This window comes from Euleptes europaea, chromosome 9, assembly GCF_029931775.1.
Source record: "Euleptes europaea isolate rEulEur1 chromosome 9, rEulEur1.hap1, whole genome shotgun sequence".
NCBI classification, from domain to species: Eukaryota; Metazoa; Chordata; class Lepidosauria; order Squamata; family Sphaerodactylidae; genus Euleptes; species Euleptes europaea.
Genome location: NC_079320.1, coordinates 41,962,146 through 42,034,234, shown reverse-complemented (window position 1 = coordinate 42,034,234; position 72,089 = coordinate 41,962,146). Strand labels below are relative to the sequence as shown.

The 72,089-nt window shown below is 43.5% G+C and overlaps 2 protein-coding genes across 4 annotated transcripts; both read right to left on the bottom strand.

The window, feature by feature from the left end:
• Positions 1 to 3,650: 3,650 nt before the first annotated feature.
• On the bottom strand, positions 3,651 to 10,271 carry MMAA (metabolism of cobalamin associated A). Of its 3 annotated transcripts, none has more exons than XM_056855489.1 (6): positions 9,833 to 10,271; positions 8,634 to 8,756; positions 7,580 to 7,750; positions 6,750 to 6,835; positions 5,471 to 5,620; positions 3,651 to 3,939 (listed from the first exon to the last, which is right to left on the bottom strand). In XM_056855489.1, exons 1-6 carry the CDS (start codon positions 10,269 to 10,271, stop codon positions 3,652 to 3,654), a joined length of 1,257 nt encoding a protein of 418 aa, XP_056711467.1. In that variant the 3' UTR covers position 3,651. The 3 variants fall into 3 exon arrangements, with proteins under 3 accessions (XP_056711467.1, XP_056711468.1, XP_056711469.1); XM_056855490.1 differs by having other exon boundaries at positions 9,897 to 10,007; XM_056855491.1 differs by having other exon boundaries at positions 8,634 to 8,784; positions 9,833 to 9,867.
• Positions 10,272 to 22,749: 12,478 nt separating this feature from the next.
• On the bottom strand, positions 22,750 to 50,608 carry SMAD1 (SMAD family member 1). The gene is made up of 6 exons (XM_056855488.1): positions 50,145 to 50,608; positions 34,888 to 35,145; positions 33,275 to 33,391; positions 26,488 to 26,709; positions 24,219 to 24,475; positions 22,750 to 23,177 (listed from the first exon to the last, which is right to left on the bottom strand). The coding sequence occupies exons 1-6, from the start codon at positions 50,542 to 50,544 to the stop codon at positions 23,034 to 23,036; spliced, it is 1,398 nt and encodes a 465-aa protein (XP_056711466.1). The 5' UTR covers positions 50,545 to 50,608; the 3' UTR covers positions 22,750 to 23,033.
• Between the last annotated feature and the right edge of the window lie 21,481 nt (positions 50,609 to 72,089).

Below are 72,089 nucleotides of genomic sequence, written 5' to 3'. Positions count from 1 at the left end.
TTCAGTCTTATACCTCAGAACTCAAACACATTCAAGGATATCATTAGGAAAGGCATGTGGGCAAACAACTGATCATGAGCTGCATGAAAAATGTCCCATGGTGAACTGCACATGTGTGGAGAACTACAACAACCCTGAAACCACTAAGTTTGGGTCTGTGTATTTAGTGCCTAAGGAAAGGACTTCACTTCTGTGACAGTAGACAGTAAATGGAACCAAATAAAATCCTCCAATTTAATTTTTATTTCAAGGAACTTTGTTATCTATCTGTATCGTAGCGGTGTCTGTATGGCCCTAGATAAGAAACCCAAATGTCAGGAATAGGTGCAAGTTAGGGCATATAGGCAACCAAAAAGGTACAGAACTGGTTGAAACAAGAAAAATACCATATGAAGTAGAGGAGGACCACCTATGCTGCCTCAAAGTTTGTGAAGGAAGGGTGGGAGAAAAATGCTTTGCATTAGAACATAGTACCGAGTTATAATTTCACAGAAATATTTTGCTGTGTTACTTCTTAATTTTAAAAAAACTAGAGAGGTAAAAATAAGTAATAAGCACGCTTATGATTCATTTGCAAAACAAGACCAAAAACTTTAGATCAAGTTTTTTTTTTCTTCCAGAAAGTCGCTTGTTTATTTTAGTGCAGAACTAGAAAAAACAGCAGTGCCAAATTAGGGTAACTGCACAAAACAAGACTGACTTCCTGGGCAATTAGAAAGGAAAAGGGAGCACACACACGGCAGCCCTACAGAAATCAGGAAGCAACAGGCAGAAGGGCGAGACGTATTAAAGGCTACCCAAGCTTGTATTACAGGAAGTAATGGACTTACAAAGGACCAGTGCAGATTAGATATACAGGGGAGAAAAACTTCCTAATGAGGGAAAACACTGACACTGTAACAGCCAGACAACAGCAGGTCATTCAAGCAGCCTTATTTGAAGGAGAAAATCAGATCTGAGGGGAGCAGACTTGTCCAAAGGAAAGCAGGGGTGCCCTCCTAAGCAGAGTCCTAAGTCAACAGGCTTAGAAAGGTGTTAGCTCTGCTTAGCTGTAAATGTGCTCTCTGTAATGCAGCAACAGGATAAGATGTCAGGGATATGGTGGTGCTTAGAGCCTTTTATTTCTCATACCATGTGATGTATACCAATGGAAGCATCTGCATTGTGAGGTTTTCCCCACTCTATTTGAAATCTCTTCTTCTTGCAGTTAAACTGAGTCACCTGCTCCAAGATTGCCTATGAGGTTTCCCAATGGGTATTTTGGCATTAATGGTACGTCAGGGAGACTACAGGTGTCACATGGATTAAACCAGGGGAGGGGAACCTTTTTTCTGCCAAGGCCATTTTGATATTTATAACATCATTCACGGGCCGGGCATTCTGGCCTTGCCCCCTTTAACCCCTCCATTGTCGCCACTTCCGCCCCCAGCCCTCTTGTAGTCCAGAGGAAATACATTTCTCCACGGCCCAGGTGGGAAAGGGTTAACATAGTTTCTTGGGCGGTCCTAGCAGCTTCATAGCTAATGAATTTTCTGCAAGGGGGAAAGAAAGTTCCTTTTCTCGGCAAAACAAACTCACATCTGCCTTGAATAGAGGCTGTTCCTGGCCGCAGGAGGGGGCGGATCGCCAGTCTTAAATCCTTCTGAGCTAGAGATGTGCCAGGACCCACGAAGGGCCAGACCAAATTATTTTGCGGGCCTTAAACGGCCCCCGGGCCTGACGTTCCCCACCCCTGGATTAAACCAAACAGTTACAGATCAATTCTACGTATGTTTATTCGGAAGCAAGTCCTGCTGTGTTCTGGCCTTAGTCACAAACACGCACGCACAGGATTGCAAACGTAACATGGGCTGAAGACCCCCAACACACTCATACCCCAACACAAGTTGAGCCTGCCCACATAACCTGGGGCAGAAGGAACTAAGTGAGGCCTGTTCACATACGGAGACATGGGGCTGGATTCAGAAGAAGAGGTAATGGATAGGGTTGCCAGGTGCCTGCTGGCAGCGAGCAAACCCCCGGCAATTTCCCCCTCTGCCCGCCGACCACCTGAGGGTCAGCGGGCAGACGTGCACACACGCATGCATACCACATGCATCACTTCTGGTTTAGAACCAGACGTTCCGCCTCGCGAGGGGCCTTTTACCTCTTAGTTTGAGTGGTAAAGGGCCGCTTTACCAAACTAAGAGGTAAAGGCCCTTTGTGATGCGACACTTCCGGTTCTAAACCGGAAGTGACGCGCTTGCGTCAGTGCGCATGTGCTTGCACACACACACTTAACAAGAAGAGCCTCCTACCGGAGGAGGTAAGGTACCTGGCAACCCTAGTAATGGAAGGAGCCAAAGTGAATAATTCTTTACTCCTCCCTTTCTCAAGCAGCTTTCTGCTGTGGTAGTGGAAAGGGCTGTCAAGTCACAGCTGACTTATGGCGATCCCACAGGGTTTTCAAGGCAAGAGACGTTCAGAGGTGGTTTGCCATTGCCTGCCTCCATGTGGGCTGAGAGAGTTCTGAGAGAACTGTGACTGGCCCAAGGTCACCCAGCAGGCTTCATGTGGAGTGGGGTATCAAACCCGGTTATCCAGATTAGAGTCTGCTCGTCACCACTATACCTCGCTGGCCTTCTGTTACTAGTCCCCCAAACTCCTCTCTGAGGATCAAGATATTCTCACAGGCAAAATGACCCACTGACAGGTCATGTGGGCTGCAGAGATGATGGAGAGTATAAAAATGGGGAATGAAGTAACAATCACCGTTTCCCTCCCCTTCCATTTGCAGCTTGCATCAGTAGAGAGGCAATTTGACTTGATTCCCCTTCACTGCTGCAGCTCCTTTGCCCAGCGGCACATTTTGTTTTTGAGGCTCTCCTAAACCTCAGACAGGAGTTTTGGGACATAATGGCAGACTGGTTGAAGAAGGGGCAGGCGGGTAAAGATTATTCCCCCTAACACCTTCAGTGAGCTCTTCTGGTGGCTCCAGCTCACAGCTTAATTGTTTGGGATGTGAGCTATGGCTCATTTAAAGCGACGTCCATAGGATCAGGGACTGCTACTGGTTTGAGGCAGTGGTACTATTATTATTATTATTATTATTATTATTATTATTAATCCCACCCTTCCCGACCAAAGTCAATAACTCTGCTACCACAAAATAATTTTGCTTATGTTACTTAGGTAAAGATCTGGGCCACCCATCTTTTAATCTAGATTACATTAGTGGAGCTGAATAAATGAAACTGAAATCTTGTATTAAGTGAAAGACAAACCAATTAAGAGAAACAAAGTGCAATTCATCCTACAACACTAATAGTAAATTGCAATTGTACAATCAGCTGGAGGGTTCTAACAATAAAAACTGCAAGACCCATGTCTCTTCTCACAATGTCCATTGTCAGTGTAGGGCAAAAATTTAGGTACTACAATGCATACCTGACCCTAGTGTCTCTGGTATCCCCCTGCAAATAATCCATGAATGTCAACCAATAATGCAACACCTCCATAAAGCTCTGTATTGTGTGACATGATTTAAGTACGTAAGAATGACTAACATTTTCAGATCACTGTTTTTATCAGGCAAAGTGTGAAGTTCACTGAAGTATAAAACAAGAAGCCAAACAACAACAATAAATACATTTATATATTTGGATATCAGTGTTAGGATCTCCCCTTAAATGCTTTTAGCAATAGGTCTGCCGCCAGCCCTGGAGACAGGATCCCACTGACCACCTTCTCCTCCAGAAGCGGAATCTGATCTCTCACTGCCAAGTGACTCCGGAAATGGTCCAGCATGTTTTCTTGAATTACATTCCACATCCACACTTTCTGCTGTCTCTGCCGTTTGGTGATCAACTCGCCACTTGCAAGCATGAGGTCTCGGAATTCTGTCATCTTATCCCACACGTCAGAGATGCCTTCTCCAGTCCTGGCAGAGATCCGCATGACCTATTAGATTAAGAACAGTCTTTTTTAAGAGATACAAGACAAAAATTAAGCTGTTAGGTGGATCTGTAATTTGTTGACAGATTGCACCCAAAGAGTGCTTGTTAATGGTTCCTCATCCACTTGGGATCATCTGTCCTGGGCACTGTTTTGTTCAACAACTTTATAAATGATTTGGATGAAGGAATAGAGGGGATGCTTATTAAATTTGCAGATGATACTAAATTGGGAGGGGTAGCAAATACGGTAGAAGACAGAGCCAGAATACAGGATGATCTTGACAGGCTGGAGAATTGGGCTAAAACCAATAAAATGCATTTCAACACAGATAAATGTAAAGTTCTGCATTTAGGTAGGAAAAAGCAAACGCATAATTATAGGATGGGGGAGACTTGTCTGAGTAGTAGTGTGTGCAAAAGGAATCTTGGGGTCTTAGTAGACCAAACACTGAACATGACTCAGCAGTGTGATGCGAAAGCTAAAAAAGCAAATGCGATCTTGGGCTGCAGCAACAGAAGTATAGTGTCCAGATCACACAAAGTGATGGTATCACTTTACTCTGCTCTGGTTAGACCTCACCTAGAGTATTGTGTTCAGTTTTAGGCACCACAATTTAAGAAGGATGTAGACAAGCTGGAACGTGTCCAGAGGAGGGCAACAAAGATGGTGAGGGGTCTGGAAACCAAGACCTATGAGGAAAGGTTGAAGGAGCTGGGTATGTTTAGCCTGAAGAGGAGAAGACTGAGAGGGGATATGATAACCAATGTTCATGTACTTGAAGGGCTGTCATATAGAGGATGGTGCCGAGTTGTTTTCTGTTGCCCCAGAAGGTCGGACCAGAACCAATGGGTTGAAATTAAATCAAAAGAGTTTCCGTCTAGACATTAGGAAGAATTTTCTAACAGAGCGGTTCCTCAGTGGAACAGACTTCCTCGGGAGGTGGTAGGTGCTCCTTCCCTGGAAGTTTTTAAGCAGAGACTATATGGTCATCTGTCAGCAATGCTGATTCTATGACCTTTGGTAGTTCATGAGAGGGAGGGCATTTTAGCCATCTTCTGGGCATGGAGTAGGGGTCACTGGGGGGAGTTTGGGGGAGGTAGTTGTGAATTTCCTGCATTGTGCAGGGGGTTGGACTAGATGACCCTGGTAGTTCCTTCCAACTCTATGATTTTTCTTTTCCTGCTGCCTTCAACTTTTCCTAGTGTTATTGTCTTTTCCAGTGACTCTTGTATACAAACACTTTATATAAATAAAATAAAATAAAATTTTAACAAGTGTGCATTCAAACTGGCACATGTTAACTTTATGTTAGATTGCAGCTTGCAATTTTTGAAGATGCTTACAGTCAGGATCCTGGCAAAAAAGACTTTCCAAATTTATACACTTAAAGAATTTATCACCAAATGATAAAGTGGAAAGAGACCTGGAGAACCACACAGGTTCTGTAGTATTACAATCAATACCCTCTCACCTAAATCTTATATTTTCCCCAACAGCAAGGAAGATGAAAGAGGTTTATTTTGAAGGTACCAACCTTTGGGCTCCAAACCTTGGAGCGCTTGCGGAGCAACTTCAGCGCACTGATATATTCTGCTTGAATTCTCCGTGCTGGCACAATTAAATCTCCATCAGCTTTGGTTACAGCAACGAGATCTGCCATCTCAATGATCCCTCGTTTGATACCCTGAACCAAGCAAGGGGGGGGGAGAAGAAAAGTGGAACCCAAAGAAACACTATTATTATCAATAATAATCTCCTTCAGAAGATCCACAGCAATGCTGAAATCAGGCAAGAAACCTTTTTGCTGCCTTTCTTCTTCATCTTAAAATTTACGGTGCCAGATAACTGCAGAGGTGTAGTTTTAGAGCAGTGGTTCCCAACCTTTTTTTGACCAGGGACCACTAGGACTTTTTTGTTCGGTGCAGGGACCCCAAGGTTCAAAATAAAAATTCAGAGAATTTGAAAATAAACTTTAATCATAACTGTTAGTTAAACATTAAACTTAGAATAATATTTGAATATATATTTTTATAATAGAGAACTTTTAATTGAAAATATTAATTTATTATGGGTTTATAACTTTGTTTTGCATACCTTAATTTAGTTCTCGCGGACCCCTTGGGTCCACAGACCCCTGGTTGGGAACCAGTGTTTTAGAGGAAACCTTCTAAAAGGATATCCTGGTTCCTTGGACCACTTTGTTCAGAAGCCCAATATGAACCTTTCAGGTGTGCAGAGCAACGGCTAGCATGTGATCTGACTGCTGCAAGACTAAGAGCCCTGTGTTAAAGGCATGTTAGTAAAGGGCTTCTAAGGGAGAGCCAGATTTGTATCCAGTAGCACCCCAGGAACCAACAAGATTTGGAGGGTATAAGCATTAATGGATCAAAGGTCTCTCTTCTACTGCAGGCCAACACAGTAACCCTCTGAAACTAAGGAAGAACCAGTTTAATTTCTAAAAAATATTTGGACCTAGACCAACCCTGGGTGTAGGCATAGACAAAATAGCTCAGCTGCACTCCAACAACATGGCAATCAGTGTCACGGAACCACAAATGCAATAAATGATGTGCTAACACCTACATTTATAGTTATTGTTAAAAGTTAAAATGGGCAATACATTCTATTGGTTTATGGCAGCTTAAGGGGGACAGAACAAGACAAACAGCAGTAAATCCCACCCTCTTGGGAAAAAACAAGTATTGTAAAAATTAACACCATATTTTGTTGCTAGGAGAAGGCTGAATACTTTGGAAAACCTACTATTCTCATATATCAAGCTTTGCTTCTTGCCAGTCTAAAACAATCAGTACCTGTAATTCATCACCTCCTGCTGGTGGCAACAGCAATACAAACATATCAACCATATCAGCAACAGCAAACTCTGATTGCCCCACACCTAAGAATGGAAAGCAGAAATTAATCACTCACTTTGGGCTCTAATAGCAACATCACAAGGTAATTTTAAAAAAATATATTGACTACTGTAAGAAGGGCTTAGTGTGTGGGGACAACTGAAGAAAATGTTGATGTAGAGTAAAAAACAAATCAAACAAGAAGCAAACAAGATGAATCCAAAAAGCTCAGCCAGAATAAGGAACAAGAGAAACTCACTTAACAATAACACCGGGCAGTTTCATGAGCTTCCACGTGCTTGGCCTGAACAGCAGTTGTGCCACCAAGGAAAACACCCAAGTGACAAACTGCTTATGCCTAAAACAGGAGAGATGCTCTCTCTTCCTACATCACTACAGAAATATTCATGCAAACTTAGTTGCACTGTGTTGTGTTAAAGGGGTCCTACACTGCATATATGAACCCATGTGAAGCTGCCCTGTACTGAACCAGACCCTTGGTCTGCCAGTATTGCCTACTCAAAACCAGCAGCAGCTCTTCAGGGTCTTAAGCAGAGGCTTTTCAGGTGACCTCCTAATGGATCCTTTCTCTCTCTCTCTTTTAAAACGGGTGACACATTTTCTCTGGCAGCGCTTTAGCAAAGGGTAGCACTGACTCAGCGACACATGAGATTCGGGGTTTCTTTCTCTTCTAAGCCTCAGTAGGCCAGAAAATAACAGAGCCACTCAGCTATGTCATCAGAGACCACAATGTGGTCAGCATACACCCAAGGAAGATTTTCACTTACCTACTGTTTCCACGAGAACAATGTCATAGCCTCCTCCTTCACACAGCAAAATGACTTCATTAGTGGTCCGTGTCACACCACCCAGCGTTCCTCTGGTTGGAGACGGCCTGATGTAAGCATTCATGTCTCTTGACAACTCAATCATTCGGGTTTTATCACCCAACAGGGATCCTTCAAACATTGCACAAAGATAGTATCACAACAGATACAGCAAACTTTGTCCCAAGATTCAAGTCAATGCAGGCTTATTCAACTAAATGGAGAACCAGATAGTAAACAAGACTTACTGCATGCATCTCAAGCATGTTTCCTGCAGGAAAGAAAATAGTTAGGAACCCCCTGAGTGCTTTAATTATGTGAAGACGAGGTGGCTGCCCATATGGGAGAAAAGCACATGCTATTAAAGTCCAGGCCATATCTCCTAGAAGTGAAAACACTGCCATTATCCCAGCTGATCAATATTGCACGAAATTAGACAACTATACCTAGGAACACTATAACTATGAAGCCCCAACTTTTGGAAACACTCCAACATCCAAAGGTACCATTTAGATTTTTTTTTTCTTTTGGGGGTGGGCAGGTAGGCAAGATTGAACAGATTAGTTGACTAGCTTAGTACCTGATACTTCAATTCATATAGTTTGTGTTGGTTACCCCCTCTCTAAGTGTTCAGTATGGGCTACACCAATGGTACCCAGTGGCTTCAGAGAAATGCATTCCCAAGTGACAACCACCACAAGTGCGACATTTACTTCCATTGCTGGCCTGAGGCCTGCACCTCCAGTTGGCTTGCAGCTCACCTGTTCCTCTGGTGGTGGCTATTTCAAGGTGGGGAACCAGCTGCCAGCCACACGCCCCACTGAGGAAGGACCTTGCCCACTTTCCTGAAACAGGCAGGGGCCACATGAGGGAATGGTGGTCATAAGTGCCATACGTGGCTCCCCAGCCACTGAGGGACCATCACTCAGCTATACCATCCATCTAATAAAAACAACTACATTTGTGTTCCTAAACAAGCAGAAGGAGCGATTCATGTTTTCACAGACGTACTCACCACCACTTGTACTAGAGGAAGGGTCCACAGCCAGCACAGATACTTTGTGCCCTCTTTCTGTGAGCATTTTCCCAAAGCATTCAATAAATGTTGATTTCCCAGCACCAGGGGGGCCAGATAATCCTAGGTATCAGTAGAAACATCCTTGAGCCTAAGGCAACGTACAATCACATTTGAATTGCAGCACAACGTAATCTGCACGCTATGCAACATCACCAAGGTAAGCTTATAACTTAAGGAATAAGAGGCTCTGATCTAAACCCAATTAATGTATTGCTGTCAATACTCTTTCATCCCCTTGCCTTAATTGCAACCACTGCCCTTTCCTTCCAAAGTTACAAAAATCATAATCTTGAGCTTTTTCAAAAATGCAATTCCCCCCCAATGTATGCTTTTTTTTTTTTGCAATTAAGTCACAGCTGACTTACAGCGACCCCTGCTGGGTTTTCAAGGCAAGAGACCCTGGGAGGTGGTCTGCCATTGCCTGCCTCCGCGTCACAACCCTGATATTCCTTGGAGGTCCCCTATCCAAATACTAGCCAGGGTCAGGGCTGAGAGTGTCTGGCCCAAGTCACCCAGCAAGCTTCCATGGCACAAGTGGGGATTTGAACCTGGGTTTCCCAGGTCCCAGTCCTACACTTTAACCACTAAACCATGCTGGCTCTCCAGTGCACGCATACAGCTACTGAAAACTTGCACATGACCAATGCCGCCTAAGAAATAATGCATTTAACCATCTTCTCTAAAAGGATTACTTACTCTTCCTAAATCAGCTCAAATTTGACTTCTTTTAACTTTTTTCCTTCTCTGTCACCAAATCATATTATTATGTAAGCAAGTTTTATGCAAATTAACAACATCATTTACTGGATTCTTTTTAAAAAAATAAGCACATTAAGGAGCACAACCAGAATATTTACAGAAGTGTTAAGAGCTCACAGAGAGAGGAACTGGGAGGCACTTGAAATTAACAAGATGTTAGGGAAGCTTTTCTCTTGAGTAGGCAGGTTTCATGAGGGAAGCAGCTCCCACATAGCAACGCAGAAATACAACTGTACCGAGAACTACAACAACCCGTCATAATGGGTTCCAGCTCCTTTGTAATTTTCAAGAGTTAAATAAAAACATTTCCTTAGAACTGTGGCAAATCAAGATGCGTTAAATCATAGTAATAATTGCGCAAACAAAAAAGGACTGACCCACTCTAAAGGCTAGTGGCTTTCCTTTATTTAACTGTTCTTGTTCTCTGTGGTAGGATAGTACCTTCTGAAGGAGCACCTGCGCCATCTCCTTTTTCCTGCTGTGTGTGGATTCTACAAGAGTAATGGCTTCCGCCAAGCAGGCCCTGTCCCCACGGACAAGTCCGTTGTACAGTTTCTCTAAGAGTCTTTGCTCCTTAGCGGAGAGTTCCTGCAGTTGTTGTTCTGCTGCTGCTGGACAACACCAGCCAGTCTTCAAGCCCTTTGAAGATATCATCATTCGCCTTACAAAATGGGGCTGTGGCAAATTAGCCAGGCGGCCATACGGAACAGCAGATCCTGGAAGGGGCCTCAAACAAAAACTATTCAAAGTACTCTTCCTAATAGTCTTTAAAAACCGGTCAGGAGGAAATCGTAGCAGCATTGATGACGCATTCATTTCGTCTGAAGTCAGGGAGATCTGTTTTTCGACGGCCTAATAAGGGAAGAAGAAAAATCCCCAGTATTTCCATGTCTCTCCAACATAAATTTTAATTATAAAAAGCAGCACAAGAACACGAGATGCAGTCTAGATTGCTAGATGTTAAGCAAGGTGAAAACTACATTCATGAGTAAGAAAAGCCTGCGGGTGGGGAAGTTGGAGCATGTGGGGAAAGGGTTAATCAAGAACACACCCACCCACAGGCTTCCCATTACACAAGCCATACAACATGTACAGTACAAGTGTAGGTCGCCAGCCAAGGTAGCCCTTCCCTTCCCCCCAGTGTCTGCGGTCTAAAGGAGAGAAAACCCACTGACCAGCCAAATCACTCATGCAGTGACAGTGACAAGGAATAGGATTGTAGGCTATTGCAATGTTTATTCCATATACCACCTTCTTTTTACTGCACTGTCTTTTACTTTTACAACCCTCTTGCTGCATTATGGCATGCCTCACATGGTTTCTGTTTGTTTGTTTTGGTTTTTGTTGGTTTGAGTAATACTGCATTGTTTATTTGGAGGTCCTTGCTTCCTGATCAAATCTGAACACTTTGTAGTCTGCCTTGAGTCTCAGCAAGAAAGGCAGGCTATAAATGAGGTAAATACAAATAATTTTTTTAATAACAATTCATAAAGTTCAGCACGCTGGTTCCCTGTAGCCAGAACATACTCTCAGCCTAAAGTATTACCAAGCCATGAAGCTCAGTTCAGCTTCTTTAATTAAGGAAGTAATTTTGATCAAAGCTAGATGCACCCTTGTGTGTAAGCAACGAAGTTCAGTGGAAAGGTGCAAAGTCTTTTGAACATTCAAGAAGCTAAGCATCCTGTGATGAAACCAACACAAAGAATCGCTTTTTTACATGCGAGCTTTAAATTGAACAATTAGTCACTGCTGTCCGCACTAGAACAAAAGGAATAAAAGCCCACAGATACAAAGTACATCATGGTATTCAGGATTTCTACCATAAATATGTGGCACAGTTATGCATACAAGAGGCTCTAGCCTACAAACACTTGTGGTAAATGTATAAATACTGGTCCCATCTTTTACCTTGTATGGATACTAGGATTCCAGTGGAATACTGTAAGAGGTCACAAGTTCCTCCCACAATCACTGTGAATGTATTACTCCCATTGATACCAATAAATATATTTAGGATTGGGTAAAAACAATTCTAAACTACAGTGAAACATTCCAATTAACACATGCTCACAGTTCCCTAATGGCCGACGACAAAGCCCTATGCTCCTTGGATGCTTTGTAATCGCAAATATGCCAATAATAACAGAAAAATGCAAATCAGTTAAAGTCAATTCAGTTATTCATACTTCTACAAAGTCACATAAAAACCCAGGTACCAGTGAAAATGGGACTTATTATTCCCAGGACCTGAGCACGTGCTACTTCCATTGACTTAAAAAAAAAGATTGAATTTGAGTTACCATATGAAGACCATAAAAAACCCTACTGTTTAAAGTGCTGAAGGCTCTACTCAAAGCATGGATTTTCTTAACAAGCAGACATCTCCACCCATATCTGAATGAATAGCAGCCCTAGGTAAAGGAGTCGTGCCTCACTAGGGCCTGCTATGGTCCAGTGACATTAATTTTTATTTTCCACAGAGAGATTTGTTAAAACAAAACAAAAAAACAGTGAAGAAGAGGGTGAAGAGCAGGGCAAGATTCAAAATAGATACATGGGAGCTCCCGCAAGAAAACGAATTCAATGTTAGCTGGATACAGCACATTATTAGTAATGCTGTATTGAATTGTATAACACAATCAGTGGCAGACTGGCCAGGATGTCAGCTTGCCCGATGGCAAGTGATGAAGTGGGCCCCCTTAAACATTAGACAATATGTTTTAAAGGTTAATGACCTTTTAAAGGTAAAGGTCCCCTGTGTAAGCACTGGGTCATTCCTGACCCATGGGGTGATGTCACATCCCAACGTTTTCTAGGCAGACTTTGTTTACGGGGTGGTTTGCCAGTGCCTTTCCCTTTTGTGTGTGTGTTAAGTGCCGTCAAGTCGATTCCGACTCATGGCGACCCTATGAATGAAAGTCCTCCAAAATGTCCTATCTTTGACAGCCTTGCTCAGATCTTGCAAATTGAAGGCTGTGCCTTCCCCTTTTAGTCGTTTGAAAATATAACCGATTTCTTTAAAATTATTTATTTAAAACTATTTTTTAAATTCAGTTATAACAAGCTGTATTTACATTGAGTATCTACTGTATACTACCAGTATTGTGTACAATATATGTACAGTGTAATTACTAAAAATATACATTTATTTTGCAAAAAAAATTAATTGTACCTTTTTCCACTTATGTGTTTTTTGAAAATATTATTTATTTCTTATAAAAACTAAATGATAGCCTTACAGTTGTGGGTGGGGGCCCCTTTGTCTCCTGGCAATCAATATTTTTAGGCCCAGTCCGCCACTGAACACAATACACAGATCTCTGTGTGTATGTGTTAAGTGCCGTCAAGTCGCTTCCGACTCATGGCGACCCTATTAATGAAAGTCCTCCAAAATGTCCTGTCTTTGACAGCCTTGCTCAGATCTTGCAAACTGAAGGCTGTGGCTTCCTTTATTGAGTCAGTCCATCTCTTGTTGGGTCTTCCTCTTTTCCTGCTGCCCTCAACTTTTCCTAGCACCCCTTCTGGATGCACATCTTAACGTGGTGAGGGGGTTTGTGTGTGTCAGGGAAGCTGAGAGCAATACCGTAAGGGGTCTAGACTCTATCAAGAGACTAAACTCCTAGCAGAGTCACTCAAGACGGAATGGTCACAGCTGAGACACCAGACGAAGATGCATCCACCCCCTGAAGGGATCAACGGCCACATCCGCAGAAGAGAACAGGCAGTTCCAATGGGGATGGGGGCAGAGGAATCCCTGAAGGTTAGCCACTGGGCAGCAGCAGTAGTGGAAGGTGACACTGGCGGAGGACCTTTCGTAGACAACGGCAGTGCCACTACGGCTAACTCTGGTTAGTACTGTGCAGAAGGCGGCACTGGTCAACCACTTCCGACCAACCTTTACCTTGAAAACCTGATGATGAGACACAGATCTCTAGCATATATAAAATACGTTTATACAACTGTGTTTCAAGTGCACAGTCCGCACTATGCTTAACTCGGGCCCGGGGGGGGTTTACTCCCCAGCTGAGTGCGCCTGGGACTTGGGAGTCCTCCCACCCCCATTAAACCATACTGTCTATTTCACGGACTTCTATGCTAAGCTTGTTCCACTCAACGGAGCTGTGTGGCCAAGACTAAAAGCGACTGGACGGAGGAAGAGCAGTAGTCCATTGGCAACGCAGCAATGAACCACCCTACGGCCCTCCGTCTCCTCTCCGCAACACCCCCCCCTTTCCCTGAAATCCAGCCGCTGACAGGCGACCCCCGGAGACCCACGATATGCCCCCTCCCCGTCCCCGCCCCAACTGACAAGAGGGGTCAAGGAAATGACCTGAACCGCTGCGAATCTTTTACTTCCGGGCCACGTCAGCGCACACCGCTCAGACCACAGCCTCGTTCTGGCCCCGCCCACTTTCCCGGCGACGATGACTTTTGCGCCTGTGTACAGGAGAGTCGCGGCGGGCGGAGGCTCTCCGCGCAAGCGCAGTTGGAAGCTCCGTGTCTATGGTCGTTTGTAGGGGGTGTGGGGGGGTCAGAGATGGGCGCTTTGAGTTCTTTTGTCTGCAAAGCCTCCTCCCGCCGCTTTTTCCTTTTTTTTTAAATCCTTGGGTGTCAGGCGTTAGAATATAGAAACTATAGAATATAGTTTCAGAGGGTAGCCGTGTTGGCTTGCAATAAAGCAGTTAGGTTGGAGTCCAGCAGACCCAACAAGAGTTTCAGGTTAGGATGGCGACGATGCCAGCTGCTTATAAGAGGTAATGCAGAAATTCAGCTGTCTACCCTTGCGATGATTTGGCAGAAATAAAGACACGCTTTTCTTTTTATATCGGGGGGGGGGGATGTGGCCTATTTAAATAATCGCCTTGGCAATGCATTCTAGGATAGAAAAAGAGGAATACATTCTCCAGTAATATTGTCCCCGTGGAAGTTGAGAGGCAGCCTTGCAGTGCACTCAGTGTCCTTCCCGTACTGCGGGTTGCCCACATGTATGCGTACCCCTGAGTGACTTATTCAAAACAAAACTATGGTCCACTGTTTAGTGTTGACATCCCTGTGTTGCAGGTTTTTGAAGGGGAAGAACTGTAGTATAATCTTAAAATTTCATATGAGGGCTGAAATTGATAATGGCCGGGGGCAGATTGGTGCTCTGAGTGAGCATCAAACGTATGTCTTGGGACCCAAATGTGAGGCCTGACAACCTTATGGCCTGGTCGAGACATGTAGACTGAGATGGTAGAACAGACTGTGCGCATTTAGAAGGTAGGAGAGGCAGATTACATGGTTCAAAATTCCTCTGTATTAAGAATTCACTATGTGGAAAACTGCCCTGACCTGGATGGCCCAGGCTAGCCTGATCTTGTCAGATCTCAGAAGCTAAGCAGGGTCAGTCCTGGTTAGTATTTGGATGGGAGACCACCAAGGAAGTCCAGGGTTGCTATACAGAGGAAGGCACTGGCAAACCACCTCTGTTAGTCTCTTGCCATGAAAACCCCCAAAAAGGGGTTGCCATAAGTCGGCTCCGACTTGACGGCACTTTACACACACACACATGTGGAAAACTAGCACTACATGCTAAGGACACAACCATTCTTCTCGATGTACTATTTTCTTTTTAAAATTTGCAAGGACTTTTTACATGGGGAAGCATTACAAACTTGGTTGTCCTTAGCTGCAGTCTAAAGCGATAAAGCCAATTCCACCACCTCCCAGTTCTACCCTCTCATTCTGTGCAACATCAACATCTACCCTCCTTCCTGAGCCCTCCCATTCGGAAAAAAAAAATCAATAGTTGAAAGAGGAAATGGCAAAACAAGTCTTCTTTGTAGTCTTGGTAGCATATGGTACTTCTGGCTCATGCTCACGTGTAAGCCTAGCATTCTCTCTTCCTTGTGTATAAAACCCCTCTGCTCAGGCAGAACTAGCATGGGCAGGCTTTTTCTAGTAGAGTTTTGAGTGCCTTCTGGTGGCTTCTTGACAGGCAGAAATCCAGCCTATCAGACTTTCCACTTCTCCCCCTTCAAAAACCTGCAATACAGGGATGTCAGCTTGTATTGTACACCACCAGTGTGGTGTGGTGGTTTAGACTGGTGGACTCTGATCTGGAGAACCGGGTTTGATTCCCCACTCCTCCACATGAGCAACGGAGGCTAATCTGGTGAACCGGGTTGGTTTCCCCACTCATACACATGAAGCCAGCTGTGTGACCTTGGGCTAGTCACACACTCTCAGCCCCACCTACTTCAAAGGGTGTCTGATGTTGGGAGGGGAAGGTGATTGTAAGCCGGTTTGATTCTTCCTTAAGTGGTAGAAAAAGTCGGCACATATAAAAACCAACTCTTTTTCTTCTATTTGTTTGTTTGTTTGTTTAGCTAGCTTTGTAATAGCCTGCTTTTATCACTGAGATCACATCATCTTCCATGTTGTCAACAGCTTTACTTGTTGAATTTATGCAAATTTTTGATTTTACATTTGTCTGATATTTTAAATGCATTTAACCCACTTTCAATTTTTGTTTAACAAAGAAAGAAACATATACGTTTTTAAAAAATAAGTGATAAAGGCATAGAAGCCAGGTAAGAAAAGAGCTATCCTTGATACTACTACATCTTTTAGCCAGAAGGGGAAGCTACTACGGTAAATAACTTTAGTGTGGTATCAGTGTGCTTGGGATCTGTATATTTACATCATCATATCACAGTCATAAATCTGGCCACTCCACAGAACATTGTTCAAATCATTTCAGACCATTAAAGGCATTGTTCATTCCACAAACATTAAAAGTAGGGTTGCCAACCTCCAGATGGGGCCCAAAGGTCTCCCAGAATTAGAACCAATCTCCAGATGACAGTGATCAGTTTCCCCTGGAGAAAATAGATGCTTTGGATGCTTTTGGATGCTCTATGGCATGATATCCCACAGAAGTCCAAACTCCTCCCTCTCCAGGCTCTACCCCCAAAATCTCCAGATATTTCCCAACCCAGAGTTGGCAAGTCTAATTAAAGGGGCTGAATGTTAGCAGAATCTTGAAGCGCCTAGTAGACAAGCTCCTAATATCTATAGAAGTTTTGTTTAAAACACATGCATTCCTAGGGTCCATAAGATGGTTCATGGCCATGTGTTTCTCCAGATACTAGTCAAACAATTAATGGGGCAGGGTTGTGGCAAAACAGTGGAGCATATGCCAGGGGTGTCAAACTCATTTGTTACAAGGGCCAGATATGACATGTCACTTGGTTTGGCTGGGCTTCACCAGCCCAGATCGGGGATGGGGTGGCTGCCTCGCAGGCCGGATAAGAGCTCTCAAGGGGGCCAGATCCAGCCCCCAGGCCGTATGTTTGACACCCCTGGCATATGCATTGCTATCAGGTTACGTGTTCAACCCTCAGGCTCTTCGATAGAGTGTGTCACGGCTTTACCTGACAACACCGACTGTTGTGTTTTTGGAGCTTCCAACCATTTTTTAGAACTTAATTTTCAGGAACACGGGCACAATTAAGATTGAGAATGTGGCACATAGAGAAAGGGAGTTTTAAGGCTTTCTGAGTTTTGCTCAGTGGGATGAACAGCCAGTCCCCATAACCACTGCAGGTCAAAAGAATGGCACAGAGCGAAAGCTTAAACCTCCTTTTTCTGCACAGCACAGTCCTGGCTCCACCTTGGGCTCCCGTATGCCCAAAAATTAAGTTGACAAAAAGGTTGGGCACTCCACACACAGGCATCCAAACATATGTATGGGTAACTTGGGTAACTAAGTGTTAGGGAAGTCATTTCTCTGCCTGAGACCCTGAGGAGCTGCTGCCAGTCAGAGTAGATCGCATACAGGCCAATAGTCCAAAGATCTGTTTTTGATTCAGCCTCATATATTTATTTTGTGTGCTAGCTATGCAGAGCAGTAGAGCCTATAGCAAATGTACACTTTTCCTTTGTTACACAGCATAACCTATTGGTGGGCTTTACTTTCTTTTGACATCAAACCACAGATGAGCATAAGACACTTCAAATTTATATACACCCCTGAAATATTCTGTATATTATGTTGTGCCTCTACCCAATACCTGCCTAACGTATATTCAGTTACAAAGCCAACTCAATGTTGTCAGTACAACAAAAACTTGCTCATCCAATACCCCTTCACCTCATACAGGAGCTGCATAGCAACTAGTATTAGGAGGGGCAGGCCTTTAGCTATATGTAACGTGCCTTCCAGCCAAATCAGCTTTAAAATAACAAGAAACATCACTCTATATTTGTCTGTGAGATTTATTTTTCCAAGTTTTCCTATTTCAACAATCCAGATTTACAATTAACTCTTTTTTTTTTGTAAAGCAGAAGCTGAATTTTTAACAATTTTAAATCAAACCAAGTTGTGTCATGAGTTGCGCTCTCCATAGACCATCTCGTCTCACTATTCATGTAAAATGCAAAGCACAAACTGTCTTGGTGTTTTTGTCTGAAGGCTCATTGGGAAGAGGACAGATCATTATAAAACACAATCATTTAGCCTGTGGCATAGTGCAATATTTATTAGTTTGTTTTTGATTTGTTATAGAGGAATTGAAAGAAATTACAGCTCTCACATCCATGATTCCCGTTCAACTGTATGCGGTTAAAAAGCCATCGCCCTTGAAAAACCACATTCAGCTCCACTTATTTTGATGCCTGTAAATTTTAGTAGCAGCTGAGATGAACTGGACTGTTAAGTAGCTTTTCTTGATCAAATATCCTATTTCAGCTTGTCAGCATTAAAGCAGAAATGTCTATTTGATTGAAATAATCTTTTTGCAATGTTAGCTTGTTTTTCTGCTGATACAGTGTGTGTTGTGTAATAACACTCTTGCTGCCAGATACAAAAAACAGTCCCCCCCCCTTTTGAGCTCTTGTTTTAACTTTCGTATTGTGTGTATCACACAGAGAGATTTGGCAAGTTCTCAGAAGACTCCTGGCTATTTTACCTGTGCCAGCTAAACTGAACAGCCCATGAATTATTATTTTTTTGCTAAGAGACAGGCTGATTCCAGCAATCTTATTTTGAACACAGGGATGTTCAAAGCAACCGAGCCAAGCCCAGGACAAACCACAAGAAAATAGTTCTCTGTACAACACGTAACTAGCCAATTGAATTGTTCCAGGATATTATGAGAGCTACTGCCAATGGCTTATAGAAAAATCAGCTGCATTCAAGGTGAAAAGGTCTACCCGTTATGCATCAGTAGCTGGATAAAGAACAAGAGGCTAGGAGTAGGCATAGTCCACACAGTAGAGGGAAGGAAGAATAAGAGTTGGTTTTTATATGCCAACTTTCTCTACCTTTTTAAAGTAGAATCAAAACAGCTTACAATCCCCTTCCTTTCCTCTCCCCACGACAGACACATTGTAAGGTAGGTGGGGCTGAGAGAGTTCTGAGAGAACTGTGACTAGCCCAAGGTCACCCAAATGGCTTCATGTGCAGGAGTGGGGAAACCAACCTGGGTTCACCAGATTGGAGTCCACCGCTCATGTGGAGGAGTGGGGAATCAAACCCATCTCTCCAAATTAGAGTCCACCACTTCTAACCACTACACCACACTGGCAAGGGCCTGTATTAGGACTAGTGCTATTTATATCCTTTAGCAATTTCCTTAAACACATTTGGATATTAAATTAAAATATATAATGTTGAAAACAGTGAACACTTGAGGAAGTTCTCAGACTTTTTCATGCTATACATTTTGAATACATGAAATGCTTCTTAAGGCAAAGTTTGTCTTAAAAAGAGAATGTTTTGTGTAGGGGTTTTGTTTTGTTTTGGTCTCCCCACAATTTTTCTGCTGGAAAAAACCCTGAAAAAGTCTTCAGGAAAAACCTCAGAAAACACAAGTCCTGTGGGCCTTCACATCTCTTTACAAACCCTGCACTTCTAGCATTCCATTGAAAAGTGTGATTAGCTGTTACTGTGTATGGATGGAGAGTGGCATCTTTCTACAGCAAATAGTGTGAAAACCATTCAAATTTTATAGCTAAATAACTAGGGTGATTACTGGAACTGAATTTTTTTGGTGCCACTCAGCCAAGGTTTGTAGTGGTGAGCTAATGGCTCCCCATGACCAATCAACATGTTTTCTGGCTAGCACTTTGAGGTGATGTAGAAACTACGTAACTACAGCTTTATGAGCTCCCTCCCTTCAAAAATAGGGGTAAGCAGATTCCATTCCCTTCACCTAGGGCGGAGAGTCCCTGCCCCAAAAAATCCAAGAGGGCTCCATTTTCTCATTAGATTGGTGTGTGCACTGTGGTGCATGCCCTAGTAACGTCTAGATTAGATTGCTACAATGTGCTCTAAGTGGGGCTGCCCTTGAAGACTGCCAGAGACTACGGCTGGTACGGAATGCTGCAACCAGAATGTTGATCCACTAGGACCTATCACTCCAATCTTGTTGCATCTACACTGGTTCCCAGTTAGCTTCTAGGTTCAACTCAAGATGCTTTAAAACCTTATACATCTTGGGAGGGGCCAGGGCTCAATGGTAGAGCATCTACTTGTCATGCAGAAGGTCCCCAGTTCAATCCCTGGCAAATCCAGCTGCAGATCAGGTGATATGAAAGACCTCTACCTGAGACCCTGGAAAGCCGGTACCAGTCTCAGTAGACAATATTATGATGGACCAAAGGTCTGATTCAGTATAAGGCAGTTTCATATGTACCTGAAGGGCCACCTACCTCCATATGAATCTACATAATCACTCCCGCCTTCATTGAAGGCCCTGCTTCAGGTGCCCCTACCAGCTGAGGTTGGATGGGTGGCAACCTGAGAAAGGGCATTCTCAGTTGTGGCACCAAAACTTCGGAGCTGCTTCCCCAGGGAGATTCTTCTGTCTCTCTCCAGCGAAGTTTGTTTTTGGTGCTATTAGCCAGCGTGGTATAGTGGTTCAGAGTAGTGGTTTGGAGCGGTGGACTCTGATCTGAAGAACCGGGTTTGATTCCTCTCTCCTCCACATGAGCGGCGGATGCTAATCTGGTGAACTGGATTTGTTTTCCCACTCCTACACGAAGCCAGCTGGGTGACCTTGGGCTAGTCACACTCTCTCAACCTCACCTACCTCACAGGGTGTTTGTTGTGGGGAGGGGAAGGGAAGGTGATTGTAAGCCAGTTTGATTCTTCCTGAAGTGGTAGAGAAAGTTGGCATATCAAAACCAACACACTTTTTAAATGCTTTTCGATGTCTCAAATGTCTTAATGTTTGCTGCCTTAAACCCTGAATTGGGTGGAAAGCCAGGATGTAAATTTTTAAAATTACTAAGTAATTATTCACAGAAAAGATAAAACATACACTTAGAAATTCAGTTCTGAGAATCTAATGTATACCTACAGGGAAGTGTATCTGCCAGATGCCTTGAGATATAAATTTAAGGTAGTACCATCAGCTCCAGCCAACCCTGAGCTATTGCATCAGTTTGATTTACAGAGGATGCTTGTATTTTTATAATACAAAAACATGTGCAAATGAATGAAGCATTTGTGAGAAAATACTTCCCTCCACTGTTCTGAGAGCAAAGAGCTTGTTACTGAGCACACAATTTATAGCGGGTACCTTGGGGGCGCAGAGTGTTAAGCTGCAGTACTGCAGTCAAAAGCTCTGCTCACGACCTGAGTTCAATCCTGACAGAAGTTGGTTTCAGGTAGCCGGCTCAAGGTTGACTCAGCCTTCCATCCTTCCGAGGTCGGTGAAATGAGTACCCAGCTTGCTGGGGGTAAAAGGGAGATGACTGGGGAAGGCACTGGCAAACCACCCCCGTAAACAAAGTCTGCCTTGGAAACGTGGGGATGTGACGTCGCCCCATGGGTCAGGAATGACCCGGTGCCTGCACAGGGGACCTTTACCTTTTTTAACTTGGGGGCACAGAATGGCGATCTCTTTCACACCGTGTGCTAGCAAGAATGTGATTTGGGAAGATGATCACGAGTAACAGCTCTGGGAATGTTTAGAGAGCCATTTCCCAATAAACTCATCAATATTAGATACACAGAGCACCTGAGGTTTTTAAGGGGAAAAGAGAACATTTGGCAATGCTACATCTTCCATACTGATGAAGATTGTATGTTAGTTATGAATGGAAAAGGCTCATGTCCTCATGACTGCCATGAGTGTAAGTGGCTGTAAAAGGGCATTAGGTTAATGCAGGATAGGTTCCTCAATGGCTTCTAGTTACTACAATTCACCTTTATTGGGTTAGTAAAGGGAACCACATGCAGTAAACTCTGAATACTGGTGCTAGAAGGCACCATAAGGGAAGGACAATGACTAACCAGTTACCCTGTTTGTTGGGCTTCCAGGGCAACTGGTCAGCCATTGTGTGAAACAGGAGTCTGGACTAGATTATCTGTTCAAGCAAAGGCTCTTAGGTACCTTATTAGGAAATCTCTCCCTCCCACAGAAATGGTTAACAAAAATCCATACTGTGGCCAACAAGTGTTTTACAACTTGTTACAAAATCTGGAAGGCAAGAAATTCATAAGAGACGGTTTTAATCAAAGTAAGCAATATGTTTTATTTGAACTTCCAGTAGAGATGAACCACTACGTTTTTGGAATAAAAAAATACTGAAAAAAGTACTACAGCTTGAATGAATATAAAACATTAGCAGAAAGAAAACAATTAAAATGGTAAAAAAATTAACCTTTAAGTCTGAAACACTTGAGTAGGTTTTTTTAAGTCCTCCCAGCATGTGCCAACATCTGCTAAGCTGGCAAAACACAAAGCTCTTACAAAATGAAACAGCTACTTCTGTTATGCAAACTGCGTAAGACTGCCCAATTCCCAAAAGGCTGTACAGCTTTCCTTGAAATATACAGACCTTGCGGTACATGACAAAAATTTATTTACTTGCCCCTGATCTAAGAAGCTGTGCATGGGCAGAAATAGATCAGTTAGTAAGGTGAAGCCACTATAAAAATGAAATGCACACAGCAAAGACATGGACTTGTTTAACAAGCTATGCTTACAGTATTATTCTACCGGTCCTTGTCAGATTCCCTGCCCACCCACCTCCCTCAACTATCTACTTTCTTTAAGCTAGCCCATCTCTAACGTCCAAATACACTGTACATACATTTAGCAAAGAGCATACCTAAAAATTCTTGCAGCAGTATGGTCAGTACACAATTTCAGAAGGTTATACAGAAGCCTTAATCTTTCAGAGGACAGCAACTATTACTAAACCAGTGAGTTTCAAATAGTGTAGAAAGCTTATTAGAAAAGAGTAACTTGGTACTCATTCCAGAACACATACACACAATATCACAGATGTCCACTTGTGTGCACGTGTACGAGCTTGAGAACAGTGGCCTAGATTACATTGACTTGGTCATCCCTAACTATTACACACTGCCCTGCAGAAAAGACCTGCAAGAGAATATTACTATGTAAACTAAAAATCTTGATACCAACAACTTATTATCGGCTTTTTTCCTGATCTAACAGTTGGTCACAGAAGTCAAGTATGATAAAGGCTGCTGCCAGTTTTGTACATGTGTCTGACTCATACATCCTTCAAGTACATGCAAGGCTCAATAGTTTCACGAGTGTAGCTGCTCAGAATCCTTTAAGACACAGAAGAGATTGGGTTATGAGGAGAGCCCATCTGGGTAAGGACTTTATCCAACCACTGAAGGGGACCATGCAAATGTATCTCAATCCAGCAGGGTGTGCTTGTGACATCTTGCCGGTGATATTCTGCTCCCCAACCCTAAAAAAAAGAGAGAAGGTGACATTTTATTTATTTATTTATTTCTAGCCTGCATTCCTCCCCAAACCAGAGTAGGCCCAAGGCAGCTTAAAAAGAACAAAACGCACACAAGCCACGTCAACAACAGACAAAAACACCACAAAACTGACTCCAGCTGACGTTAACCATAAAGCTTTCTTTTAAAAAACCACACCTTGAACTCTTTTTAAAAACAGAAAGGGTGGCAATGTTCCTGACCTGCAGGGCAGGTTATGTCACATCTATGCAATTATTGGAGATGGACAGCCATTATCCACGCCTAAGTAATATCCAGATCAGACTACAGCAATATGCTCTCTGTGGGGCTATCTTTGAAGATCTTCTTATGAACTACAACTGGTTCAGAACATGGAAGCAAGATTAGTGACTGGAATATAGTGCTCAGTACATTTTTTGCCAGTGTTAACCACTCTACTAGCTTCCAGTTTGTTTCCAACCAAAACTGCCCATGAGAGACATCAGCTGAAGCAGCGAAGCCTCCCAAGGACCACATCAAAGTATTCTGATTCCTCACTAACATCCAAGCCTTTCAGCAATGCCACTAAAAGATGTAGTTTCTGCTTGGCGCTCCAGTATTCCTGCCTTTAACACAAGAAAGAATGTCAAAAATAAAAAATACACCACCTTTTAAACTTCTTAAGGTTTTTGAATGCCAATACTTCGTACTGTGAACCACCTTGGAATTTAGTGGTAGAAAGGTTGGGGACAAAATACTCTATTCAAATTGTTGTCTTTGATCAATAAAGCCTGAATTTCAGAGGCCCTTCTCTGGGGTGATTCCTTTGGACAGACTTTTGGGGACCTCTCATTTGTTTTTTCAGGAAGTTCTTTTGCCTGAATTTTACCTGTAAAAGACACTTTTACCCACAATTTTACCCACTTTTACCCACTCCAAGGCCTGCTAATGGAAAGGCCAGAAATAAAGCACAGTCAACTGAAGCCACTCATTTGTTCCTTTTCACATAGCTTAGGAGGACACCTACATGAAGAAGCCTCACTTACTTTAACAAAGCTCATACGGATAGTGCACATCTTTGTGAGTTCGTACACTGTTTCAAAGCCGTGGTTCACTGACTGAGCCAGAAGCTGAGCAAACTCTTGATTGTTGAAGATTTTCAAACTGCAGCCGCTCGGAATTTTACAAACCGTGGTTGGGTGGAAGCCATGGTGGTAATTGCAGTTTCGACTTTGCACAAAAATACTACTGTCGCTAAGGCACTCAGCATAAACTTCTCCACCAACATAATACAGGTGAACTCCTACAGAAGATAGAAGATTTGTTAGCCTTCTAATGAAATGAAGTAACTTGGGGGGGGGGTGAGAAGAAAAAAAGAGTTCAAATCAGTAACGAACAAGTGGCCATACTTCCGGTGCAATATGCTAAAGTGGAAAGTCCCATCTTCCCAGCAGTGAAGCATAAACACCATTATACCTGAACTAATCAGGGGATGAGATGTTACCTGTTCAAGAAGTAATCTGTATATGAGCCATTTATGCACAAGCTGCAGTTTTAGATATCTATATACAATGTTAGGTTTGAAGAATTTTCATTGTTAAAATGTCTCTCTTTTGGGAATGCAAATGTTTTGGATAGATTTCTGCATCTGCATCTGATAGATTTCTGCACCTATGGAAGCCAAGAGGGCAGGAGCCACATCTGCACATTAGCCTATTTGGCCAAAATACCTACTGGGTGGGGCCGAGGAAAACATATACAGAGCAGTTTCTTCCTTCTATAGCCCAATTTCTCAGCTCCACCTTAAATCTTCTGAGACAGTACTGAAGAACTTGTTTGGAATTGTTAAATGAGCACCACATTTATTCCGAGAACCAGAACAACGAAGCAACCCACAATAACTCTATTTAAAATAAAGAAGTGTTTGTGCAAGGAAAGCAAACATATTGCATCTCTAAATGCTGTATGTATTACATGGTGCTACCAACTGAACTAAGAAAGGGAAGTACGCATTTTTTTGTTTGGCTGCTACCTGCCCCTAATAATTTTTGCCCAGAAATGAAATTTGGTTTGCAGTCCACAATACAGACCAGATCTCAAATCATAACCAACTAGTAGCTCATATTTGTGAGAAATTGAATTTCTACTAGATACAGATTCTGTCTACTGAAAGATCTTAGTGCCTTGAAAGCACCACCTGTAGATGTTCCCTTTTTATTTTGTATACACACCAAGGAAATGAACTGTTCTTTGCAGTCAAAATTTCTATCATAACCTGGAAATAGGTGTCCTTCCTTACTCATAAAAATAAAATTGTCCTACTGGGTGAGACATTGGTTTCATGGGAAGCAACTTTGGTTTTCAAAGAGAGACGTTTTAAAAATTGAATCAGCCAGGAAACTTCTGAACACCAAGATAGTAGCTAAACCTTTTACCCATCTCCATAATATGAAGAATACATGTAATCCTGAAAGCTAAACAACTGCCAGCAACTTATATTTTTTAATATAGGGACCAGCACATCATTAAGTTCACGGCTCTGGCTAATCAGATGAAACACCCTTGTGCCTATTCCAGATTTCAGTATTTTTTTAAAAATCTTGGATCAAGTGAATAGCATTTTCTAGTTGCAACTAAGGCAGCAGGAGATTCCAACTCTTCTCCTTCAGAAAAGGATGAGGGAAGCTTCCTGCTATTTTCTAAGCTACATTTATATTCCTGTAATGATATTAAGGCCAATAATTAATTTAAACCCAAATGTTTTCAGTCTACTTCCTGGATCATAAATGAATCCTTTCCAAGAATACGTTGAGATACCACTCAGTTTGAAGTTCACAGTGAGCCATGCTCCTAACTAGGGAGCCAGCGTGGTGTAGTGGTTAAGAGCGGTGGTTTGGAGTGGTGGTTTGGAGCGGTGGACTCTGATCTGGAGAACCGGGTTTGATTTCCCGCTCCTCCACTTGAGCGGTGGATGCTAATCTGGTGAACTGGATTTGTTTCTGCACTCCTACACATGAAGCCAGCTGGGTGACCTTGGGCTAGTCACACTCTCTCAGCCCCACCTACCTCATAGGGTGTCTGTTATGGGGAGGGGAAGGTGATTGTAACCCGGTTTGATTCTTCCTTAAGTGGTAGAGAAAGTCAGCATATAAAAACCAACTCTTTTTCTTCTTCTAGTGACCTAGTACTTGCAGCCAGAAACAGCAATTTATTGCAAAAGATAGAGAAGCACTCAGGTTGAGTGTTTCTCAATAAATGTAATGAACTGGCATCCCCTCCTCTTCCCCATTCAAATGTAAATGAAAGCAACAGTACCTTTGCCAATATGCCTTCTGGTGTTCTCAATGGTAGAATTCCGGTTAACATTAGAAAGGAGCCCTAGGCAAAACCTGTTCTTGTTGTTTGAAGGATCGGTGAAGCCATCCACCAAAACACTTGTAGAAGAGGCATGAAATGCTTCTCCAACACGATTGTTGAGCTCATAGTAGACAATAGAGCACCAGTGTTTTGGCTCTTCATAAGCCACTGCTTGAACATCTGCAAAGAATGAAAAACAGAACCAGTGACACTGGAATTAATAAGTTCCTGAGCTTTAAAGCTTTTATTTATTTATTTTCCACATGTAGGTTTTGGCTTCAGATCACTGAAGGAAAAAAACTGGCTATGCAGCTGCTAATTAGAAGTCCTTCTCCCACAATGTCCTTTTATATGGCATGTTTGATCCTCCTTGCATGAATCTAGTCAAGGCCCTAGAAGCCAGGAAAACAGAAAAAGGTGTGGCTAGTATCTGGGCAAACTGTGCAGATTCTCTGTACCTCATTGATTAAGCAGGTCCACGAAAAAGCCTAACTGGTAACCTGACAGAGTATATCAGCTTGACAGAACCAAGTCTCATCCAACTTAGAAAAGATTTCTTTGCTTGGCCACCCAAAGGCAATTATAGAACAGTAGCTGTTGCAAAGGACCAGAAAACTAGGCATGCTATAAATAAGCTATATCAGTTAAGTCAACTAGGGAGCCAACCCTATGCGCTAAAGGACTGCTTACAGAACAGGCCTTACCTATCTCCCCCTGCAGCCCACCGTGACCCCCAACTATAGGGGTTGAGGGACTTCCAGGAAGGCCAAAGAAGGGGGAAAGGGGGTCTAACAATAGGATGGGGAAGCCAGTGAAAACTGTCACCCTTCCCTGCAGAATGGCCATTTTGCAGGTGGGAGAACTCGAGACCTCATTCCATAGTTTAATGGATACATTGGCCATTTATGCTTGGTAGTTAGCAGCGTGTTCCAGGCTGAAGTGCCCCGCATATTATTTTTTTAGTTTTTCACGCTGAACTGTCATTCAGGAAGTGACTGAAGCCAGTGCATACTTGCTTCGCATTTCTTAAGAGCCCCTTTAACGCGACCTTTTGTGTTTGCTCCGCCCCCACCTCAAAGAATCCCCTCAAGGAAGCATGCAAAATCACAGCCGCTTATTAGCTATGCAAATGGCGGTTGCTAATGGAAGGAACAAAGGAGCAGGCAAGTGGGGTGTGTGGAATTTCTCCTTTTGCATCAGGACCATGAATAGGCATTTTAATGGTCGCATTTTTAAAAAGAGCTTTGAGCGAGCATCAAAACTGACTCTGCATAAATGGTCATCGTAAGTAGCAGTGGCTACTTACAAGACTTTTATAGAGACTTTTGTAAATGAATCCATCAAGAGTTGCCTAGCTTGACCAGGCTATAATGTCTATAGTCCAGCACTATTTTCTAACAGCAGTCAGCTGGATAACTGGGAAGCCACCAAGCTAGGTTTGATACTGATCTAAAACCTAATAGGAAATGGCAAAACAATTTCTAGACTTACCTTCTATCAAACAACCTGGTAAGGTCATTTATGCAACTAGCCATTTTAAAGCTCCTGTAGCAATGAATTTCACAAGTTCTTCCTGCTAGTCCTGAATTTGTCAGCTGTGAAACTGATGGCTATTTAAGTTCTAAAGACAACTATCCCCCCGCCCCAATTTGTGGTCTGTCTATTTTCAGGGAGACAGAAACATATAACACTGAGTCTCTAAACAGCAAATAGCAAGCATCCAAAAATGGGAGGGAATGATAACCATGATAAGGAAAAACAGTTTATCCATGTAAGGTCACCTTTTTATTTTCAGTTAGGCTATCAATTCTATTAAGGCAGTGGTCCTCAGCTTGGAGTAAAGTACTACTGAAGTAGATTTCATTTTTTAATGAACATTTAAGATGGTCATGAGTGGAAGCACGGGATGAGCTCCTCACAATGATTTTTCCTACATAATTTACAGAGGCGTTTTCATTAGCGGCTTCCATTTATTTAAATTACACCTCAAATGTTTCAAAACAAGAACATTAAAGCAAACAAGCTGCATTTCCAGCTAACAAAACTAAAACTTTGAGAGAGGAACCTCAGTGTGTAGTCTATACCCAGAGCCCCCGCCCCCCAGTGTGTCATTTTAGGCATCTATACCCAGTTCCAGTGCAAAAAGAGCGCCTGCATGCAGATGAGCATTGAGGGGTAACTTGGTTGTAACTTTCAGTGTATCTTCAAGGCAGCTGTTAAGTAATAAACTACAGATAAAGTAACAGCCTTATCTTTACCAGACAGCAGATAAATTAAATGGTAATCTTGAGAACAAACAGGAAAGTGTGAAATCAATGGAGTGATAAATGATGATCTTAAAAGAATATAAATCACAACTGAATAAAAAATGGATAAGTGTTTCTGTCTTTGCCTTTCCACACGGGCAGACTCTCTGATCAATTGGACTGTCTAAGAATCTGCCAAATAATTCGTTGAGAGATAAGGCATTGTGTCTGGCCAAGAAGAAAAGTTTTCAAAAGGTTGGAATAGTTAGGAATTTTAGATAGTCTGAAACACTGGAAAAGATGGAGTAATCTGTCCCCAGGAAGAGGGCGCACAGTTCCTTTTGGCATTACCACATAATTCACGATGGTCCCTATGTTCTAAATCTGTGAGTATCTTGTTCATTACTAGAGGAAAGCTGGAGGGAAAACTTGGGTAGGAAATCTGTAAGCTAGAAAGTCTTTCATCTACTCTCTTTGTCCAAGAAGTCACAAAAGGGTCAAGCTCATTCCATTTTGAAAGACCAGGAAGAAAATCCTGATCTAATGGGGAAAATCTGAATTTCACCACAGCTTTCCACACTAGCAGGGAGATGGAACCAAGGCCAGCCCCTAAAAATAAGTTGGAGTTTGAAATACAATTGGTCGTTTGAAAGACGGCACATAAGAATTTTGATTGTAAAGATTCAATTTTAGAAGAAGGTGCAGGAAACCAGATTGATGCTCCATAGAGCAAAGATGATCTAATTTTTGCTTTATAGACCTCTAGAGAGCAAAAAGAATAAATTGGCCTCCTGAATGATAAAAAAAACCTCATAGTTGAAGCTAAACATACTTTAGTAGACTCAAGAAGACGGAAATAATGACATCTCCACTTATTGGAAGAGGCAAAGTAAAAGCCTAAGTAATTGAAGTGCAACACTTGCTACTATCCAAGACCCAGTAGTTTACTTATTGTCGTTGAGGTATATTTCTGAAAACACATAATTTTTGATTTAGCATAGGTAGTAGTAAGCAGATTGTCATGGAGTATGAGGCAAAAGCTTGGAGAGGACATATTAATCCCATCCTCAAGTAGGAAAGAAGGGCTGCATCATCTGCATAAAGTAGAATTGGTATTGAGTGAGTAGCCAAACTAGGAAGTGGTTAGCTTGCAATTTATTAGGTAAGTCATATAAATAGAGATTAAATAGATCTGGGGCCAGAAGACATCCCTGTCTAACTCCTTTTGTGACCTGGACCGGATTTGAGACATGTCCGGTTATGGGACATTTCACTCTCATGGAAGTTGAAGTGCGTAAGGAACAATCAATTGTAATAGTTGTTTGGGAATTCCCAACTGATTTAGTTTATTCCAAAAAGCCTTGTGCAGGAGATATTATCAAAGGCTGCCTTAAGATCCATAAAAACAGTAAACAATTTCCCCTTAGGATATGATGAATATTGGTCAGTGAGAAAGGCATCTACAGACAATGCATTTCTATCCTCAGCATTTTGCATCACTTTGTGTTAGCCATAACTTTCAGGAAAGATATAATCTGCAAAGTGATGTAGCTCTTCAAGTTGTACGCTTATGATTCATACCCACTTCTGTACACTAGGAATTCCCCACCTGTGTTGCCCTCTCTAAATATTTTGATAAAATGAAACAGCAATGCTCCTAAGCAGTGAGATCAAGAGGAGTGAGCAGGGATATTCCATCCTAGGCTATGTCTTTAGGTCACAGGATGGTACAAGAGCCAGCACGGTGCTGCGGTTCCAGTGTTAGAACCAAATTCAAATCCACACCCTGTCATGGAAGCTTGCAGGGTGACCTTGGGCCAGTTACACTCTCAGCCTAACCAACATCACAGGGTTGCTGTTGTGAGGATAAAATGGAGGAAAGGAAAAACAATATTGTACTCTACTTTGCATCCCCTTTAGGAGAAGAGTGGGCTATAAATGATTACAAGCAAGTTCACTGAAGTCAGAATTTCTGTATTCCCACCTTCTGCTAGAGGAGCTCTCACTACATTGCATTAAATGGCAAAAACATAGGTATCCCCCCCCCGAATAAAGTTATCTCCAGGCCTAGAAGATGCTTCTGTATCCCATTAGTTGTTTCCTTCCAAGAGCGCTACCCCCTTTCTAATAACTATGACCACACAGAAATGAATGGTGCTTAAACAAAAGGCTGCAATAAGAATTTACTTATACGATCCAGTGTAAAGAAGAAATGGCAACTTATGACAAGTCATGAGTATCATTTTAGCCACAGGAAACAGACTGAAGATTAGATTAAAGCCCACATTGAATTAAGGAGGAGGGGAGAAACCCCAAAACACACTGTTTGTCCAAGTCCAGTTCACTAACTCTCAGCTACATGCCAAGAAGTGCTGATGCAAACAAGCCACAGCATTTTTTAATCCTTTCAAGTCACTGTAAGGCAGCCTGTAATTGTTAGTTAGTGGGTGCACATTCACACCAAGATGCCAGTCACTATTAAAGCTACAGCTCTGCCCTAGTTCTCAAACTCAGGAAGAAATCCTGCCAGCTGGCCATTCCTGGAGAGTGAAATCATCTCTCTCTCTCACACACAGATTTCATACTAACTTCCTCACATTTGCCTTAAGTCATGCAGAGCAGGTGCGTTCCGTCTCTCCATTCCCAGCAGGAGCCAACAATAGGAGTTACCCAACTTCACTGACAGGATGCAGCTTGTTAAATCAAATCTCTTAAGACTAACAAATCTCCACAAAGAACAGGCCTCTTAAAAGGTTTGCAGCAGAGCGTTTGAGCCCGCACCAGCTCCCAGCGCCCTTCCTCAACATGAACTGCAGCAGACCTTGGGGGATGGCTATTAAACAAAGGAAGTGGCTGCACATAACAGGTAGAGAGGTAGGGTAGAGAAATGAGCTCACAGAATTAAGGGAAACAGGTGGCAGGTAAACAATGTGAGTGTAAGGAGATCGACGTACTTTTGTCTTCTTCTTTTTTAAATAGAGAGGCAGGGTATTAAACCAAGGAGGGGAAAAGAAGAATTAGATACTTAAAGAGTTAACAGATCCAGATGGAGTTTCTGTCATGTTTAATGTTACATGTTTATTGTTGCACAGTGACTGGCAGGCCGTTACATCTTTCCCCACTTCTGTAATCCTACCTGTAACTCAAGTGCCCGGCACACAATCCATCCCCTGCCTCCAGCTGAAATGCCCAACACAAAGTCTAATGGGCGGACACCAAGGAGGCTGCCATTGCAAGCATAGAGGTGGGTAAATACTGCAAGAACTGATATGTCTGGTAGCAACACCGCTTGTAAAGTAACAGAAGCCCTGCTGAACACAGGCAGCTGCCTTATACCAAGTTAGATCACTGGTCTATCAAGGTCCATGATTGCCTGATTGCCAGTGGCTCTCTCAAGGTCTCGAGCTGAGGTCTTTCACATCACCTACTACCCGATCCTTTTAGCTAAAAATTGGAACTGGAACCCTTCTGCATGCAAAGCAGATGCTCCACCTCCAAGCTACAGCCCTTCCCTTGTGTTGTTCAAGATCTGGCAACCTTACTTGCAGCTGTATCTGGTGTGACTGTGGCCCAGCTCATATAGGGCACGGGACAACACTGTGCTGGGAGATCGTCATGACACTATACACACACAGTCAACCCATGCAATCTGGAGCAAATTCAAGAGTAACCCAACAAGGAGGACACTGTTAAATGCAAACTTTCACACACACCAATTTGTTGCATCCAGAAGTTCTCCTTCCCTGGAGGTTTTTAAGAAGAGGCTAGATGGCCATCTGTCAGCAATGCTGACTCTATGACTTTAGGCAGATCATGAGAGGGAGGGCACCTTGGCCATCTGTTGGGCATGAAGTATGGGCCACTGGGGGTGGGGTGGGGAAGTAGTTTGGGATTTCCTGCATTGTGCAGGGGTTGGACTAGATGACCCTGGTGGTCCCTTCCAACTCTATGATTCTATGAATCCTTAAACAGTGATGCATTAAGAAAAGCCATCCCTTTTAGTTCTAGGCATACTACTATGTAATGCAGAACATACAGGACAAAGACACAGAGCATTTGCAAAAATAAAAGACATGCAGGAGTCTGCAGAGATAAGCATAAACACTGATAAATCTGCTTTCTGCTTTTGTCAGCTGCAAGGACTACCTCCAACAAACAGATCAGCGAAGCCACCAAAAGATTGTGTTTATCAACTGTAATCCTGGTTCAAAAGAAGAATAGGTTACATTACTGAGGTTATGATCTGCCTTTGTTTTCCCACATACTTTTAAGGTATAAACTCAGTTCAACAACAGCTAAGTTATCTAGGTGGCTGCGTATCTAAGCCTTTTGAACAAGTGGGAGGATACAGGCAAGACACCCTCTGAATGCCGGTCTCCAAATCCCCAATTTGTTTTGTCGGCATCGTTTTTAAATTCTCCACCGAAATGATGCTGTTTGGATGCATTTAGTACTAAGCAAGAAATATGAACAATTCCTATCAGACTGAACAATTTTACCTCCTCTGTTTACTTCTAGAGGAATTGGCGGTGCCATCATATTGGTGTCCATTGGCTGTGAACCGTCCTGTGTCATCTGATCTTCTGGAGGCAGGTAAGCAGGAGGGGGTGTATCAGCTGAGAACACAACAGATAAATTACTTCACCCTTCACTTTGTACATTCACGTTAACTGGAAATGGTGAACTGGATTAGTATAGTATTATTCTTGCTCTCTTGTATGTTTTCCTAACTCAGGGCACAGGTAAGTGTCTTCAGCCCTGTCAAACAGAGCCAGGACTCCTTCCTGAACCAACACACTGCTGTACAATTGTTATGGGTGACAATCATCTTCCTTTTGTCACTCAGATTCAGTTTCTGGAACTTCCTGAATGAAAATACCATTCTAAAATGCAACAGAAACAGCAAGAGGAAAGAAGAATACCCCCCACAGCTCCACCCCAAACCAAGTTATGACCCAACAGCCACCACTCAGGACTTCAACTTCAATGGCACCCTGTAACATATTCTACACGGGAATGCCCTCACAACTCTGGAATTTGATGATCTACTTTCTAAGGAGCAGGTGGCCAGCAGCATATTGCTCCCCATGTCCCAGCATATGTACCGGCTTCCCATCATACATGTGGCACGATCAGAGAAGATGGTTTTGATTAAGCATGAAACAGCTTGGCTACGACCCAGCCAAGAAAATGCCCCATCCCTCTATGTTTTCAGAAGCAGTCCACCATACAATGGTCTTACTGAAGTGAAGGTGGATCAAAAGTGGTTTAATGAATAAAAACTGCAGAGGTTGCACAGTTTCAGAATGCTCCCCTGGGGAGACTGGACAATGCGTGAGCACCTACTTGAGGGTCGTGTCTCCCAACCAGACTCCTCCTCTAGCATATATTATGTGGGATACATTAAACAAGTCAGTCTCCCAACCAGACCCCTGCTCTAGAATGTATTATGTGGGATAAATTAAACTCATTCAGAAGCTAGAAATGCAAAGGCCCAGAAAAAGGAGTGTGTGCAGAATAGTTGGTTTCCAGGCTTGGGGGGTTTTGGGGAAAGGGAGTTCCCCCCCCCCCCACAGGCCTTCAAATTTCTATCAAAGCCTGAAACAACACTGACAATAAAACTTTTAACGCACAACTCCAAATGTTTACTGAACGAAACACTGCAGCCATTACACTATTGTCCCAAAGAACCCACTATAAAAAGTTTTGTTTGCAAGGTTGACACAAAGCGTGGTTATATTTCACCACCACAAAAGGCTTGTAAAGACCCAGATTCAACCTAGGGTTGCCAACCTCCAGGTACTAGCTGGGGATCTCCTGCTGTTACAACTGATCTCCAGCCGACAGAGATCAGTTCACCTGCAGAAAATGGCTGCTTTGGCAATTGGACTCCCTTCCCTATTGAAGTCCCTTCCCTCCCCAAACCCCACCCTCCTCAGGCTCCACCTCAAAAACCTCCCACCGGTTGCAAAGTGGGACCTGGCAACCTTAATTCAATTACTGGCACATATGCCAACACATAATCATCAATTTTTCCAGCTGCTGCCTCAAGGTTTTGAACCTGGCCCAAACTGGCTGCCCTGGGACTGTGGGCCTCTCTGAGCATCCTTACCTGGCATCTGAAAGGGACTTCCTGGGTCTGAACTGGCAGGTGAGTGAGGATAGGTGCCACTGCTGCTCCCAGGGGAATTTGGGTAGCTGCTGTTGGGTGAATGAGGGAACGGGTGACTGTTGGGTTGCTGGAAGGAATCTGGGTAAGTCGCGTTGAGTGGCATGTGAGGTTCATTTTGCCCCAAGTTGCGAAACTGAGCCAGGAGACTGTGCTGAGGGTTGTATTCGCTGTGTCTTGGAACAAGCACTGGAGGAAGAACTAGAAAGAAAGAAGACAAAGGGGAAACAAAGATTGAAGACTTCACTGCCAAGGCCCCATCTGCAGAACAGAGGCAAAGTTGTCCTGTACGTGTGTAAATGAGGCCATCACCTTCTGGAAACAAGAGGGTCTAAGCAAGAACTCTTCCTTGGATCCAATTACTACATAACTTAAATTCATAGTGGACACACAGACTGCCAGATTCCCAAAGTCAGGAGCTCAGTTTTCATGGCAGCTGGGGGACGGGGGGGGGGGGGAGGTGGGTCTGTAGTGGGGGTGAGAAAGGGAACTTGCTGGGTGTCCATTTTAATCAGACAACACAGGCCAGTATTTTCTAAAGTAACACTGAACATTTGCCCTTTTTATGCATTTGGTGCCTCGCTAACTACATAATGGTTTGTAACCGAAAACCTTGCTAATGAAGACATTCTTCTGAAGACAATGATAATAGTATGCAGGCTGTGAAAAGAGCTAGGAGACAACAGCTGAAAGTTTATTTTTAGCTTAAGCAATGTGCTAAAGGTTAATATTAAAACATTACTCATTTTAACTCAGCGCCTGTTTGCTTTATTCGTGGAAGGCGTTCAAGCAAAATGCACTACTTTGCTCAGGCGAGCACACAAGCAGCACGTTACACCGTGGGGACACTACAGACTCACAGCGCAGGGCTTGCTTGACCCTATCCTGGAGTCTCTACACGCCTGAGACAATCACATCATTAAAATAAACCACACACACACACAAAAAATAAGCAACAAAAGGTTTGGAAACCCAAGAGTCACACAGCCCCATCTTCCCTTGGAAGCCAGGCCTATAGTTGAGGGCAGCCGCAGGTATCATCTTCTGCTGGCCTCCGTATCCCCCCCCCACACCTCTATGTTACTTTTTTTAATTGGGGGGGCAACCTGCTGCTTATTCCAGACACTATGGGTTAAATTACGTGCCATCTGGAGCTTGTAAGGTTTTAATTGGGTTTTATTGTTCCATTTTAGAATTATTATGAATTTTATTGTTGATCATTGATGTGTCCTGGTTGATGTTACCCCGCCCTGAGCCTGGTCTTGGCCAGGGAGGGCGGGTTATAAATTGAATAAATAAATAAATAGGTTCCACTGACATCAGTAGGCCTTACTTCCAGGTGTGCAGTTGATCAGTAACCACTTCCATATCTCTCTGCCTGCTGCTGGAATACATCTGTCACAAAACCCTATTTGTGGCGCCGTCGTGTAAAAAAAAAGGGGGGGGTCTCAAGCTTCCCCCCTTTTGCAGCGTAGGAGGTGCAGCAGCACAGCTACACCGTAAAAGCATCATCGGAAGCTTCTCCGGCAACGCAAGGACAGGGAGGGCCACAGAGTGGGAGCCTCCCACACGTCCTAGAGCTTCTGATGTCCCTTCTGGGTTGTGGGAAGGAGCCGTGCCAGAGCCGCCTCCTCAGCACAAACATCAAAACAGGAGAAGGAGTGGAGTCAGGCTGACCTTCAGATGCATTTTTGACGTTTACAGATTTGCTAGATGGAGAACACATTTATCTGCATGTCAAGCACAAATCGCCCAAGGAACAGCTCAGGACTGCATTTCCCCCCCTCCACTCAAAGCCACCCTGCTTAGTAGTTTTCGCTGAGATAATAAGTTTGCCAGGAGCCATCCGCCGAGCTTCATGGATGTCCAGCAACAGGAAGCTGGATTTCTGCAACGGCAACAACATCCCAATTATTTATTTTCCAACATGGGGGGTGGGGGGAAGGAGGCGCTTCAACGACCCATTTGTTTAAAATCTCTTCCTTTTCTTGCCCATATTGTCAAGGCCTTAATGTTGTACCCTCTCGTTTCCTCCGAAGACACCAAGCCCCAAATAGCTCACACGCCCAGATTTCTGAAACAAATCCGATCTTTCCCACCCTCTCTCATATTTAAACAATGGCATATAAAACACTGTTGCATGCCATGTAATTTATTGTCTCCAACCCCCTCCCCCCCAGAACAGCTGGAAGAGACACTTCAATATGCCTTCAGCAATCCGAAAGCGGATACACTAATCAGATTTTCCAAGGGCATGTAAGCAATGGATTTTCCAAGCAGACAAAAGGGCAGGGGGAAGAGGAGAAGGCGTCACTTTTAGTTCAAACTTTTCCTTAACAGCTCATACACATCATGCCACTAATCTGAAGCTCCCCTACATTGCTCAGCAGTGCAGAGCTGTACATCTGGAATTTTTCTTTCCATTTGGCTGGGAAGAGCCTCTTATGGAGTACTATGAAGGGTATGTTTAGGAACAGAGGACCAGCACTCGCTTAAACACCCATAACCGCCAAGAGGCCCCTCAACATGGATGCGCCCTAACAGTTTCACATTACCCCTATTACCAGTTAAACGGGAAGCTGCTGGCTGTCCTTCCATGCTTCCAACCTAGTGAGTGGGAATTCTTCCCGAGCCAGTCTCGAGCAGTACTGAAAGGATGGTTCTACCAGGCATAGCATCCCTCATTACAGTGCTGAAAACCCCTGTGTTAATTCTCCTGTGTAATTATTTCAAGCCCATCTTCTGGGCTTGGAGTCGGGGGGCGGGGAAGCTAGTTGTGAAGTTCTTGCCTTGTGCAGGGGGTTGGACCAGATTACCCTGGATGTCCCTTCCAACTCTGTGTTTCTACTATTCTAAAAGGTGCAAGAGCCCCTCTGATGATTTGGGTCCTATAATGCCATCCTTAGGAGATGCTCTAAAACTCTCAGAGCTTCCAATGAAAACCCTGCCTTTAGCTGGGCAAGTAATTATTCAGCCTATTTTAAAAAAATATCGTAGTTAGATCAAGTTAGACATGTCAACTGCATAAAATAAATTGCTAAGATTCGACACACCAGGGGAGGAGGTTGATCTCAGAGGCGGCTGCCAGCCCAAGGGAAGAGGCGTAATTGAAGAGACAGCAGGACACTTGTGCTGTGTTGAGCCAAGAGCACCTGTTGCTACAAAATAATCAAGAGGCACAGCTCTTTGTGCTGTGGAAAAGCTGCAAGGCATTGAAGGATACAGCTGTACAGATAAGAAATCCTTCCCTTTCTTGCACTGAAGGGAGTATTCTCCTTCGTTAGGAGTGGGCACCGCAATTTAATAAAGATGCAGACAAGCTGGAACGTGTCCAGAGCAGGGCAACAAAGATGGTGAGGGGTCTAGAGACCAAGTCCTATGACCAAAGGCTGAAGGAGCTGGGTATGTTTAGCCTGAAGAGAAGAAGACTGAGAGAGGATATGATAACCATGTTCAAGTACTTGAGGGGCTGTCATATAGAGGAGGGTGCCGAGTTGTTTTCTGTTGCTCCAGAAGGTCAGACCAGAACCAACGGGTTGAAATTAAATCAAGAGTTTCTGTCTAGACATTAGGAAGAATTTTCTGACAGTTAGAGTGGTTCCTCAGTGGAACAGGCTTCCTCGGGAGGTGGTAAGCTCTCCCTCCCTGGAAGTTTAAAAGAAGAGGCTAGATGGCCATCTGTCAGCAATGCTGATTCTATGACCTTAGGCAGATCATGAGAGGGAGGGCACCTTGGCCATCTTCTGGGCATGGAGTAGGGGTCACTGGGGTTGTGGCGGGGAGGTAGTTTGGAATTTCCTGCATTGTGCCAGGGGTTGTACAAGATGACCCTGGTGGTCCCTTCCAACTGTATGTTTCTATGAGTAAATATCTACTCTGGAAATGGATAGCATCTCTCTGAATCTCTGCTGGTCACATCTGCCTGTTTGTTCTAGTGAAGATTATACACCAAGCATTTGGGGGGGGGGCACAATTCTATGGCCAGACATCTCGAACTTCCAACATGCTGACATCAAATGCTAGTGGCTATCCTACCTCATTCACTCCATGGGGAGGGGCCATGGCTCAGTGGCAGGGCATCTGCTTGGCATCCAGAGGGTCCCTGGTTCAATCCCTGGCATCTACAGTTAAAAGGATCAGGTAGTGGGTGATGTGAAAGACCTCTGCCTGGAACCCTGCCAGTCTGAGTAGATAATACTAACAAAACGGCTGCCACAGAAGGTGGAGCCAGCCGCAAAATGGTTGCCATAGCTTAACTTCAGTAATATGGTGAAAATCCTTGTGCTGTGGTGGCAGCTGCTACCAAGGCAACAATTTTTTTAAAATCTGCACAGCTAATCAAATCTCCAGTACTCAACCAGAAGCCTTGCTGAGCAAAAGCTCTATCTGGCCCCACACACTTCCTAAAAAGACTCGGTGGGCGCCAGAAACGATGTTGGTGGGTGTTACGGTGCCCACAGGCACCACGTTGGGGACCCCTTGTTATACAGTCTGCTTATCTATAATTGTCAGGGTTGTTGTGCTGCAAGCTAATCATGTTAAGTGGGCTAAGTGTGGACAAAGTCCAGTGTTTTTACACAGTTTGTACATGCTGTATTTGCCTTCTTTGCTAACATTATTAGCAAATTATTAGCATATATATATTTAAATTTGAATCAGAATTCCCCCCCCCCCAAAAAAACCCACATCACTGCAAGTAACAGGCCCAGGCAAATTATAAAAGGAGCCCACACTATCTTAAACTACCTATAACACACTTCAAAAGCAGTACAGTCAAAGATTTGGACCATTTGCTTTGTTACGCTTGTGACTTGAAATCCAATGATGTTTCTGAGTAGCTATCAAGCCAAGCCTTCCAGACAAACCGTCCAAGGAGACAACCCAAGTTGTGTTTGATTGTGGTTCTCCGCTGCAGCAGAGGCAGCTGGCATCACACAGGGGCAGACCTCACACCTTAGCATTGTTAAGCTACATTCCAATCCTCATACTAGCGCTAGCACAGTAACAACATTTACAGAAGTAATTTCAGTTCTCACCCACTCTTCAAAGCAAGTTTCAAATTGCCATAAAGTTTTAGCAACAACTGGATCACATTTCTTATCCCCCATCTAAGCAGCCCCGGGCTCCTTGCAGGTGTTAAGACAGGGCAGTGATAGCGGAGGGGCTTCTGGCAGAAAAGGAAAGAAAACTAAAGGAAAAGTTTGCATTAAATGGGCATGGACATGGAGCCAGTAACTCTAGGCTGGAAGGAGGGCACCGCTGTGAAAACTTCTAAATCCATGTTCTTTTCTCTCCTTGCTTCTTTCCAGTTTCCCTGAGACAAGCATTAGTAAGATATACTGTCATGGACAGGGCCCATTTTAATCCTTTTATTACAACATAACTATATTGCATCTTTGACAATACACTTACTTAAGATGCTCAAGTCAGTTTCTAGCAGAAAGCTTTATTGTCCTTCAACATATACTTAGAAGCAAGAGGTGGCATAATCAAGAGATTTAAGAGCAAAAACACATTATTTTGGGGACAAGAGTTTTAAAACCAGATTTTAAAAGAGAGGTCTGAGTTTGATACAGGAATGTTAAAACCTACCCATAATCTCTAAATTAAAAGCTATGTAAGAGAGACTCGTGAAGAAAAAATATCTATGTTAATATAAATGACATAATAACTCCCAAGACATGGCTTGGGGAAGGGGGAGAAGAGAACACACGACAGACCAACTTTGCTGAAGCTGAACAGGTCTGGATTTGGCCAATGCCTACATGGGAGACCTTCTAGCAACCTTATGAACGCCAACTTCATTAGAATTCTTTATGTGGATGTTACAGCACTATGCCCGGCTGCAATAAGGCCTGCTAGTAGTTAGCTCTCTACAAGAAGTAGCTGTCCCACCATGTAGGTGTATGTACACTGTTCATCTTACTCTGCTATTTCATCAGGACGGGTCTATGCCTACCTCAGCTGGACTGTTTACTTTTCAGTCATCTGTCCACTGCAATTGCCCTGATGGATGACATGCATCAGGAGATGGACGGGGAGTGACCCTGTTAATTCTCCTGGACCTCTTGAGAGCTTTTGATACCATCAGTAACGTTGCCAGGTCCCTATTCGCCAGCAGCGGGAGGTTTTTGGGGTGGAGCCTGAGGAGGGCAGGGTTTGGGGAGGGGAGGGACTTCAATCCCATAGAGTCCAATTGGCAAAGCAGCCATTTTCTCCAGGTGAGCTGATCTCTATTAGCTGGAGATCAGTTGTCATAGCAGGAGATCTCCAGCTAGTACCTGGAGGTTGACAACCCTAACCATCAACCTTGGTGTCCTTTGGGATGCCTTTTGGGGTTAGTACTGGGAGGCACTGCTCTGTGGGGGTGCTGGCTTTGCTATAAAGATAGAGGTTTCAGAATTTGGTGCTGGGGGGGCTGCGACTCTGCCCCTTGCCTTGGTCTCTAGCCTATGAGGATTTGCAAGGCTCTATCTTGTTGAAAAGCATGGAGGACATTTATGTAAAGCTACTGTGAGAAATGATCCAGAGATCTGGGCTGAGCTGCCACCAGTAGGTGGATGATACTGATACCCTATCACATTCTTCCAGTAAATCCCAGGGAGGCTGTGAAACCTGAATAGGTGCCTGGAGGCAGTTTTGGAATGACTGAGGGTTAACAAACTGAAACAATCGTGACAAAATGAAGGTGCTACTGTTAAGGGGAAGGTCTGACCCAGGAAATGGGTCATCTGTTCTGGACTGTGTTGCACCCCCATAAATGAGGAAGTCTGTAGCTTGATGGTGTTCCTGGACCAGGGCCTTCTGTTGGATAAACTGGTGGCATTGGTGGCCAGGGTGCCTTTCACCAGCTTCAGCTAGGGAGCCAGCTGTGGCCCTTCCGAGGGAGGGGGAGATCATGTCACTGTGGTGCATGCCCTGGTAACATCTGGATCAGATTACTGCAATGCACCCTATGTGGGGCTGCCCTTGCAGACTGTCCAGATGCAACAGCTGGTATAGAATGCTGGGGCCAGAATGTTCACTGGAGTGAGTCATAAGGACCACATCCCTCCCATCTTACTCCATCTACACTGGCTTCCCATTTGTTTCCAGGCCCAATGCAAAATGCTGGTCCTTTATGGCTTGAGGCCAAAATACCTTAGGGATTGCCTTCTCCTATATTACTCAACCTCTCAGGTCATCTTCAGAGGCCCTGCTTTAGGTACCCCTTACATCTGAGGTCAGGCAGGTAGCCACCCAAGAAAGGGCCTTCTCAGCTGCAGGATCAAAACTTTGGATCTCCCTCACCAGGGAGATTTGTCTGTCTCCCCCTATCAGTGTCTGCTGCCAGCAAGTAAAGACTCTTTTTTGTTCTGTTTGGCCCCCAGTAACTGTGATTGGCCTCCTCCCTGGTTTTGAGTGTTGTGTTTTTATTGCATTACTGTATATATACTTTACATTTTTAACATTGAAATGTTTTAATGTTTGATGTTCGCTGCCTTGAGGACCCCATTAGTGTAAAAGGTAAAATCTAACGTAACACACCTATTCTAGCTGCCATTTATACATACGTGTTACACAAATGCAGCACCATGAATCTTACAAGGCTTATGCCACATCCCACACAGGAGTAGCATTTTGCCCTGCGACTACCAGCTGCTGCTTTTGGAAAATTCTGGACACAGCCTTACCCTCGTGTTTAGATGGTAATAAATCCCACTTTATTCAACAGGTCTTATTTAGATGTGCATAGTAGGATGGAGGCTTAGTCTTCAAACAAGTGATGTTACTTGAGAGCATCAAACTGAACGTTTGTCTCTGAGGAGATAACTGGGTTGTTGATTACGCTTGCGAGTCACACAAAAGGCTTTAGCTGCAAGCCAGTATATTTCCCTTAAAAGTCTGCCTGCTTCTTCAGGAAATATCTGCATTTCAGAAATGCAATCATCTCTTGCCTTGGCAATTTAAAAATCAACCTACCAAACCATGTAAATCAGTCTGGACCAAAACAGGTAACCAGTAACTAATTCTTCTTGAATTAGGGATGCTCACCAAATATTTCAAAGCTACCAGTTTTAAAGCTGGCATCTTCCTTGGCCTACCATTCTTACTATCTCAGGTTCATATTCCTGCTCATCTTCTAATGTGATTTATGCCATCACATGCCAGCAATGCCCTTCCACAATCTACATTGGACAAACAGGTCAGTCTCTTAGACAAAGATTAAATGGACATAAGTCTGACATCAGAAACCATAATATTCAAAAACCAGTGGGTGAACATTTCAACCTTCCAGGACATTCTGTTGCAGATTTAAGAGTAGCAGTTCTCTTACAAAGGAATTTTAAAGGGAGATTGGAAAGAGAAACTGCTGAATTACAGTTGATATTCAAACTAAAGTCAATGCATTTACCTGGGCTGAATAAAGACCTTGCATTCATGGCCCATTACCAATGCTGATTTCTCCACACCCATCTCTCCCCTGGACATCACAGACTCTTTTGCATATCACACCTAATCCAATCAAGCCTGCTATTTACATTTACATACTGTTCCTCTACTTAAAGACCGATGGATTCACATTCTAGCTGTATCTGAAGAAGTGAGCTGTGGCTCACGAAAGCTCATACCCTACCAGAAAATATTTTTGTTAGTCTTTAAGGTGCTACTGGACTCTTGCCCTTTTTGACTACCATTCTTTGAAGAGGCACTTCCACTGGGGCAGTACAGGTATCTTTCTTGCCCTTTGTCTTCATTGCATCATCCTGTTTTTCTCCCACCAGGTCTATTACTGTCCAGGATTCTCTTCCAATAACAGTGCTGGCAGCGTAGGAGACTAGCACACAGCTGGCCAATTCTGCTCCCTCTGGTCTTTAAGTGCAGCCTTGCCCTCTGGTCAAACACAGACTAGGGAGCATTCAGCAGAATTCTTCCAGGTGCAGAAGCAGATGATGGAGTGTATATTAGCCAGGCTCCATACAGGAAGATTAGATAGCATTTGTTGTGAAGACATTCAACATTTTCTTCACCAACTTCCAATTCTACTAGGGTTTTAGCAGCTGCATCTTTTTTGAGGTGGGGGGAGAGGGGGAAGAATCCTAACCTCTTCACCAGATCTGAAAAGCCTGAGAGCTAGGCTGGTGTAGGGGAGCCAGCGTGGTGTAGAGCAGTGGACTTTGATCTGGAGAACTGGGTTTGATTCCCCACTCCTCCACATGAGCAGCAGAGGCTAATCTGGTGAACTGGATTTATTTCCCCACTCCTACACATGAAGCCAGCTGGGTGACCTTGGGCTAGTCACACTCTCTCAGCCCCACCTACTTCAAAGGGTGTCTGTTGTGGGGAAGGGAAGGTGATTGTAAGCCGGTTTGACTCTTTCTTAAGTGCTAGAGAAAGTCGGCATATAAAAACCAACTCTTCTTCTTGTACATTAGCGTAACAAAGGATCTAATCTTATCATATAGGACTGAGCTGAAGTGTAGCAGGGCAGTGGAAGAGTTAAGAAAAATAAGCTCTGAATATAAGCAAAGGCTGCTTACCTCAGAAATAATGTCACATGCTAGCCATCCTGACATCTTTGCACTCATCGCCATTCAGAGGTACATTAGCCTCCCACCTTGCAATGCTGTGGCCAATTAAGTACAATACAGCCTGTATTAAAAAAAAAAAGGCTCCCCTATGCCCATTGCCTTGCATACTACAGGAAAGACTGGTCAGGAAACAACCCAACAGTCCCCTAGCCCAACACAGTCTGCTATCAAAAGACACTAGGCATGAAGCATACAAACCATCTACTGAACATACCACTACAGGACAAGTTTTAAAAATCAAGAAAATGGAAATATCTTCACCACCCCTCACTGTCCCCCGAGTTAATTATTTAATTTGAAGGAAAAATCACTGTCACTCATTAAGTACAAACCATGCACTTAATACACTGGATTGGGGGGGGGGGCTGGAGAAAGACACTTTTGTCAAGATTTGCTGGCTTTTCTGTTTCAAAAAATGCTACTTGGCAATAGCATAGGTAGTTTTAAATTAAACTAGACTACTGCTGGGGAGCACCAAACAAACCTCTGTGCGTATCTCAGCAGAACACAACATTTCCTATTTTGTATTCTGCTTAACAGTTCAGCTACATAAGGCAGACCATGCTTCTCGTTAAAAAGCACTCAGACCAGGAATCACTTGTGTTATCCTCTTAGTAACCCAAAACTACAGTAGGCAGACACCAGTCCTTAAAGATGGCATCAGTGCCTGCCTTCCTATTGTTTTTGGAGGGGGCATGTACAAAAGTGTAACCGTGCACAAGATTATGTAAGGACATTAATGGACTTATCAACAAATGTATAGTGTCCAGATCACGCAAAGTGATGGTATCACTTTACTCTGCTCTGGTTAGACCTCACCTAAACTATTGTGTTCAGCTTTGGGCACCACCGTTTAAGGAGGATGTAGATAAGTTGGAACGTGTCCAGAGGAGGGCAAAGAAGATAGTGAGGGGGTCTGAGATCAAGTCCTATGAGGAAAGGTTGAAGGAGCTGGGTATGTTTAGCTTGGAGAGATGACTGAGAGGTGATATGATAATCATCTTCAAGTACTTGAAGGGCTGCCATATACAGGATGGTGCCAAGTTGTTTTCTGTTGCCCCAGAAGGTCAGACCAGAACAGGCTGAAATTAAATCAAATCAGTTTTGGACTAAACATTAGAAAGAACTTCCTCTAACAGTTAGAGCAGTTCCTCAGTACAATAGGCTTCCTCGGGAGGTGATGGGCTCTCCTTCTTTGGAGGTTTTTAAGCAAAGGCGAGATGACCATCTGACAGCAACGCTGATTCTGTGAACTTAGGCATATCGTGAGAGGGAAGGCAGGAAGGGTTATGTCAGTGCTTGGCTCTCATGGCCCTTTCTTACATGCCCAGGATAATGCTGGTCACCACTTTGGGGTCAGGAGGCAATTTTCCTCCAGGCCAGATTGTCCAGGGATCCTGGAATCCGCCCCCCCGCATCTTTCAGGCATGGAGCAGGGGTCACTGGGGGGGGGGGGCTGGGTAGGTGTGAATTTCCTGCACTGTGCAGGGGGGTTTGACTAGATGACCCTGGAGTCCCTTCCAACTCCATGATTCTATGACTAAGAAGGGTGCAATTCTGCTAAGGGCCCCACTGTTATCAAGCTATCCATCCCACTGTAGTCAAAATGTGATGTTCAAGTAAGCCAGAAATGAGCCATGACTGCTACATGTCTGAAGACATGATCAGCCAAGTATTCTGGAATTCCAAATTGATAGAATGCCAAGTTTTTAAAAACTGAGGGTATTACTACTAGTAATTTATCATATTTTAGATTTTATTTAAGGACACTCCCTACTTTTGCATTGAACAAAACTGGCCCTCAAGACAGTGTGTGTATAATTATTAGCACAAACACTAAATTAAAAAAAACACCCAGAACAGCAGCATTAAAACATGATAACAATAACTGAAAGAAACATATTGGTTTATTGCTTCATTCAACGGCCCACTTTGCAGTTTAAAACTTGTTGCGTCCTTTGTGAAAGAAACATCCTCCAACACACGGATAAGAGTCTGGGTGGAATGTAGAAATCTTTACTGTTGCATCTTGTTTCACTACCTGGGTTTTCGCATGTGCAAAACCTACGCCTTCGCCAGCACTTTCTAGTGGTTCCATCTTCTAAGGTGGAGGGAACAGCTGCGGTTAAGTTGTCAACTTTCATTACAGTGGTCCCGGCACTATGACTGGGTTGCCCCAGAAGGCAGGAGGATGTCTACCCAACTTCCCAACTTCCCATATACACTGATGGGATCTGTGCTGGCAATGACAGACCAAGAAAGGGATCTTGGGGTGGTAGTAGATAGCTCAATGAAGATGTCAACCCAGTGTGCAGCTGCTGTAAAAAAGGCAAATTCCATGCTGGCCATAATTAGACGAGGAATAGAGAATAAAACTGCTGATATCATACCGCCCTTGTACAAATCTATGGTGAGACCACACTTGGAATACTGTGTACAGTTCTGGTCACCACACCTAAAAAAGGATATTACAGAGCTTGAGAAGGTGCAGAAAAGAGCAACCAAAATGATTAAGGGACTAGAGCAACTGTCCTATGGGGAGCGGTTAGGACGCTTAGGGCTGTTTAGCTTGGAAAGAAGGCGGCTAAGGGGAGACATGGTAGAGGTCTATAAAATTATGCATGGTTTGGAGAGAGTGGACAGGGAGAAGTTTTTCTCCCTCTCCCATAATACTAGAACACGGGGTCATCTGCTAAAGCTGGAGAGCAAGAGATTCAAAACAGACAAAAGGAAATATTTTTTCACACAACGCATAGTTAAATTGTGGAACTCCCTGCCCCAGGATGTGGTGATGGCTGCCAGCTTGGAGGGCTTTAAGAGGGGAGTGGACATATTCATGGAGGAGAGGGGTATTCATGGCTATTAGTTAGAATGGATACTGGTCATGCTGCATACCTATTATCTCTAGTATCAAAGGAGTATGCCTATTATTTTGGGTGTGGTAGAACACAGGCAGGATGGTGCTGCTGCAATCGTCTTGTTTGTGGCTTCCTAGAGGTACCTGGTTGACCACTGTGTGAACAGACTGCTGGACTTGATGGGCCTTGGTCTGATCCAGCAGGGCTTTCTTATGTTCTTATGTACCCTTTCTGCTTTCGGAAGGCATGCAAGGGCACGCTTTTTAAAAAGGTGATAAGTTAAAAGAAACCAGACGTATCATAAGGATGTACCTGACTGTATTTTAAATTTGAGTGTTGATGCAAGTAACCTTGGTCCCTCCTGGGGAGGAGCTGTTGAACCCAACAGGCAGTATTCCACCAAGTTTATTATTACTTGTTTAATTTTACCAGTTTACTAAGTTATTTCTGTTCAGTTCCAAGGTGCAAAAAAATAGTTTACTCTTCTTTGTACTTTAAGAACCCAACTGGAGAATATTTGTATTACTTTTTCAATTAAATTTAATTTTTAAAAACTGTGGATGCCTGGGAGGCAGTGGCTACAACCCTAAGCCCTAGCTGGAAACATGCAGCAGAGTTTCAAGTAAACATTTAGGAGGCATTTGTAAAAAATGAAAAATTAGTCCCATTTTGCAGGATGAAAGATGCCAAGTGATGACTGGGAAACCTTTGATATGTAACGTGAAGGCGACAGCTAGAATCCTGTTCCAGAACAAGGCAGAGAATGACTATGGTGCTCCCAACTGCATCACCACAATCGGAAAAACCATTCATCCCTTTTAGAAGAACCAGATAAGCAGAACATTCTTACATCAGATTCAAAAGGCATGTTTGACATTTATCCAAAGTCAGCAATCCACATTTGACAGTTTTTAAACTGCAACACAATTGTGTACCCAGCACGATGACAAATAGCTAACTGTAACCGATTATTCAGAGCCATTACAGACATGCCAACAGAAGGCACTTCTTTCCGACAATTGTGTCAGAGTGTTTGCCAGATGATGGAAAAGCTTCCTCCTCCGACCACCACATGTATGCAGTAGCCTACCCAGAAGTATGTGAACAAAGCCTGGATTCTCCCAGTTCTGAACTGCTCATTAAGTTACTTCTGCCTTTACTCCACAGCCAGCTATTCTCATGCTACATCCCACTTTTGACTAAAGGATTCTTGGACCCCGCTAAGGTGCTTTCCACATGGGGAGGGGGCTTGGGTGGTTCTCCTGCTACTGTATGGCTACTGATTAAGCACCGTGGCAACAGGGATCCCACATGGCAGGTTTCCCAGCAGTTTCCCTTCCCCATTCTCCCAGAAGTGGCTACCCTCTCTCCCCGGACCACCAGGGCTTCTGAAACTAAAAAAAAAAAAAGTACTAGACTACTGATACACAGCTGTAAACAAAAGGTGCAACAGGCTCTCTGAGAAAAGCGGAGAATTCAGAATCTGTACAATTATTATTGTTACAATAGCATAGTGCTATTCTAGTGTGATTATATGTACACACACACACACACACACACACACACACACACATATATATATATATAGAGAGAGAGAGAGCATGCACGAGAAAAAGAGCACTCTCCAGTGGTGGGGGGAGAAAAAGTATGCTGAATGGGGCAGGGTACATGGTTGCCATGTGGCCCAGAAAATCTGAATTTTCCCAGCCATCCAGGCTTTACTGAGATCTTTCCCAAAATTTTGGAGCACAGCAGGTTTGAGGAAGATCAGAGAAAAGCTGGGGAAACCCTAGTACTACAATGTTGTGTGGAAGCAGAAACCTCCCGTTTCGCAACTGCGTTGAACCCAGACCAGATCATTCATGCAGAAATGGCCTAAAGCATTATTTTCTAGATCCTAAGTATGGATCATAGTAATCTTCCTCTTCGATTTTAAGGTAGAAGAATCAATTGCTCAGCTGTTCTACTGACTATCAAGCTTACATGGCAGGTTCCAAGGCTTTCATATACACCTCCTTCCTCCAAGAGTAGCATTTTCATTTTTACCTCATATCTTCCAACAGAGCACAGCTATGGAATCGATTCCCTCTACATCCTCCTATATTTTAAGCTAATAATACCTGTGTACTAAAATCTAGAACCATCTGAGCATAAGAATGATCTAGCCCTTGCTCCATACGAGACTTTAAACCAACTGTTTAGTTTTAGAGCGGGCTTCCCCAAAATGGGATAGGCAAGTACAGATGTTAAAAGCTCTCTGCAGAAAAACTGGCACATGAGCTTCAATGTGAGACATCGAGACACCAGTACAGATGCATGCCACTTCATGTCTCAGCAGAATGCACTGGTGAGGGTCATACACCACTGCATGTTTATTTTCACTTCCTCTCCCATACAAGTGCTCATTACTAACCAAATTAATTATTAAAAGGGAATTTTGTAGCATTCAATGCCCATGCAAGTTATATCCAATATGCACTCTTGACCATATTTGATACAGACCATGAAGTACAACAGTTTTTACCTTTCAAGTACCAGAGGTTTATCTGAATATTTGAGCAGACATAAGAGGAGTCAGCTATGGTCTTAACAGTTCAATAGCAGAACTAGGAAAAGCAAAACAAATTCTACCTATACACAACCAGCTTTATAGCCCACAGATCTAATTTCTTTAGCAGTCCTGTCGTCCTAAAAAATTATTGTAGCTCGGCTATTGGAAAAGATATGCATGGAAGTCAAAAGGAAAAATATATATAATGAAGGTACCTACCAGGACTTTCCACCCGCTTGTAATGATAGGGATTGATGCAGACTTCCTTCTGCTTTGAACCAAAGGGAAACTCACAGCATTCCAGCGGTTTAAGTTCATGATGGCTCTGCAGGTCTGGCCAGCGCCACACACGACAATAAATTACATGGGGTAGCCCCTTCCGATGAGAAACTTGAAGTCTGCCGTCTAATGAACGAGGAATTGTAACACAGTTGCTGGGCTGACCTGGAGAGCTTAATGCTTTCTCCAACTCTTCCATTGCTCCTTTTTTCTTCTTCAGTTTTTTAACTAAGGCATCGACAGCTTTCTCTGCCCATTTCTCCTCTTCATCCCCCTGCTTCCACCCCAGCAGCCTTTTAACAGCTGGACTCGTGAAGGAAAACAAGCTTGTCACATTCATGGCGACTTGTCAGAAAAGGTACTCCCACACAAGTTTTAAAGGGTAAATCCAACCGGTACTTGCACCAACAAGTTTATACTATTCCTTTAAGCTTTCTTATTCCAAGGTCTTGAGAAGTTGAAATTAACATACCAGCTTGACAGCTGTGAGCTCTGGTCCTTTGGTTTCTGAATCCAAGTCAGGCATCTGCAGAAGTATAAGTGCAGAGAAGCAAAGACACGTTATCTTTTAATAAATACAATTTAAGATAGTAGTGGGGCTACCTACAGGGGCCACAGAATTCAGAATTTGTCAGGTCATGTTTAGTTATTGTAAAATTCCGGTAAGATTTCTTAGGTGTTTGTCTGGGAGAGCCACTTTTAACTCATGAATCAGAGTGCTTCCTGTTAAGATTTAGCCTGTTTCTCATGACCTACATTTCCTAGAGTAGGCACAAGAGGTTGCAAGATTCATTTTCCCATCAATCTTCACAGCAATTAAGAAACTGAACAACATGAGAGGTCTGTATGCAGCTAACCAGCTCTTTAATATTCCCAATTCCTAGCACTCTACATTGTGCAAGTGGAAGGAACAGGTCAGAACTATTAACAACATGGAACATCACCTTTGACAAAATCCTTTCAGGTGGGGCAGTAGCTCAGTGGAAGAGCATCTGTTTGCATGCAGAAGGTCCCAGGTTCAATCACCAGCACCTTCAGTTTAAAAAAATAAATAACAGTAACTGATGACATAAAAGACTGTCACTTGACCCTGGAGAGCCACCGCCAGACAGAATAGACAATACTACTCTGGTATGATGGTTATGGCCCCACCATAAGACAGCTCCATGTGATAACCATTCCTGCTCAGAAACAAATCAGCTCCTAAAATGACCCCCCCCAAGCAAATTTAGCCAAGATGGAGATAGCAAACAGCACACATCTGGGAAGAGGGTCCCTGGTAGGTATGCAGATGTCCCATCAATGAAATCAGTCTCTCGCCCAGTTTGGCCACTTGTTCACATAGCTGTAGGAGAACCTTGGTCTCACCTTCTCCAAAGCACATCATTAAAAAGGTAAAGGTAGTCCCCTGTGCAAGCACCAGGTCATTACTGACCCATGGGGTGACATCACATCCCGATGTTTACTAGGCAGACTATGTTTACTGGGTGGTTTGCCATTGCCTTCCCCAGTCATTTACACTTTACCCCCAGCAAGCATTGCTAGCTCCTAAAATTTAGCCAAGATGGAGATAGCAGACAGCACACATCTGGGAAGAGGGTCCCTGGTAAAAAAAAGTCTGATGCTGCAGTTCTAACTTTTAGAAAATTACTGTAAAGCATTCTTATCAACAGGACCTTGATAGCTTTTAAACAGCATTGGCCAGGCTTTGGGAACAATCTTGACATTTTGGTGCTTTTGTCCTCATTTTCTGCTAAGGTGCATAAATAAAGAACATAGCACATTTAAGGAAGAATATTATAGAGTTATTAAAACAAGGTATCTCATACTATACTGGCACCAATACAATAGGTGTTCCAACTACACATCTAGAAAAATATAAATAAAGATAATGGCTGCTATTGATCTTTTTCTTTTTTGTTCAGCAGTACAATCTCTCACACTTGCTGACATCGGGTTACCGGTTTATTGGTGTCAATGTACCGGTATTAGCTCTGATTCCCCACCCCATTTGTGAAATACAATTAAAGACTGCAGCCTGTGAGCTCACTAACTAAGCCTAAAGCACGTTATCTTATTGGAGCTGTGATGAGCTGCTCAGTATAGACTCCTGGAGACTCATCCTGGACTCCACCAGAAGTAGATCACCAAGAACAACATCAGCGTTTGCCCAACAGGCAACTCCATGCAGTATAAAAAGCCCTTTCTTGAATCCAAAGCAAGCAGTTGGCTCTTAACAGAGGAGCTGGGTAGAGACCAGGTGCCCTAGTGAAAAGCAGGAAATGGTCAACACACTGAGGTCTTCAACCCACAGCCACAAGGACTGTCTACATACAGACAAAGGGCAACCAGACATAGAATCTGAATTGGAAAGGGCCATATACTGCAACCCCCTGCTCAATGCATATCAGCCTAAAGCATCAGATCAGCAAGGCAGAAGGAAAAGAAACATTAGCTTTTTTTTTAATAAACAGAGTGCCATATAACATTTTCTAAAATTAGTAACAATTTTACAGTGAAATATAAAGTTATATAAAGTAGATCTTACTAAAATAAATGTTCTATGCACTGGGAAATTAACATGTTTTCATGGAGTTGTAATTGTTTTCGAAGGATATCTATTCAGTATCAATAACACACTTGATTCAGATCAACTATTTATAAAATCCACCTTTTGAGGGGAGGGCGGGAATCATAATTAAAAGTTTTGGATTGAAAATCCATCCATCCTGGATATTACTATACAGCATGTTTCATATGCAGCATTTCCCCTCTACCAAGGTAACTGTCATGTGCAGAAAGCTTAACACACAATGTAGTTTAACTAGTATTGGGGAAGAAAGTTTTTCTATTCTCACTTTTGCTGTGATTTACTTGTACTACCTGTATAGGTCTTCGGAGGACAGAAAGTATGTTCCTTATTTTACAAACTGGTAGTAAGATCACCAACTCTACAGCCACCCTTACAGAAGGCTAAGCTTTAGGAATTATGCAATATACCCAGCCTTTCAATATGCCATTTTATGGCAAGCCATCCAAGTATCTTAAAAGGTAAAGGTCCCCTGTGCAAGCACCAGGTCATTCCTGACCCATGGGGTGACGTCACATCCCGACGTTTCCAAGGCAGACTTTGTTTACGGAGTGGTTTGCCAGTGCCTTCCCTTTACCCCCAGCAATCTGGGTACTCATTTTACCAACCTTGGAAGGATGGAAGGCTGAGTCAACCTTGAGCCGGCTACCTGAAACCGACTTCCGTCGGGATCGAACGCAGGTCGTGAGCAGAGCTTGGACTGCAGTACTGCAGCTTACCACTCTGTACCACGGGGCTCCTGCCAAGTATCTTACCATTATTTAATTCCATGTCTACCACAGAGCACAGCAGTATCCTACAGCCCATTTCCCAAAAAAGGAGTGTGTGTGGGGGGGGGGGGAGATATGCTGACCCATTTTGCTCCCTATATGATTCAAATGGGGATACAAGAACAAGATACCTCACACAGAAAAACAAGAAGGAAAGTCACTTCTTTAAAGTATGGCTTCTATAAATGTATCTTATTTTCTCCCCCCACACCACTCTGCATCATCAGTATGGATATGCTAAATAATTATCCCTTACCCAACAGGGTAATGGGGTAAGCTTGCACTGTGCAGAAAGACGTTGTTGGCCATGAACCCTCAAATACAGGTAAACTCCTACCAATGAAGGCAATGAGCATTTGTGAATCAACAAGCTCCACTCCAACCACTGCTACTGCAGTCTACGTATACTCGTGACTTCTTCCTAGCAGAATCAGAGCCTGGCCAAGAAGATACTTGAGGACAGAGATCACCTGCAGTTCCTTATCTGGAAAGAGCAAGTGCCATCCTATCAGGATTAGCCATAGCTATGTCTATTTTGAAAGGAAGCCCTCACGGCCCTCAGTCTGCAAGACCTGAGCAAGGCTGTTAATGATAGGACATTTTAAAAAGGTAAAAGTAGTCTCCTGTGCAAGCACCAGGTCATATCTGACCCATGGGGTGACGTCACATCCTGACATTTCCTAGGCAGACTTTGTTTACAGGGTGGTTTGCCAGTGCCTTCCCCAGTCATCCTCCCTTTACCCCCAGCAAGCTGGGTACTCATTTGACCGACCTCGGAAGGATGGAAGGCTGAGTCAACCTTGATCCAGCTACCTGAAACCAACTTCCGTTGGGATCGAACTCAGGTCATGAGCAGAGCTTGAACTGCAGTACTGCAGCTTACCACTCTGCGCCACGAGGCTCCTACCGTTAGGACATTTTGTAGGACGTTAATTCATAGGGTCGCCATGAGTTGGAAGTGACTTGATGGTACTTTACACACACACACACTCGACTATTGCTAAACATGGCTTTCTTCACACTTCTTCCAAAGCAAACTATAAATATGATTTGAGTTCAATGCTGTGAATGTCTGAAATTTGTAGATTATACAAGTTTAGTAGTGATTTTGTGTTGTGTGTGGCTACTTTGCTATTCGTTTACGATGTGCAATGACAAGGAGTCCATGTACACTTTGGATATGTCTAGCTTATACAGGATTTCAATTTTTTTAAACTGCTAGGAGCCAGATATTTTCTTTGTAATATTCTGAAATTATATTCTCCAACCAGCAGTATTAAATTAAGAGAACTTGGTGAAGCTTCTCATTTCCAAAAATCTTGAAGCGTCTCCGTACTTCTGAGTTTCTGCCAGTACATTCCATTTCCCTTTCGGCTACTTCTGGTTTCTGCAATAAATTATTTCCTGTATTACTCTGTACACAATCTACTCTTATCAACTGGAAGTACAAACAACAATTAACACAAGTCTGTAGATGACACACTACTCCCCTTTTCCTAAATAAGTGCACCCTTCTGAGAGAAAAAATGCTTTTATACTTCTAACAAGTGAAGTGGCTTAGCAGCCCACAAAGATAAGCCCTTCTATGTGAAAAGCGCGTCACTGGCATAAACCAGCTGAATTCTTTGTTAGCTTGACCTTAGTTTTTATCATAACTTGGTTTCTATCCTGTTTAAACAGCCACTTTTTACATCAAACATGAGTTGGGGGGAGGTTTAAGGAGCTGCTTTAAATGTTAAGGACCTAAGAAACTCACATTCCCTTTTGCTTAATCATTTGGGATATCACACAAAGAATCTGCTCAAGCACAGTTTCAACCATTATACTTTATCCACCGAATAGATTCACTTTAACGCTACCCCAACACCTGATCTAAAATGGGACTTTCTGCATGCCAAGCAGATGTTGTACCATTGAGTGACAGCCCCTCCCCTCTGTATTGCATCCCTATTATGGACAGTATGTGCTAATGGATGTTGGAAGGTCTAATTGGAAAGACAGCTACCTGCTGAATCCTAAGTTGGCATCAAAGGGTGCAGGTAATTCAAGGGAGCCATCAACCTTATTTCAACATTTTGATGCCAGCTATCCCAGATTTGAAGACTTGGCTGATGAAAGAAGAGTCCTAGCAAGTTATTGTGATACTTCAATAACTATCCCAACTCTGTCCTTTTCTTACCCACCTGCTAGGACACAATCTATTATTCTAAGAACAGGAATACTTGGAATTAAAAAGACTGCTGTTTTGCTTCTCCTCAGAGATACAGCACCACTCCCTGCAGTGACTGGTCCAAACACCTGTTTTCTAAAGGAAGTTTTACGCACTGGGTGGGTGTGTTAACATACACAAAAGCAGGATAGCAGACTTTTCTGTCTATATTTAGATCTGCCTGGTCAGCTGTAATTGCATAATTTCATCAAGACCTTCTGCAACGGAAATACATCCATATTCATCACAGGCATCAAAGGAAACATCTTTACAAGCCATATCCTTTTACAAACCAACATATGGTCCCATGCCACTCTCCCAATTGTTGAATTCCCCCTTTAGGAAGGGCAGGGAATTTTATTTTGTTACCAATTGCAAAGTCATTTCCCTTTACAGTTCACAGCACAAGGAAGGTGGAGCTTCCTTCACAGGTGAGCAGGGAGGGGAGAAAAGTCCTCCCTGTAAGTACAAATGAAGGATTACCGTATGTACCATTTCTAGGTGGAGCAAGGACTAAATTTGATCCACATCGACCATCATCCTCACTACAGCTGTAGGAATGAGGCAGGAGCTTGCTCTGCCTCTCCCTCCAGCGCCTGAGCACTCCACAACAGTTCTTCATAAGACACACACAGCTGTTTCAGGATGGCTCAGGCATCCTTCCCAGGTGGAAACCAGCTGGAATTCATGGTGACCTTTTCCAGCAGTACCATTTCCAATGGAAGCTCGTCTATTTTCCTTCATAGCTGTTGGGTCTGAGCATTCCTGCCCAAGCTGACTTTCCCTTCAAGGAAATACTTAGTCTCTTCATTCCCTTCCCTATCACAACAGCTGTGCCCCAGTGGAAATATTCTTTCATGAAGCACATGACTGTCATGGGGAAGGTTGTGATCACCATCTAAGCATAATGAGGTAAAAGGGTAAATGAATGTTGAGGGATGTTGGCCTAGGCACGAACACAGAGAGACAGTAGAAGCTGCATTAACAGGGATGATAGGGACAGCGTTATTTCAGGCAACGATTTGTACTCTCTCATGTCCCTTTAGCTAAGGCATAATTGTGGTGTGTGTGTAAAGTGCCTTCAAGTCTCAGCCAACTTATGGCGACCCCTTTTGCGGTTTTCATGGCAAGAGACTAACAGAGGTGGTTTGCCAGTGCCTTCCTCTGCACAGCAACCCTGGTATTCCTTGGTGGTCTCCCATCCAAATACTAACCTGGGCTGACCCTGCTTAGCTTCTGAGATCTGATGAGATCAGGCTAGCCTGGGCCATCCAGGTCAGGGCTTGTAGATATCAACAATTCCTGATGCTCATTTTGCATTTCAGAGCCAAAGTCTACCATAATCTAAATAACCCATTTATTAATATTGGAACCTCTCAAGCAATTATGGTATTCTGTTCCAAGAGGTCAACCATTCTTAAAAACAACCACAACAAGTTCACAGCTCTGCAGTAAATAAAGGTACCAAAGGTCACCTTAAAAAAAAATCAAGAGGCATACTTGGTAGCATCCAACAGACACTAATATTTCCTTCGCACTTTTATTCAGTACAAAGAAATGTCCCGGCCTCTGTCATATTCAGTTCCCACTTAAATAGCAACAATTAAGTCATATTTCAAAAGGCAGGAACAGAAACAGATACAAAAACACAGATGCAACAGGTGGGTTCTGCCTCTTAAAAGAAACAGGCATTCCCAATGTAGGGCTGCTAGTTTAATATTTAGACAAATTCTTCAGATTTACCAGAATGTTGAGAGTAAAGAACTTTTGATGTTTTTCTTTAATCTTTGCGGCTTTGAGTAGGGCTGTTTCTAAACTCCGCTGTAGTTTGGCTGGGGAACAAAAGCAGGGAGCCATCATTTTGTTACCAAATGTTGATCAGACCTGAGAACTTTCATCATATTCCCAGGAACCAAAGAGGAGAGGATGAAACATGTGGACCAGCTTGGCACAGCTTGGCACAGAAAACAACAACAAAGAGGTCCTAGGGCGCTGAAGCACCTGGAATTTTTCTAGCCCCGATGTGAGAACCATTTGTGCTAACATTTGATAGGGAAAATATTCCCCTTTGACATTTGGCAATTTGGGTGGAGGGGAGCACTAAAAAAACAGGGACAAAGTTGTTCACATAAAGGGAAGGAAATGTACAGGCCAGGGGATTGCACTGCAGATTATATGGCACATGATCTTCCCTTTAGGAAAAACCAAGAATGATGGCGGGAGGAAGAGGTGCTACCAAAGAGTGCCCTGCATGCACAGCACAATCTATAGATCCGAGGAAGAAGGGATTCTGAAGCAGCAGTCATCTGAGAGAACAAGGGCTGCAAACAGTACCCCCCTCTAAAAAGAGGGGAGTGAGAACAAGGCATTTCAGGGATCCTTCTAGATCCCTCAAAAGCATTTTGTTTGTCCCAAAATGTTTTTGAGTTCAACAGAACCCTAGCTACACGATCCTTGGGAAGAAACTATAAACATACTGCACACAGATGGGAAATTGGTGTGTTGGATAGCAGAAATCTGCCCCCATTGCAACATTATGTTAGACAGCAATATGCCATACAAGCTGGCACTGGACTAAACTCTGCCATGACTTGTATTCTGCAAGAACTACATTAGCATGGAGACTGCATGTATTTTACCTATATAATTAACAAAGTATTGGTATAAATTTATACCAAGTTGTTTCCACAGCAAAATGTCAGTTTGCTTTGTAGTTATTCCATGACTAGAAGGAAAGAAATATAGCACAAATGATCTACAATTTTAGTCTCAATATTCTAGGTGGGAATCATTTCATCCCAGATATATGGAATGCTGTTAAGTGCTTGACCGTTTGCATGTACAAGCTGGGTTTCTCTAAAGCAGAGTAGGTTAACTTCCATTTATAGAGCCAAAGACTAAAGAACATAGAAAAACTTGTTTCAGTCTGCTTCAAAGTTTTCCAGTTGCATTTTGGAAACCTAAGGTTCCATTTAGTGATCACAGAACATGTAAGCAAGCTCAAACTTGTATATTCTACTCCCCATTAATCAAATTTGCAACTCAAATCCTCAAACTTAAATTTACAGCACTTGCTGAACGAGAAGAGCACAGTTTCTCCATATGCTATCAGTCTGAGAAAACTGTAAGGCAGACAAAAAAACCCCACTTTTCAGTTAGACTGCAGCAAATACCCCTTCCTCTAATATACAGCTCCTACATATGCAAGAATCTTTAGGCATGCTTCAGATTCACCCAGAAAATTGAAAATTTACTCACTGAAAAAGATTCTTGAACTTAACATCCAACAATACTTTCATCCACAGTTTTGTATTTAATATCCAACCATACTTTTATCCACTGTTTTTTGCCAAGTTTGAATAGCAAGGTAATTATGCAGCTATATGTTACCGATAAGCCAACTAAGGCTTCTCAGTAAAGATCTCGGGGGGGGGGGGGTTTGCTGTCAGTCTCCATAAGCACCATCCGATCCTGCACAAGAGTATATTCAGACTGAATATAAATTTGCAATAGAAGTGTAGCACTGAAGTTTTTCTTAACAGATCCTTACTTTTAGTTAATCAATACTACTGTGATTTTTCACAGAAAAATATATTGCCAAAATTCTAAGCGCCAATATTCGTAAGTAGTAACATTCATTTTCCTTTTATAGACCTAGAATTATTTTTTTATGAAAATACCTTCTCATTGTATGTTTCCCAATATACCTTGGATTCTACAGGTGGGTAGACAGCAGCATCTTCTGAAAAGAAGACTGGTTGGACATCTTTTTCATTCCTTCCAACTCAGCAGCTGATCTGGAAGAATGTTTTGGCATGTACTTACTAGAAAGGCTACTAGAAGATCATTTCATAAATTAAGATTTGTCACCTGCTGATCAATTTTATAGCCCACCCTTCAGCATGGTTACTTTTTGCTTCAGTCCAAATTGAAAGGCAAATACCCCAATTAAACTGAACTTACAGGCCCTGAACATTCCAGTAACACTTTACCAATCAAGCTTATCCCTTTCTGCTCTTCAGTAAATCTAACTTGTAGTGGTCCAACACTGTTGCAATTCAGACCGACTTGCTTAACAGAGAGCATGATGGGCATAACGGTTCCAAAATTTGCCAACATATACATTCACATGTGAAGCAGGATCTTATAGGTGCTATGCTACTGCGGTTGCCAACAAGTCTCTTGCACTCGTAATGTGTATTAACTGGGAATGCTAGCCTGGTAACAAAATGGCTTTCATTAGGAGATGATCTACATCTGTATCCCACCCTTACTCCAAGGAAATAAAAAAGAACATTTCAACTACATATCAACTTGGGGGTGGGGGGGGGGCGGTCAATGGCCCTCTCTTAAACATCATAATTGATAAGAGACTTGTATCCATGTCCCCCCATTCTCTTGCTATAAGTACAAAGGCTTAATGCTAAGCGGTTCTAAGAATTTGGTGATCTCTTGCAAGATCTATGAGTTATCAGGTTTTATTTTGCTGTTCAATAAATGCACATCACTTAAGATAAATATTTTTATCTGCCTTTGGCTGCCAACATTCTTTACTCCTACTCACTCATTCATTAATTTAAATTTTGAGGACTGATGCAAAAAAAACGCTTAATTGGAAGGACAGGCCATGTTCTCCTTCAGATTTACTTTCTGCCAATCACATCTGTACTGTCCACAAAGGTAGAATATGGCGAAGTGGTTCAAATACTTGCTTTCATCATATATTTAATTATGGTGACTGAACTAACAAGCTCACAGGCTGACCCCTCATGTCATCCTGATGTATCATTTTGCACTGCAGTGGTGTAAGTCAATTTGAGATCTACAGCAGGTTGGAAAGACTAGTAATGATGCTCTCTGCAGCCTCTAGGGAATCCGCATTATACACAGCCTACATTATTTATAAACCCTAGATAGTGCCTCCATTAGCCTTGCAGGATTACACACCAAGAGATACCCCTTATACTTGACAGTAGTGGCTACTGCATTGCCAACACAGCTTAATTCAAGCTTACTTACTCCCTGGGCTGATCTTACCTTCTGTTTACATACATTAAGCAGGAATGCAGAGAGAAATTCGTTTAGCAACAGTCACCATCACTTAAGGCTTTATTCTGAGGAGACAGATTTCACACATGCTACTCAAAGAACTTTTGAGCCTTGCTGTCTATTGGTATTGTATGTGTGAAAGACACAAAACGCAGTTTTAAATGCACTTCTGTTATGGTTTTTAAGCTATGACTGTACGACAAAGTGGATCTGCAACTGCACTTCAATCTTCCTGGGCTTAATTCACTGGTGAAAAGATGCCTGGGGGCCAAAGTGTGTTTTAGCCCTGGGCCCACCAGTTCCCTCAAGAGCTATCTATACACATTTGGGATGGCTTTCACATTTTTAACACTTCTGCTGCAAAGAAGTGTGAGGGGAAAGGCTTGTCCGTTTAGTCAATTCTAGGAAGAAATTTCATCTGTCCATCCCTTCCCCTACTAATGTGAGGGAGGGGGGGCAGATTGGGTTTCACCCTTGAAAAAAAGGCATACCTGTAAGCTACTAATGGGGAGCACATTAATAAAGGTTTTTATTTTTAAAAAAAAAATCGCAAAGCCTTCTCGTGCCTTTGTCAATTTCACTGGAGCATCCTAAGAGGGGAAGATGAATTATGTTGAAAGTTGAACTATGAACTATGTTGGTGAGGCACGCTTAGAAGTACCTACATGATAACATTCAAGTACAGTCACAGGGCAATATTGGCCACCACCCAAAGTGGGCAGGTGGGAGAAGCATCTTCTCCCTCCTTAGCTGGAGGGGGTGTGGCATTATTAAAAGCATAGCTTGAGACTGGTGGCAGTGCCCATGAACTGGAGTAGAGAAGCAGTGTGATAAAGCTGTTTAAAAAACGCACAACTTCAGCCATAGAGGTTTGCCACCTTCGGTGTTATTCTCTCGAATCTACCTTATCTTTGCCTATCAAAAACACTCCTCAGAAGAGTCTGAGTCATCACAACTTCAAGGATACATATAAAAAACACAAGTAGAGGGGGAACACTGCAGAAGAGAACTGTATTTGATTACATATTGGGGAAGGGGTGAAAGGGTCAGAATTAAAGCAAGGACAAATCGCTACCCTTGTAACCCAATCTAGCCTTGAACTTAAGTGATCTTATCTGGGGAGGTGGCTAGGAAGCTCTGCAAGGCTTCCCCCCCCCCAAAGTCTTGTGAAGACCTTGTGTGCCTTGAGAACAGAGAATAAACATTTCCAAAAGCTCTTGAACCACACAGTCATGCTAAACAGAGCTGCCTGTCAGCCCCCAGCAGACATCTCCTTTCTATATATCCTACACTCCCAAGGGTTTCTTCTAGAACAAGGCAATGATAAATTTAAGGCAACAATTGCGTGAAATATTAAAATCTATTTTCACATAAGTTTGTTACTTCCGAGCAGCCCATAGCAGATGCTGGGAATTAGAATCTTCACTGCAACCAAAGTGCCAATACCCAAACAGAGATTCAAGGACACACACAGGCCATTTATGCATGTGAGGTTTTGCCTTTGATTTGCCACTCTAGATGCACATTTTCCCCATCCAAATTCTCAGAACTCAAAAATAAGCCCCCATGCAGAGTTCTGAGAATTCGGATGGAGAAAATGTGCATAGAGAGTGGCAAATCCAAGGCAAAACCTTCCATGCATAAATGGCCACAGACAACTTCAAGGAACGTGGGGGAAAACTGAATTCATTCTGCTCATACAAGTGTTGTTTTAATAGATTTTTGCATTTCTCTGGCTGAAATTCAAGTATACACCTAGGATGTACATTAATTTAAGAATGACACTTCTCAGCTTTTGAACTCAACTTTAATATTCAGGAATGACATGCTCTACATTTGCGATCCCCCCACCCCCCAAATCAGGAAGATGCTTTTTCCTGAAAATCTCTTTTCCGGGAGATTACAGATCTTCCTTTCAGTCAAACCCCAAATAGTGATTACTACAGTGAAAACACGGGGGGGGGGGAGAATAAAACAAAGTGTTCGCAAAATTATGGTCTCCATAGGAAGCAAAAAAAAAAAAAAATTCAAGCCACAAGAAAAGGCCAGTTGTTTCTTCAAGCCTGAAGCCTCTCCTCAAATTAAAGCAGTCATTCATATTCATACACTGTTCTGAGAACTGCTAAGCCAGCCCACACACAGCCTCATCAGCTATTAACAATTAACAGCCTGGTTTGTCATCTCTCTTCCCACCGATTCCCATCAAGGGTACAAAGTGTGAGAGAATCAACTATTTCAGTGGGGGAAGACTTCCACTTCGCTATCAGTAAGTGGGCAGAGCACCCTTAAAATAACATCAGTTAACAGTCATATTCACTGTAAACCCGGGTGGGGGTGGGATTCAAAAGCTTCGGGAACAAAGAGCAAGAGTCCAGTAGCACCTTAAAGCCTAACAAAAATATTTTCTGGCAGGGTATGAGCTTTCGTGAGCCACAGCTCACTTCTTCAGATACCTTTAGAAGGGAGCTGTGGCTCACGAAAGCTCACACCCTGCCAGAAAGTATTTTTGTTAGTCCTTAAGGTGCTCCTGGACTCTTGCTCTTTTCTTCTACTACTGTAGAACGGATTCTGAAGAAGTGAGCTGTGGCTCACGAAAGCTCACACCCTGCCAGAAAATATTTTTCACAGTGGGTAGCCGTGTTAGTCTGTTTGCAGTAGCCAAAAAGGGCAAGAGTCCAGTAGCACCTTAAAGACTCACAAAAATATTTTCTGGTAGGGTAGGAGCTTTCGTGAGCCACAGCTCACTTCTTCAGATACAGCTAGAAAATATTTTTGTGAGTCTTTTAAGGTGCTCCTGGACTCTTGCCCTTTTCTACCACTGCAGACAGACTAACACGGCGACCCACTGTGAATTATCTTTACGGGAACAAACTCACTAACAAAACAAGGAACCAGAAAGGCCTCCAAAGAGCAACTCGGCCGCTTCCCTTCCCAACAGAACTAAATCCGCACTGGCCACATCCTGCCGAGAGAGGGAGAAAGCCGTGGCAAGTTTTCCTGACTTGGCTTTGAACACAAAAGGGGCCAGGACGCCTGCAGGAGCTCCCCGCCGGCAACCAGGGCTTTTATTGGGTTAGATCTTTCGGGGGGGGGGGAGACCCACGCGACGGGAAGGACCCTGCCTTCCCCACTCGGCAGAAACAAAGCCCTGGGCGCACCCGCACACAAACTTTTTAAGGCTGCAAAGCCCCGGCCACTTCTTCGCCCTTAAAGCTCCGCTCCAGCCGCCATCATGATGGGGAAAAAGGATCCCCTCTCTCGCTCATTCCCCGCACACAAACCCGATTTATGCAACTCACAGCCGTGTTAGTCTGTCTGCAGCAGTAGAAAAGGGCAAGAGTCCAGCAGGGCCGGAAAATCTTTTTGGTTAGTCTTTAAGGTGCTACAGGACTCTTGCCCTTTTCTACTATTTCTGCAATGGGAGGTTTTGACGCTCACGTTTCCCCCCATGCAAATTCTCTAAACTCTGCACGGGGGGCTTATTGTGGAGTTTGGGGGGGGGGTCGGGAGGAGGGAACGAGCATCCGGAGAGCGGCCAACCCAAGGCGAAAACCTCCCCGTGCGCAAACGGCCTTTAAAAAGCCTCCCGGTCTTGGCCCGGCCCTTCCCGCGCCATCCCATAACTCCCAAGGGGGGCAAAGCCGAGAACGGAGAGGAGGGGGGAAGGCAGGCGACGGGGGCGGAAAGCGCGCGCACACAAGCACAAAACGGGGTCCTAAAAAGATCCAGAACAAGCGGCGGCGGCGGCTGGGGGAGCCGAGGCCATTTATTCATGGGAGGTTTTGCCCCTCTCTAGAGGCACAATTTCCCCATCCGAATTCTCCAAACTCAACAACAAGCCCCCATGCAGAGTTTTGGGAATGGGGCTGGGGGGAGAAACTGCATCTAAAAAGTGGCACATCCCAGGCAAAACCCCCCCGTGCGTCAATGGCCAAGGGAGAGTTGCCGAAAGCGGACAACTCCCCGGGAAGAAAGCAAAGTTCTTACCGGTTGTCGCTGGCGGGCGAGGGGGGCAGGCAAAGAGCGTGCAAAGGAGGGACCCGCAGCAGCAGCAGCAGCAGCTGCTGGGCAGATTGGCGACCCCCCCTTTCCCCCCCCCTCCTCTTCTTGGTTAGCTTCCCCCCCCTTCCTTTCTCGCTATTGCTGCTGCTGCTGCTGCTGCAGCCGTGCGCGCGCGCGCCCTGCCGCTGCGCCTGGATTGATCTGGTCTCGCTGGCGTCAGAGAGTCGGAGCCACGCAGCCTCCGCTCAGCCCGCTTGCCAATACACAGCCGACATCTGTGCACGCTCGCTCGCTCCCTCCCGGCCGAGTGAGGGATCCTCTCCAAACGCCCGCCCCTGCTCGCTCCAGGAAGGAGGCGCCTGCCGCCCGGCCCCCTAAACTCAAGAGGAGGAGGAGGCTTTCTCCGCCGCGGCTGGCGGTGAGGTTTGCAACTGTGTCGGGAGCCATCGGAGAGCGGGGAGGCTTTCACGTTGCCGCTTCCCATCCCCCGCGGCTTGGACACGGTGGAGGCAGCCGGCCGTCGATTTTGCGGCGGATTCCCCCCCCCCCGCTTGTGGGGTTGGGGGCAGGTCGGAGGGAGGCCGTTTGTGCACGGGGAGGTTTTCGCCTCGGGTTTGCCGCTCTCTAGGGGCACGTTCCCCCCCCCCCATCCGAACCCCCCACACTCAACCATGAGCCCCCATGCAGAGTTTGGAGCATTCAGTTGGGGGGAAATGTGCATCCAGAGAGTGGCAAATCCATGGTGAAACCTCCCATGCGTAAATGGCTCTGATCTCTGTTTTGGAAGGCTCGTGGAGCTCTGTTGACAGCTTCCCATCATTGGACGTGTTTATCTGCATGTTATTTGCTAAAGCGCAAACAGGTAAGTTTGCAAAAATGTGTTTGGGTAAGGGAGGGTGGATCACAGCCCTGTTACATTTACATGTGGGTTTATCGTTAAAGGGCTAGTTTGTACAGGGTCCTTTGCTTTTCTTGAGTTAAAACAGCATTTATATTTCGGATGGTTTTTTTAACACATTACACTTGTTGCGGGAGCTACCCGTGTTACCCCAATGTGACTCAGAAAATATAACTCGTGGAAATAACATAAAACGCCGATGTACACGTGACAAGACAGTTGCTGACAGTGGACGCTTTCACACATACTGAATAATGCACTTTCAATACACTTTAACAATCGTTTGCTAGTGGGTTTTGCCATTTCACACAGTAAAATCCAGCTGCAAAGTGCATTGAAAGTGCATTATTTGGCATGTGTGAAAGAGCCCATTGCTACATTTGTGTTCAAGATATGGATACGCTTGGGTGTGACGTCCACACGTTACCGGTTTGTTACAACAGTGTTTCCTGCGACAGACATTTCCCACAGCAAACTGTAAGATATAGAGCTGTACTAAACTAGATTTAAAATTTAAGCAGACAGATGAGTGTATGAGGCTGTGGGACTAACACGTGTTCCCCCCACCCCATTACTTTAACAGCCTAATTGCAACCTTGTGTTCATTAGGTCTTGCATAGAGATGCAATGATAAACTTACACTTGGTGAATTTGCTGGATTTATTAAAGCCCTTCGCAAATGGTAAAAAAGATGGTCATTCTAACCATCCACAAAGCAAGACATGAAAAGAACAGCAGTAAGGCATCAACATGAAAAAAATTCCTGAATTAAGTACATTTAAAACTTTTGCATAGGATGACAACCCCTAACACTGCCAAAGCAAAACTTACCATTTATTTAATACCTTCAGGTAATTTAACTGTCAGTCAAATACGATATCATGCCATACCCAGACAGATAGGATTTTCTATTTAAAACCAAAATTAGCCATTTTAAGATCCGAACAAGGGCAACTCCTCAATCAACCCAGATTCAGACATATAATTGCCAAAAGTTGTCTTCTGGAAATGACCTTCCTGGGTGTTTGTTGACATTACTTAGGGCTGAAAAAGCCCATCTAACTGGACGATAATAAATCTCCATGCCATGAGAGTCTTTTCCAGATTTGTTGCAAGGGCAACAAGTGGACATTCCAAAGCAAAGAGCTGTCTGCACTAATAGTTTACAGATTTATCTATCTGAAACACATTTAGTCTACATCATCAGTGCCAATAATCTCAGACAGTGTAATAAAATGCTATGTAACTTGCATGGAAGATTGTCCTCAAAAAGCCTTTTGTAATTCACACATCGCTTATTATGGATATGATTGAGGGAGATGATTCTGAGAGATACCAATGTGCACTCCATGGGCTTTACTGGACAAAGGGAGATTTCAATCCCCTTTTGCGCTCTCATGTTCAAATACAGCAGGCTATCCACTTCTTTTCACAAATGGTGCAATTGCAGTCCTTAAATGTATGCTTAAAGGAGCCTAGGAAATTGACAGGGGGAAAAACACACACACTTATGAGTTCCTAGGGCCAGCCTTTAGTTTGGAAACAGACCAGCACATATGGATTCAAGATGTGCTTCTGATATGGGCAGGAACAGACAATCAAATGCAGATGCATTGTAAAGGGGACTATAAACAATGTCTGAAAACCATAGCATCAGGGCCCATCCTTGGTGGTGGGGTGAAACTGAAAGGGAATATAAGAATGGCTAGTAAAGATACACTGATTGCAGCACTCCGTTTCTAACATGGCCATTCAAACATCCAAGGCAAGTTCATAGGCAGGGCATGCTGGAGATAGCCATTCCCCATATTTCAACCCTAACACAGAGGGAGGCCCATTGGTTCAGAAACTGGGGATGAGCTAGGCCCCACCCCTAACTGGAGGCCATTGGCAGAGCCCAGGGTGGCTTTATTACACCTCCAAGGTACACCTCCAAGGTAGGCCGGGAGGTCAGGCCCAGTCATACCGGGGTGGGGGCATTCATGCATGCATGCTAGCTAGGGTGTTGTAAGCCCTTTTTCCTGACCTGTGCTGAGATGCATGTGATGTGTGCTAAAGAAAGGAGGAGGATGAAGGGTAAGCCCACCCTGGAGGTGGAGTGTGTCCATAATTTTACAGACCTATATAATGTTTCCCCTTACCTGTCCCTTTTCTAAACTGAAAAGTTCCAGACTCTTCATTTGGGAGACTCTTCTTATTGGATGAGAAGAGCCTTTAGATATGTGGGTCATGGGCCATGAAGGGCATCTTCAATTGGACTCAGGAATCAATTGGTAGCCAGTGTACAACAACCCTGTGAGATAGGCTAGGCTGAAAGAAAATGACTTGCCTAATGTCAACAAGTAAGCTTCACAGCAGTTCAACTGTCTGACCACTATGCCATGCTGATTCTTTATCTATTCCAGAGCTAATTCCAGATATTAGAAGTTAGTTGCCATTAAGTCCTGGTTATCACTACAGCAGGTTACACTAAAGAGTGAGAAGAAAAGAGGCAACAAGAAAAGGCAGGAGAAGGGGGTATCATTTAGCCAGTTAGAAATATTCCCTTTGGCAGAAATATTGGATGGCATGGGTCTTGCCCTATCACGAAACAAAACTCTGCAGGAATTCAAAGATGCATGATTAAGATCACTCTATGTTGTTTAATTTGTTTAGCTAGTTACTAAAATCTGTAAGACTTTTTTCCAGCCTCTTCGGTGTCAGTGTACAAAGCCTAAATCACATACTTAGTTAAAAACAATAAAAAGACAATAACATGGTACAGTGACTGATAAAATATCATGGCACCAACAGTTATTGAAAGATCAAAACACAGGACCTAAATATATACAATGTAAAAGTCTATTCTGAATTTTTAAAAAATCAATCTCTTTTGAAATGTCTGGAAAGGAGAGGAGCCAAGGCAAATTTGAGGAAGTCGGGTTTGCCACAGTTTCGGGGCAAACCTCTATCAATTAGAGGTTTACTGGCCTGTCTGTGCAATTGAACCTGAAGCAGGGCCTTAGCGGGGCAGAGAGGGGAGAACAGGTTATATGGTTTAGTTGTCTGTTACCATATTTTAACCACCTTTCCATAATCACAGAGTGGTAAATGGTAAAAGAAGGATTTGTCCCCCTTGTCTTTCAGTTGGGAACACAAATTAGTTTTTATATGCAGATTTTCTCTTCCTTTTAAGGATAATCAAACTGGGTTACAATCTCCTTTCTTCTCCTCACAACAGACACCTTGTGAGGTAGGTGAGTTGGGAACACAAATTAGTGGCATTAGTAACTGTGCATATGAAACAAATAGATGGCAGTGGTAGAGTTATTCCAGATTCATCCGTCTGGAATTATATATGAATTTATGTATATGCCTTGAATGCTGGAAGAAGAGGCCTTCTGGCAAGACTCTCAAAGCAGAACTGAAGCTGTTAAAACTTTTAAGGGTAAAGGATTGGGAGAGGAACAGAGCCAGCGTGGTGTAGTGTGGTGGTTAGGAATGGTGGGCTCTAATCTGGAGAACCAGGTTTGATTTCCCATTCCTACACATGAAGCCAGATGGGTGACCTTGGGCTAGTCACTGTTCTTTTCAAGCTCTCAGCCTCACCTACCTCACAAGGTGTCTGTTGTGAGGAGAGGAAAGAAAGGAGATTGTAACCCAGTTTGATTATCCTTAAAAGGAAGAGAAAATTGGCATATAAAAACCATCTCTTCCTCTTCCAGATTTGAATCTAGTAGCATCTTAGAGACCAACAAGATTTTCAGGGTATAAGTTTTAAAAAGTCAAAACTCCCTTTGTGAGACAGAGGAACAGTAAGGGAAGGGAACAAGTTAACAGTTGCAATGGGAGTGGTTTCAGAGAGACAAAAGAAAGGGAAAGAGAAAGGAAAGACGATTTTGCTTTGTGTGGTTGTGTTCCTAAAGCAGTTGTGTTTGAAAACAAAGGCTCCTGGGAGTTAGCATTACTGGGAAACCATGTTGCCAAGGCATGAAGCAACAATGGAAGCTGGCAAAGAGGCAAAGGTGTACAGTTTTATTTTCAGTTATGGAAAGTGAAAATCTGATTTGTTTAGAAGGAATTCTCCCTACCTGAGGCCTGTTTCCTATATCCTGCACCCTACCCCTTCCTGTTATAAATCCATTAAAAAAGAAATACGCCAGTTTCTTTTCAGTTATGCCAAATTCCCCATTAAACTGTTGCTGCCACATTGTTCAGCACTATATCCCAGTGTGCACTTTTCCTATTAAGGAGGAAACAGGCAACAAGAAAAATCCAAATGGTAACAGTGAAGATAAGTGGGCTACTGTGTAAATTGTCTGGAGGTGAATTATGTTTTGGAGTGTGCCACAAAAGACACAAACATGACATCCTAGAGTAGGAATTACTGGCATTACTCCCTGCACTAGTATTGCAGCTATGTTTTTTTTACTGTTTTTTATTCTGTTTGTTTTATTTCTCTTAATCTAAGGACAGGAAAAGACAATCATGCTAGGAAACGTTGAAGGCAGCAGGAAAAGAGGAAGACCCAACAAGAGATGGATTGACTCTATAAAGGAAGCCACGGCCCTCAATTTGCAAGATCTGAGCAAGGCTGTTAAGGATAGGACACTTTGGAGGACATTGATTCATAGGGTCGCCATGAGTCAGAAAAGACTTGACGGCACTTAACACACACACACACACACACACAAGGACAGTGTCAACAGAGTTGTAATGCTTCATGTCATTTACCCGAGGAAAGGTGAAAGTAGAGAGTGAAGCAGAACATTCTTTGAGCAACATTTTGTTTGCTTTTTAGCAGGGCTGCTGGTTGCTACCATGGACCCCTGGACAAAGGTTCCACCTGCCACCCCCGTCTGACCTTACTCCAAATATCATAAGGGAAGGGAACAAAACCAATCACTTTGCTGTTACCATGGATCTATAGTAATAAAAGAATCAGGCTGTCTGTCCATCTGTCCATTTACGGCAGGCATAACTAATCAGAGAATAAAGCTAGGGGGCTCAAGATTGGCCACCAGCTTCAGGATGAGTGTGGGGGTTCCAGAGTCAAAATTGAAAGGCATGAGAATATCCTGGCACAGTTGAGACAAACCAGCCTCTCCCACCAGTGGTATTTGCAGTGGAAGCTAAGGGTCTCTGTGGCAGGCATAACTCATCAGACAATACTGCTACATATTTGAAAACCGGCCACCAACCTCAGAATGATGATGGAAGTTGCAATGCCAAAAATGAAGGGGATCAGAACATCCCGGACCAGGTTACCTTCATGATAGGCAATATATAACCCCAGTCGAACAGAGAGTCTGCCCGTGTGGAAAGGCAAAGACAGAAACACTTACCCATTTTTTATTCAGTTGTGATTTATATTCTCCTATAAGATCTTCTTTGATTACTCCATTGATCTCACACTTTCCTGTATGTTCTCATGACTACCACTTAATTTATCTGCTGTCTTGTAATGATACGGCTGTTACTCTATCAATAGTTTACCACTTAACATCCGCTTTGAAGATACGCCGAAAGTTATAATCACGCTACACCTAAATTCTCATTTGCATGCAGGTGCTCTTTTTGCACTGGATAGGCAATATGTAATCAGAGAGCTTTTAAGCAACTTGTCATGTGTCTCTTATACTCAGATCCTCAATGTGCCATGGAAGGTTGCTAGGTGACACACTCTCAGCCAGACCCACCTCGCAGGGCTATTGCGAGGATAAAATGGAGGAAAGGAGAACAATGCAGCTTTGGTTCCCCATTGGGGAGAAAAACTGGATATGACATATGTTATCAATCTAATTTTAATGACATTAAAAAGGTTGTGTAATTTGTCATATAGTAAAATAGCTTTTATAATGGATGTTAGATCTCCCACCACCACAATAATAATGATAACAACCCAGCTCCTGAATGGGGAGTTCTAATTTCTGTTCTACATGTATAACCAATAAAACAGGTTAATGTTGCATGACCATGTATGTAAAGAGCGGAGGGGGAGGAGGAAGCATCCTTTCACTACTTTGTACTATTAAGGACATTCTGCTGGCGCGCAGGACTTAGGGATGGTATGGAATTCAGACCAAAAGTTGACATTAAATCGGGGGGGGGGGGGGAGGATGGAAAAACGAGGTGAAGGGAGAGAGGAATTAATGAGGAAATTGTGGGAAAGAGGGATAGACATTAAGAAAAAGAGAGGGAGAGGTTATTTATCTTTCTGCAACACACTACTGCTTTGCAAGATCTGGCTGAGCTAGGTGCATGGAAAGGAAGAGAGAAAGGCTGGACTATTGGAGAAAATCTTGTTAGCAGGCTGCAGGCTGGCAATTACCGCAGCAGCCACAACTGCTTCGGTCTTGCAGAAAGTCGAGTCTAGCCAATAGTCAGA

Coding starts and splice junctions, on each gene's coding strand:
- MMAA (XM_056855489.1), bottom strand. CDS start 10,271: ATGAATGCGTCATCAATGCTGCTACGATTTCCTCCTGACCGGTTTTTA. Junction 7,751..8,633: donor TTCCTCTAGTACAAGTGGTG/GTGAGTACGTCT, acceptor CAATGTTTGAAG/GATCCCTGTTGGGTGATAAA. Junction 5,621..6,749: donor CAGGAGGTGATGAATTACAG/GTACTGATTGTT, acceptor TGCTTGGTTCAG/GGTATCAAACGAGGGATCAT.
- SMAD1 (XM_056855488.1), bottom strand. CDS start 50,544: ATGAATGTGACAAGCTTGTTTTCCTTCACGAGTCCAGCTGTTAAAAGG. Junction 24,476..26,487: donor CAGAAGGCATATTGGCAAAG/GTACTGTTGCTT, acceptor TATCTTCTGTAG/GAGTTCACCTGTATTATGTT. Junction 23,178..24,218: donor TCCGTATGAGCTTTGTTAAA/GTAAGTGAGGCT, acceptor TCTTTTTTTTAG/GGTTGGGGAGCAGAATATCA.